Raw genomic sequence first — 72,089 nt, forward strand, 5'->3', positions numbered from 1 at the left:
GAGCAAACTCTGGGAGAAAATGGATGACAGAGGATCCTGGCGTGCTGCAGTCCATGGGGTAGCAAAGAGTCAGACATAACTTAGCAACTAAACAACAAGATGCCTTACAACCTCATGGTCTCCTCTTGTCTCAGGATGGCAGCTGCCACTCTGGCTATCATGTTAGAAGAGAAGAGGAAGAACCAAGAACCAAAAGGTGTATGGCTGGGTCAGTCCTTATATTAGAGTTTTTAGAAAGAGCCCCAATCAATAACCTTCACTGTTTAGGAAAAACTCACTTCTCCCTTGTGTTTCCCTTTCACTTTTACATTACTACCACACTCATAACACTTCTGATACAAGACATGTGAGTTTTTTTCCTCCCACATCAAGCAATTCTGTGCCACCAGCTGGGTGTCCTACAATTTAACTTGGTTTTGACACTATCTACCTGGAGATAGGGGCTTCCCAGGTGTCATTAGTTATAAAGAACCTGCCTGCCAATACAGGAGATGCAAGAAATGCAGGTTTGACCCCTGGGTTGGGAAGATCCCCTGGAGAAGGAAACAGCAACCCACTCCAGTATTCTTGCCTGGGAAATCCCATGGACAAGAGGAGCCGAGCGGGCTACAGTCCATAGGATCGCACAGAGTCGGACACAACTGAAGCAACTTAGCATGCATCTGGAGATAGCATCAAATTTTAGAAGGTAAGGGCTTGGCCCCACAATACTGCTCATCTGCCCGATTCCCACACTTCAGATCCCAGTCCTAAGTCCAGGTTTTCACCTGTGCTTCTGACTAACTGGTTATAAATTGGAGGTTCCCATGCCCCCTTCCTCAGGTTCAGTTAATTTTCTAGAATGGCTCACATGATTCAGGAAACCAATTTACTTACTAGATTATGAGTTTATTACAAAGGATCGTACTCAGAAACAGCCAGATGGAAGACGTATGTAGGACAAGATGTGGGGAAAGGGTCTTGGAATTGCTGTGCCCTCTTGAAACTGACCCAGGTTGGATTTATGTTGGTCTTTGAACAGGAAGGAAGCGGGCAGGGCACAGCCTTTAAAAGAATGACATAACCATGCACGTGTGCATGTTCAGCTGCTTCAGTTGTGTCCAACTGTTTGTGTCCTTGTGGACTATATCCCGCCTTGCTCCTCTGTCCACAAGATTCTCTGGGCAAGAATACTGGAGTGGATGGCCATGCCCTCCCTCAGGGGACCTTCCTGACCCAGGGATTGACTCTGTGTTTCCTGTGTCTCCTGCATTGCTGGCAGATTCTTTATCTCCGAGCCACTGGGTAGCCATGTGTGTGTGTGTTGGTCGCTCAGTCGTGTCCAACTCTTTGTGACCCCATGGACTGTAGCCCGCCAGGCTTCTTTGTCCATGGGATTTTCCAGGCAAAAATACTGGAGTGGGTTGCCATTTCCTTCTCCACTGGGTAGCCATCAGTTCAGTTAAGTCGCTCAGTTGTGTCTGACTCTTTGCGACCCCATGAATCGCAGCACGCCAGGCCTCCCTGTCCATCACCAACTTCCGGAGTTTACTCAAATTCTTGTCCATCGGGTCAGTGATGCCATCCAGCCATCTCATCTTCTGTCATCCCCTTCTCCTCCTGCCCCCAATCCCTTCCAGCATCAAGGTCTTTTCCAATGAGTCAACTCTTTGTATGAGGTGGCCAAAGCTTCATTATTTAGGCTAAAGTTTCAGCTTTAGCATCAGTCCTTCCAATGAACACCCAGGACTTATCTCCTTTAGGATGGACTGGTTGGACCTCCTTGCAGTCCAAGGGACTCTCAAGAGTCTTTGAGCATGACCAAAACTGGTTAGAACCAACTAGGTCCAAGATGGTGAAAGACTTGATTTCTAGTGGACCTTGAGCCTCATACACTCATTGTAATACATTAGCATAAGTTAAGTGACACATCCATCAACACCATGATAATTCTGAGGCTGACCATCAAAGATCAAAAAGTGAGAGGTGATCCAATTCCTGGAAATCTCCAGCCCTTCCCCAAAATAGTTGGAATAATCCTCCTGATCATTAGTCTGTGAAATTTTGTTGTTGTTCAGTCACTCAGACTCTTTGCGACCCCATGGACTGCAGCATGCCAGGCTTCCCTATGAAATTACCCAGCCCATAAAAACTAACCATGCCTTATTTCTAGGCCTCTCACTTTCTGAGCTGGTCTACACTCTATGGAGTGTGTTTCTCTCTAAATAAATCCACTTCTTACCTACCACTTTGTCTCTCACTGAATTCTCTGTGAGATGAGATATCAAGAACCTAAGCTTCATTAAGTCCTAAGACCAAGTGTATGTCCTCAGTGAAAAGGCCATGGATTTGGGCTTCCCTGGTGGTCTAGTGATTAAGAATCTGCCTTGCAATGCAGGAGACATGGGTTCAATCCCTGATCCAGGAAGATCCCACATGCCACGAGGCAAATAACCCTGTGCACCACAACTACAGAGCCTATGTTCCACAACTACTGAGCTCATGTGCTCATGGTCTGCAACAAGAGAAGCCACTGCAGTGAGAAGCCCACGCACTGCAACTAGAGAGCAGCTCTCACTCTCTACAATTAGAAAGTAGCTCCCGCTCTCTGCAACTAGAGAAGCCCATGTGCAGCAACCAAGACCCAACACAGCAAAAAAAAAAAAAAAAAACAAACCATGGGTTCAAGTCCTAATCTGAGTTGCATGGTTTCACTCTGATTTTACCACTTCACGTGCTCACTGCACCAATAGATTTCCAAACTCCTACCTTGTGAGTTGTTGTGGAAGCTTCATTATTTAGGCATGATTGATTAAATAATTGGTTATCTGTGATGGATTCAATGGCCCAGCCTTTCTCCCCTCCCCTGAGATCAGGGTGGGACTGAAAGTTCCAACCCTCTAATCACAGGGTTGGTTCTCCTGCAACCACTTAGGTATGGTCCAAAAGTCACCTCGTTAGAATAAACTCAGGTGTCATTGAAGGGAGTTTCTTCTGAATATCAAGACACCTTTATCGCTCTTATCACGTAGGAAATTTCAGGGGTTTTAGGAACTCTGTGCCAGAAATAGTGATGAAAAGTGAAGTGAAAATGAAAGTGAAGTCGCTCAGTCGTGTCCGACTCTTTGCGACCCCATGGACTGTAGGCCACCAGGCTCCTCTGTCCACGGGATTTCCCAGGCAAGAACCAAACATATTAACATATTTCTTTATATAAATCACAGTATCATATTCACCTACATCTCACTGGCCAAAATGGCATAGTTACCTGTGTATCACAGTATCATATTCACCTCAAAATGGCATAGTTACCTGTGTAAAGGAAGGATTGAAAATGTGGTTTTTCAGCTGGGTGCACTGCTGATAACATTCAGCTGAGATTCTGTTAGTAAGGAAGAAGGGGGAAGGGAGGCCAGGCAAACAAGTAACAGCCTCCGCATCCTGAGTGGGTACTCAGTTGAACCCAACTCTGTGACCTCATGGACTGTAACAGCCTCTTCTATGAATCAAATGAGAATATTATGGATCCTCAAGACTCTGATGCTGGGAGGGATTGGGGGCAGGAGGAGAAGGGGACGACAGAGGATGAGATGGCTGGATGGCATCACTGACTTGATGGACGTGAGTCTCAGTGAACTCCGGGAGTTGGTAATGGACAGGGAGGCCTGGCGTGCTACGATTCATGGGGTCGCAAAGAGTCAGACACGACTGAGCGACTGATATGATCTGATCTGTTAGTCATCCATGGATTTAATCTCTGGACTTGTGGACTAAAAAGTTGCACAACATGAGAGTTTGCGAGTTAAGTTGTATTGGGGGCAAAATGAGGACTGCAGCCTAGGAGAGAGCACGTCAGATATCTCTGAGAGACTGCTCCAAAGAGGTAGTGGGGGAAGGTGAATATATAAGATTTTGGTGAAAGGGGAGTTCAATGCAATCAAGTACTTACTTTACAAAAGGTTTTCTGCTAGTCACACGGAGAAGGCAATGGCACCCCACTCCAGTACTCTTGCCTGGAAAATCCCATTGACGGAGGAGCCTGGTGGGCTGCAGTCCATGGGGTCAATAAGAGTCAGACACGATTGAGCGACTTCCCTTTCACTTTTCACTTTCATGCATTGGAGAAGGAAATGGCAACCCACTCCAGTGTTCTTGCCTGGAGAATCCCAGGGACGGGGAAGCCTGGTGGGCTGCCGTCTGTAGGGTTGCACAGAGTCGGACACGACTGAAGCAACTTAGCAGCAGCAGCAGGCACAAGGAGCTGATGTCACCATGAAGGCATTTAGTGTTTTTCTAGATATGAAGAGATGCAAGGACTGGGATCATGAAATCAGTTCCTGAAAATGTCTATCTAAAGACTTGTTCCACCAGTTTCCCTGGAGCACAGAGTGCCTCACTCTCCACCCTGAATTCCCCTCAGGGGACGTTGAAGGTCGGCAGCTGCAGCAGCACGGGGCTCAATCTCCAAAGAGGCAGATGGCAAGTGCCCTTGTTGTTGTTCAATCACTGATAAGTGCCAATTTGTAGTTGACAGATGGACCCCATTCCTAAAGAGATCATACCGTTACCCTGTTCAGGTACAGATAAAAAGTCAGTTATCTTTGTGGCAAGTTCTGCCTTGGATATTCCCTGACTTCCCTTCTTGACAGAAGCCATCATCACACTAGGCTCTGAAACTTGAAGAAAGTTGGGGGAAATCAACTCTTCATACTTTTGCTGCTTCATCTTTGGAATAACATTAATATTAAATACTTTGTGTGGTTTGGGCTTTTTTTACACAAGTTCTCAGATGCCAGGGAAGCACTGTGACATCAGTTGAGCAGCTGGCTCACATAAACTGGCAGGCCCTCCAGCTATTTGTCCCTGAGGTTATGGCTTATAAATCAGGGAGTAAATTCAAAGGGGATGTGCTGCTTTCCAAGCTTAGTGCCAATTCAGTTTATTCCTTGAGTAGAGTGGAGTCACCCAAGGAGAAGAAATGCCAGACCATTGATTTTTGCCTGAGCAATCACATTCTTTACCTGGCCCTTTGCCCAGGACTTCCAGGAGAAGGCAGAGGCCAAGAAGCAATGTATATTCTTGAAAGGGAGGCCTCTTGAGTGAGTAAAATGATGGCACCTGTCGGTGGCTCAAGACAATAATAGAGGACCCGGGCGGGGTGGGGGCGGTGCTCTCTGAGATGCATGTGCTGTGTCCTTAATTATGATGGGGAAAACCAGAAAGAGAAAGGCTGTCTTTTGTTTTCCTTCCCTTCTCCTCCTATCTCAAGGAGTTTACTCCTCCAAAATTTCACTCTTAGGATAGTGAATAGCTGTAGCGTGTTCATCTATTACTACTAGTATTAGAAAGTGAAAGTGAAGTCGCTCAGTCGTGTCCGACTCTTTGCTACCCCATGAACAGTAGCCTACAACAGGCTCCTCCATCCATGGGATTTTCTAGGCAAGAGTACTGGAGCGGGTTGCCATTTCTTTCTCCAGGGAATCTTCCTGGGATCGAACCCAGGTCTCTCGTATTGTAGACAGACGCTTTACCATCTGAGCCACCAGAGACTACTAGTATTGCTAAGACTTAATTCCTTAAAAATAATTTATGTAAACTAACCAAAATTAGCTGTAATTTGTAAATGTAATATGATCTATCTATATCCGCTCCACCATAGATTTGGAGGGGATGGGAGAGGGGAAGAGGGTAGTCCACTGTGAAATGAAACTATCCCCTGCCATATTGATATACAAGAAATGTCACAGCCATCGTTGATTTCTGGCCTCCAAATGTGAATGAGGGCTCCCCAAACAGATACCGCCACCCCCACAGCGATTGCTGAGGAGCTGGGGGAATGCAAGTTAGGGTTAGAATAGCAAACAGGAGTCCAAAATGGCCGTGGCTAAAAGACAAGGAAGGGAAAAGCCTGCAAAAATAGAACAAAGGAGGACCCGAGTGAAGACCTCAGGTAGAACGAACAGCACTCCCGGCTAGCCCAATTTACTTAGGGCAGGCCCAGGGGAGGAAAAAGCATATAAAAAGAGGAACCAAAGGGCTCTCTCTCTCTCCCTCCCTCCCGCTCTCTCTCCCTCCCTCCCGCTCTCTCTCCCATGCGCTGGCACGCTCCCCCACTCTCTTCTCCCTGCATCTTTAGGTCAGCATGCCCTCACACCTCAAGGATGGATTTTCCTGCTATTTTCTAAATAAAATAGAGCTGTGACACGAAGCTGTAACACTGATCTGTCTAAGCGCTGTAACACGTCTGTTTGAGACCTGAGAGCCATAACGTAGTCTGTCCAAGACTCGAGAGCTGGGATGCACTGAGGGCTTTAATGTCCGTCACTCCAAATCTTTGTTGTGACGAGACAGAACCGAGGAGAATACATTCGCCTGACGCAAGAATCAGCCATCTGCCATGTCTACCACCCTTAAAGTGAACGAGGAAACAGGACTTGGCCCCATATACCTGAGGTACATATGAAAGGAATAAACTCAGTGAGCCCAGAGGCTTGCAACTTCCCATACACTGAAATTCCTTAACTTAATATCTGATTTTTCTTACCTCACTATAATCTTTGATGTTCAGACTGCCTGTTCCCTTCGTTGCAAACTGATATATATATATATATATATATATATATATATATATATATATAGCCTGATTCACCCTTTTACCTCCTTTTAGCCATTTTCCCAGAGCTACTGAAATGCTGTCTCCTGGGTTCTGAGTCCTAAACATTCCCACCAAATAAAATAACTCTCTACTTTAAGGTTGTGACTATATATTTTAGTCAACACCATGGATCTATATACATGTCAAGCATTATTACAAATCAAATGTTTTTCATATATACTACTCTTTTTCAAGTGCTATTGGTGTAGTCTTAATTATTAAATGCAAATTTATTTTTAACTGTGATTTAATTTTTAATTGAGAAAATATGGCAAAAAGCAATCACTGGATATTAAAAATACAACAACCATTATGTGACAATGTGCAAAACTTTGAATATTAAGCAGACATATTTATACTTGGACACTGAGACCCTCTATTCCATACTATCAGGGAATGAACATTTCTATTGAGTTTTGGGATTTTTTGTGTTTTTTTGTATTGAGTTCGATCTAGAAGTTGGTCTTTGTGTCCTGTTTATGTCAAAGAATGTGGAATAGATGGGTAAATGTATCTACAGCTAAGAAAAAAAATGTTTAAAGTTTGGAAAGTCAAAGAAGTTGATACCTGATTCCTTTTGGCCCATGGGCCTGAATTTCACAAAGGCTTTTGCAGAGTAGCATGCTTCATACTTTCATAAACTAGTTATTGAGTGTGTACCATTTACAAGGTGTTGTTCTAGGTGCCTAGAATACAACAGCAAATAAAAGAGACAAAAATGCCTACATTCCTGGAGCATAAAATCCTTTATATGATTTGGTGGGTGAGGAAAAAATGCCAACCAAACACTCCTCATATGAGGTTACCCAGCTAAATCACCACTCCAGCTTTGGCAGTAAGACCAAGAAAATACTTACACATAACTGAAGGATTCTGCAAGCCCACTGATAAATCTTACCATGCTGTAAACTGGTTTCATCTTATTCATTTATTTCTCAGAAACTAGTAAAACTAACTCTGAACACCTAGAATCAATGCAAATCTCATCACACCCCTTCAGAATGCTACTGCTGCTGCTGCTGCTGTCACTTCAGTCGTGTCTGACTCTGTGCGACCCCATAGACCGAAGCCCACCAGGCTCCCCTGTCCCTGGGATTCTCCAGGCAAGAACACTGGAGTGGGTTGCCATTTCCTTCTCCAATGCATGAAAGTGAAAAGTGAAAAGGAAGTCGCTCAGCTAGATACCATCAAATGAAATATTCGTTTCTGAAGACAATAATTTTTAAAAGTTCACCTTTATTTCTCAGAAACTTGCTACAGACAGTTTACTTTAAAAATACCTCATGATGAACAGCGAATAAATGTTCCTCCCCAGAGGGGACCCAGACCAGTCCGTGAGGCTGGTGAGCAAGGTGATATGGAACCCCGAAGAATTGTGAGACACCCTGACAGTCACCAGCTCTCCATTGGCAACCTGCCTCATGAGGTGGATAAATCAGAGCTTAAAGACTTTTTTCAAAATTATGGGAATGTGGTAGAACTGCGCATTAACAGTGGTGGGAAATTATCCAATTTTGGGTTTGTTGTGTTTGATGATTCTGAGCCTGTTCAGAAGGTGCTTAGCAACAGGCCCATCATGTTCAGAGGAGAGGTCCATCTGAATGTGGAAGAAAAGAAGACTTGAGCTGCCCGTGAAGGGGACCGCCGGGATAACCGCCTGCGGGGGCCTGGAGGCCCTCGAGGTGGGCTGGGTGGTGGCATGAGAGGCCCACCTTGTGGAGGCATGGTGCAGAAACCAGGATTTGGAGTGGGCAGGAGCATTGCTCCAAGGCAGTGAATTGCTCTTCACCAGTCTTCAGGCAGCAGTACAAACTAGCTCCCACAGAATGATGAATTTCTTCAGCCAACCTTGGTATCTTGGAATATGATCCTAGTCTATCATAAACTGCTTAAGTTTGTACAATTTTACTTTTTGTGTTAATGGTGTGTGCTCCTTCTCTCCCCTGCCCCCCACCTTTTAGTCCTTCACTTCCAATTTTGTGGAATATTTTAGGAAAAATGGATCTTTAAAGAAGAAAAAAAAGACTGAATTTCTTTGCTTTATTTGCATGTAAGACTGGATTTTTTTTTTTTTTTTTAACAGTTTCCCCAAAGGAATGTGTCTTGCTTCTTACTGACATTTGGTATGTTTCATTCATTGGACTATTTCTTACTTACTTTCTATGTATTTCAAAAGCCTGTGAGAACTACAGGATTTGATAAACATTTTGAAGACCGGAGAAACCCAAATTGTTTTCCTCTTTGAGAGTCATGACTATCTTCTGGTGTGGAGAAATTGCCATTGGAAAAATTGACAATTTTGATTCTCGTTGATGTGGTTAAAAACTGAATAAAAGGTGTTCGAGTTTTCTTTTAAAACATGATCACAAAACAGTTCTAAAATCTACTGTTTTTGACATTGGAATTTAAGTTGTGAGATAGGTTTAAATGTCTAGAATGCAACTGATAAGCTTTTCTTGAACTGTTTTTTTTTTTGAAGTAGAGTTTTTTTCATGTTTAATTTGTATTTGTAAAAAAAGAAAAAAGAACAAAAAAAAATTTCCAAATCTAAGTAACACAAAACCAGAGCAAAACTGTTGTGCCTTCTATTTATCTTTGATTCCAGTCTTGGCAATTGTTTAATGAAAAAAAAAAAAAAAAAAAGACCCCTAGATTTGTTCCATCAGGTTCAGAGAATGTTGGGAATTATGACCCCATTTTTTACTCTGTATGTCTTGTGTTCATTTGTTATGCCTTATTCTGAAATTGAGTTTCAAACTGGAATGCCTTTGAGTACAGATGCTTCTGTAGAGTCCTTTGATCTGAATAGTTCAGCATTTGTATTATTTCAGTGTCTATTCAGAATCCTAATCATAGCCCGTAAGAAAGAATGTGACATTAATGTTGGACTTTGATGGTGTGCTTGAGTGAGTGCTAGGTTTTTTGTTTTTTTTTTCTTTTAATCATAGCCATATAGTAAATTTTCTGTTTTGTTATGGTTCCCTTTCCCGGGTGGGCATGCAGTGGGTATTTCTTGGAAATGGCCAATTTTTATTAAAATGTTTCTGGAAGATCTGGCAAAAAAAAAAAAAAAAAAATACCTCATGAGGGGGTGGGGAATGCCTCATAGGGTCTTGTGAGGATTTCATCAGAGCATTTCAAAGGGTGCGGTGACTTGGAACAGCTACCCTGCATTCTTCTCATGGGACTCCTGGCAGGAATTCCAAGAGGCATTTTGGGATGGTGAAGGATCCAGAGAGCTGGTTCTCAAAAGAAAGAAGAAAGGGAGGAGAGAAGGAAGGAGGCGGGAGAGAGAGGAAAGAAAGAGAAAGATCAGAGAAGAAAAGAAAAAGGAAAGAAGAAAAGAAAAACTTGAGGCTCAGGGACAAATACTTGCACAGATGACCAGTTGATGAACTTCAGTACAGTTATCAGCAACAGAAGGAAGAATAACAAACAGTGGATAGAAAATGGGTTTTGTTACCTGCCCACTGGCTTCTCCCATTCTTTAACTCATTCTTCATGCCCACCCTGAAGCCCCTGCCCTATTGCCAGTGAACAGTGTGGCTGCCCCTGTTTCTTCCTTCTTCCCCACTTTATTCAACAAGTACTGAACAAGCCAGGTCTTGGGCTAGGCCTGAAGATACAGGGCGGGAGTCCAAAACAAAGGATGAGACTTCCCTCAGAGAATTTTCATTCTCCGTTGTTATTTCAGGGGTGCCCCTCCTGGGATGTCACCAGTTCCAGCCCTGCCTATTACTCCCTTCTCCCCACCTCACCTGACCCCTGACCTGTGCTTCAAGAGAACTCCCTTTTACTTTCTGTGTTGAGGTCCCAGACATGATTTCATTCAGGAAAAAAAGTTCTGCTTTTTAAAAAATAGTACTGAAAGCCTCTGGTCTCTTTTATGCCCACTGGATTTGAGGGATATATACATATATAATGCTGCTGCTGCTGCTGCTAAGTCGCTTCACTCGTGTCCGACTCTGTGCGACCCCATAGATGGCAGCCCACCAGGCTCCCCTGTCCCTGGGATTCTCCAGGCAAGAACACTGGAGTGGGTTGCCATTTCCTTCTCCAATGCATGAAAGTGAAAAGTGAAAGTGAAGTCGCTCAGTCGTGTCTGACTCCTAGCAACCCCATGGACTGCAGCCTACCAGGTTCCTCCGTCCATGGGATTTTCCAGGCAAGAGTACTGGAGTGGGGTACCATTGCCTTCTCCGATATACATATATAATATTATATATAATATTTTATATTTTGTAAATTTAATAAAATTATATATATATATTATTTCATAGGTAACATATTATAATACATAATGTTGTTTAGTGGCTCAGTTGTGTCTGACTCTTTTGCACCCCATGGACTATAGTCCACCAGCTCCTCTGTCCATGGAATTCTCCAGGCAAGAATACTGGAATAGATAGCGATTTCCTTCTCTAGGGAATCTTCCCAACCCAGGGATTGAACCTATGTCTCCTGTATTGCAGGCGGATTCTTTACCATGGAGCCACAGGGGACATCCCAGTATATAATAATAATGTTATTTATAATAATATATCAGGACATAACAGTAATTCTGAGCCAAAGGGGACTCTGTGCAGGCCATACCTGTGGCAGGGCTCACCGGCGCTGCCCTGCTCTGACATTGATGAGGAGAAAGGTGGTGTTGAACTCCTGGATAAAGTCTCACGACAAAAAGCAGAGTGGTGGATACACATTGGACTCTGGAACTCTTTTTATTTTTGCCTGATTTTTAAAAAAATAAACCTGATTCTGATGGACCGATTTCTATGTTTTAATTACACGTCCCCATCCCACACCATCCCAGAGGGCTTGGGGAGCACCCTCTCTTGGGTTGTCAACACTAGTTCCTTTCTGCCATTATGACAGTCAAGGAGAAACTAGGAGACTTTATGAATCTTTTTAAAAGTTCATCCAGACAGCTCCCTGCTGGCAGGTACCTTGTCAGGATTGTTATGGGCAATCCAGGACCTCCCAGAGGGCCAGGACCTAAGAGAAGAGACCTTACTTCTACTGACATTAGTGACCCTCTTCTCCCAAGGCTGGGCCTTATAATTCAAGGAGATGCTTGAGGTTGGGCTTCTTGTACCTCTGCTCATTCTACCAGGGTACATGTTGGACCTCGTATTGAATTTAGATTCTGAAAACTGAGGCCTATCATCACCATATTCCCAATTTCATTCACTATTAAAGGCTTATTTCCAATCGGACTCCCTAGGAGCTCTGCCAAAGGAGCACCACCTCCTTCAGCCGCAGGAAATGACAACTCCCTTAGTCCTCAGCCTGGCCCCCAGCCCATTCTCACTCATTGCTCAGCGTCATCTTGCCCTTACATAACCTCATTGGTCAGCCTCATCATTAACCTCTGAGAGGCCCCTCAAAAAATCCTGCTGAATACTTCTCCTCTGGGAGTAACTAAGCAAAACTAAATCAGGCCCAGATGAACTTTGTTTCTTGGGAGGTGGGGGTGGGGGGCAGTCTTGGTGGATTTCAGGATAGGCCCCAGGCCATTGGCCCAAGTTTAAATCTTGGGTGTATAATTTACTTTGTGTGAGTTGTGAAATATCTCCGGTTCCTGTATTCTCATCTGCAAAATTGAAATAAAAATAACCCTTATTTCCAAGGGTTGCTTGAAAGTTTGAATGAATGAGGTGTGCTATATATTTAAGCTACTTGCTACATAGTAAGTCATCAGTAAATATTAGAAATTACTATTTTGGCCAATGCTGGTATTGACGTCGGCTTTGCCAAATTCATTCATCCATCTACTCATTTAAAGTGTATTTACTGAGCACCTATGATATGTCAGCAATAAGTCACAAATTAAGGGCAGATATTTTACATATAATATAAATATATATATATAGATTCTAATGTGTTAGTTTTTCTGAATGTTTGTTTGGGGGTTTTTTTGTTTGTTTCATTTTTTTTTTTTTTAAAGATGATAAGGCCTGCAAAAAAACTGGAGTTTTAAAATGTTCACCTACCACTTTCCTGGTTTTAAAGTTTTATTTCCCCCCTTAGGAAAGCTTCTGGTGGCCAACCCATCATGACTCCTGGGAGCAAATTTTCACTGTCACCCTCAAGAGGTCCAAGTTAGGAAACTCATGGCAGGACTTTAAAATTTTCACTTTCCAGTTAGATTTTCCAAGATGTAAACATGATTTTTCTCCACATTATATTCCCCTCTATTGAGATACTGTTTAAAATGAGTCTTACAAAAATAAATAAAAGGCAAAAAGATATTTGAAGAACAGACCTTACGTCTGGGCAGATTTCCTGCTCTGATAGCTGACCCCAGGTAGGGAGGGGAGGCCACACTTCAGACCCTCAAGAGATGAGTGATGTGAAGTGACAGTTACCCAGTCATGTCCAACTCTTTGCAATCCATGGACAGTAGCCCTCCAGACTCCTCCGTCTATGTAGTTCTCCAGGCAAGAATAATGGAGTGAGTTGCCATTTCCTTCCCCAGGGGATCTTCCCAAGCGAGGGGTAGAACCCGGGTCTCCTGCACTGTAGGCAGACTCCTTACCGTCTGAGCCACCAGGGTAGGTATTATGCTAAGTGAAATAAGTCAGACAGAGAAAGGTAAATATTGTATGATGTCACTTATCATGTGAAATCTTAAAAATGCAAAAACTAGTGATTATAACAGAAAAAAGAAACAGACTCACAGATATAAATAATATATAAGTTAGTGGTTACCAGTGGGGAGGGGACAATAAAAGGGTAGGGGATTAAGAGGCACAAACTATTATATGTAAAATAAACAACAAGGATACATTGTACAACACAAAGAATAAAGCCAGTATTCTACGTAAGATTTTTAAAAGCATGAGCAATTAAATATTCAAAATGTAAAAAAAAAAAAGAAAAGAAAGAGAAAGATTGTCAAGAGCTGAGGCCAGGGTTCAAATCCCAGCTCCTATCATTCTTTCTGGGTGACTTTAGGCAAGTTGCTGACTGTATCTACATTTCTATTTTTCTGATCTATAATGGTGGGCAATAAAAATACCTATTCTGCAACACTTATTCATTTAGATAAATGACGTGATTCATCTAGAACATCAGTAAGTACATATAAATTTTAGCTGTCAGTGCCAGTCATCGATCAATAATTTTTACCCCAAGAGTCAGTCTTACAGATACAGCTTTCCTCCTAAAAGGAAAATTCTTCACCACACTTTAAAGATGTCATATACTACTATTGAACTGACCTATGTGTCATTAAATATGAGGAGTAAAATCATATCCATCTTTAGACATGAAAACTGAGGCTTCAAGAGTGGTTCTGTAAGTTTATAAAACTTATTGGTATGTCAGAAAAATAACACCACACAAACTCAGATTGTCTGACCCCAATGCCAAGGCTTTTTATTTTAAACCTTCCTATACCATGGGCCAGGTGGGTGGGGGGAATGACAGTTTTTGCAAAATCCATAAGCCTTTCAGAAGGCATCACTGACTTTATCTGAAAATACACCCTGGCAGGGATATTTTTAGGTCATTAAAGTCAACATACTATCTATCCAGCAGCCATTCTTCAAAAAAGCTTCATGTAGAGTTAGAATATCAATAGGTACTGAATGTCAAAAATTGTAAAGAGAGCCTGTCTTGCTGATGAATGGACAATCACATCAAGTGTAAGAATCATAAAGCCAGTTTTGTCAGACTTTGTAAAATAGGGAACTACATCAGTTTGTCTCTCCAATCCAGCAGTTTGAAAACTGGAATAAGTCTTGCAGAAACTGGAGAGCAGTCCAGGATTTCCTGCTGGATAAGGTAAAGCAGCAGACCAATCAGAACAAGCCTCTCACCTCTGAGTTGGGTTGGCTCTGCAGATAGCTGTAGAATAGAAGATGTAAAAAAGTTATGTAGGTGTGGAGAAAAGGGAACCCTCTTACACTGTTGGTGGGAATGCTAACTAGTATAGCCACTATGGAGAATAGTATGGAGAGTCCTTAAAAAACTGGAAATAGAACTGCCATATGACCCAGCAATTCCACTTGTGGGCATACAACACCGAGGAAACCAGAATTGAAAGAGACACATGTACCCCAATGTTCATCACAGTACTGTTTATAATAGCCAGGACATGGAAGCAACCTAGATGTCCATCAGCAGATGAATGGATAAGAAAGCTGTGGTACATATACACAATGAAGTATTACTCAGCCATTAAAAAGAATACATTTGAATCAGTTCTAATGAGGTGGATGAAACTGGAGCCTATTATACAGAGTGAAGTAAGCCAGAAAGAAAAACACCAATACAGTATACTAATGCATATATATGGAATTTAGAAAGATGGTAATGATAACCCTGTATGCGAGACAGCAAAAGAGACACAGATGTATAGAACAGTCTTTTGGACTCTGTGGGAGACGGCGAGGGTGGGATGATTTGGGAGAATGGCATTGAAACATGTATATTATCATATGCGAAACGAATCACCAGTCCAGGTTTGATGCATGATACAGGATGCTTGGGGCTGGTGCACTGGGATGACCCAGAGGGATGGGATGGGGAGGGAGGTGGGAGTAGGGTTCAGGAGGGGGAACACATGTACACCCGTGGCGGATTCATGTTGATGTATGGCAAAACCAATACAATATTGTAAAATAATTAGCCTCCAATTAAAATAAATAAATTTATATTTTAAAAAAAAGTTATGTAGGGACTTTGCTGGTAGTCCAGTGGTTAAGAATCTGCCTTCCAATGCCTCAAGCCAATGTGTGTTCTTTCCCTGGTAGGGGAACTAAGATCCCACATGCCGCAGGGCAACTAAGCCCGAGTGACAAAGCAGAAGACCCAGTGCAGCCAAAAAACTAAAAAGGTTTATGTAGAATGTGGAGACCCTCCAGAGGGCCAGGGACCATGCTAGGCACTTTACACAATAACCGCACATAATTCTGTAATTAGAGGGACCAGAGCCAAAGAACAGTGTTTCCACAAGGCTGTTTTGACACAGATTTACTTTTTTAAAAAGATGACTCAGTTCAGTTCAGTCGCTCAGTCGTGTCCGACTCTTTGCAACCCCATGAACCGCAGCACGCCAGGCCTCCCTGTCCATCACCAACTCCAGGAGTTTACTCAAACTCTTGTGCATTGAATCGGTGATGCCACCCAACCATCTCATCCTCTGTCATCCCCTTCTCCTCCTGCCCTCAATCTTTCCCAGCATCAGGGTCTTTTCAAATGAGTCAGCTCTTCGCATCAGGTGGCCAAAGTATTGGAGTTTCAGCTTCAACATCAGTCCTTCCAATGAACACCCAGGACTTATCTCCTTTAGGATGGACTGGTTGGATCTCCTTGAGGTCCAAGGGACTCTCAAGAGTCTTCTCCAACACCACAGTTCAAAAGCATCAATTCTTCGGTGCTCAGCTTTCTTTATAGTCCAAATCTCACATCCATACATGACCACTGGAAAAACCATAGCCTTGACTAGATGGACTTCTGTTGATAAAGTAATGTCTCTGCTTTTTAATGTGCTGTCTAGGTTGGTCATAACTTTCCTTCCAAGGAGTAAGCGTCTTTTAATTTTGTGGCTGCAGTCACCATCTGCAGTGATTTTGGAGCCCAGAAAAATAAAGTCAGCCACTGTTTCCACTGTTTCCCCATCTATTTGCCATGAAGTGATGGGACCAGATGCCATGATCTTAGTTTTCTGAATGTTGAGCTTTAAGCCAACGTTTTCACTCTCCACTTTCACTTTCATCAAGAGGCTCTGTAGTTCTTCACTTTCTGCCATAAGGGTGGTGTCATCTGCATATCTGAGGTTATTGATATTTCTCCCGGATGTCAACTATCCTGACCCTTATTCTACCCCTGCATATCTCTTCATTTACCATTTTCATTGAAACCTGTTGTCTGTTATGCACTGTTTGTACTAAAGCTTTTATCTACCCTTATTCCTGAACCTAGCCCATCTCACCCCACCCCACTCCATTCCTCATTGCTGGTATCAACCAGCAAAATCTAAATTTATAAGCAAACTTCTTTCAATTAGGAATCTGAATCCACTCTTCTGGACCCGAGCAACATTTGATTAAAGGGTTCTGGTATCAACACTTTATTCAAGGATTTCCCTGGTGGTCCAGTGGTTAAGACTCCATGCTCTCAATGCAGGGGGCATGGGTTCAATCACTGGTCAGGGAATTAAGATCCCACTTGCCACATGGTGCGGCCAAAAAGAAAGCTTTATTTATGATCAACTCATAAGAAAATTATTATGAAAAGATTCCTCTCTGATAGTTGTGACTTTGTATTTCATTTCCGGGCTCAAAAGTCTCAAAATTCTTCTCTCAGTCCTCGAACATGTAGGTATATTGCTATGGTGTTTCTTCTTCACAGATGTTTTGCTCATTTCTTAGTCTTTTCCAGATTGGACAAAGTGAATTTATTAATTGCCACATGTCAGCTGCTCCACAATGAATTCTATTTACATCTGTCAATTAGTAGGTTTAATCAAGTGCATTATTTATTTATTTATTTAATTTTGGCTGTTCTGGGTCTTCACTGCTGCTCAGGCTGTTGTCTAATAGCAGAGTAGGGGCTACTTTCCAGCTGCAGTGCGTGAGTTTCTCATTGTGGTGCCTTCTCGTTGTGGATCTGGGGCTCCAGAGCACAGGCTCAGGAGTTGTGGTGCTCAGGCTTAGTTGTTTCAAGGGATGTGGGACCTCCCAGGATCAGGGATCAAACCTGTGTCTCCGGCATTGGCAGACAGATTCGTTACCACTGAGTCATCAAGGAAGTGCCTGTGTAACCTCTTTGTACCAATTTATTGATACCAATATGTTGTGAGGGTTAACTGAGTAATTATATGTAAATATATTACATATCATTTATAATGCATACAAATATGTTATACATGCTTATTACACATGTCAGGTATTCTCTCAAGTGATTATATAATTTTAATTATATAATTATGATTTAATTTCTAAATTAATTAATTTATTTTTGATTGCTCTGGATCTTTGTTGCTGCCTGTGGGCTTTCTCTAGTTGTGATAAGCCAGGGCTACTCTTCGTTGCAGTGCATAGGCTTCTCATGTTGGTGGCTTCTCTCGTTGCGGAGCACAGGCTCTAGGTACATGAACTTTAGTAGCTGCAGCAACTGGGCTCAGAAGCAGCACAGGGGCTCATTTGTTGCAGCTTGTGGGCTCTAGAGCACAGGTTCAGTAGTCATGGTTCACAGGCTTACTTGCTCACGGCATGTGGAATCTTCCTGGACCAGGGATCAAACCCAGGTCCCTGGATTGGCAGGCAGATTCTTATCTGCTGTGCCACCAGGGATGTCCTAGGCTTTAAATTATATAATTATATATAATTAAAAATTATATATATATAATATATTTATATATTTATATATATTTTGCCAGTTTAAAATTAGATGTGTTGTCTGTTTAGATGGACACTTCACTCAGTAGTAATAAGCTGTTGTTCTAATTTTTGTGTCTTTATTTTTGACGCAACTCCAAGAGTAAGGATTGTGGTTGGGAAGGGAGGCAGGTTTGGGATGAGAACCAGAGTAGAGATGGGGAAAGGTAGGGCCTTGAGATATGAACAAGGGACATATTTATTTAGTCATTTTGTCAAATTGCTACTAGAAAAGAAAACGAGAGATGACCTGATGCTTCTGTCTCGCACATTACTCAGGGCTTTTTTCACTGAATGTTTAATTACTGAAATTAATTTCAGTTCCCCAAGCTGAAAAGTCCCAGAGTCAAAATGGCTGCACTAAGACGATCTCATCAGAATGTCATGTGTCCAGTTCTTCAACAGGTGAGGCATGATTCTGTTGTGAAAGTGTAATGTTGAAATGGGTAGACTTAGAAACACACATCCTAGTGCAGGCCCGTGTGTGAGTGTGCCTGCTGGTGAAAAAGGCTGGGGAGAAGAGCATAGCCCCAGACTGAGCTGTGATCAAAAGCTAGAAGACCTAGAAAGCCTAAAACCAGGCTTCCCTTGGACCAGAGAAGAGAAATAAGTGAGCGGTCAGAGAGGACCGAAACGCTCAGCTAAGTCCCTCGCTTGGCTAGGATTTGCTCAGTAAATCAGGGGCAGAAAGCAGTTAGTGCCAACACAGCTCCTTCCTCTCCTGAGACCCACGGTGACACAGCCCATCCATCATAGAGTTCACTCCCACGGAGCCCAGGAACACTGCAGATTCCCTCTCAACATAACTGCTCCAGGTAGATTTTCCCTTGAACACCGTCACTGGGACAGGATACATAATTTGCAGGGCCCAGTGCATGAAAATGTAGGGGCCAATATTCAAAAATTGCTGAGTTTCAAGATGACTGGAGGAGAGTATTAAGCCAGTGTGAGGCCCTTCTGAGCATGGGGCTGTGATCTTAAACCCACAAAGTCAGCCTTGTCTGCCACAGGTCAGATGGTCTGCATGCAGGCAGCTTACTGTGGAGAACTACTGGAAACCCATCTGTAAGGGATGAGGCAGCAGGACAGGGCAAGGGGAGAAGTAGCAGGCTTTTCACATCAGGTGGCCAAAGTATTGGAGCTTCAGCTTCAGCATCAGTCCTTTCAATGAAAATTCAGGGTTTATTTTCTTTGGGATTGACTGGTTTGAGCTCCTTGCTGTCCAAGGGACTCTCAAGAATCTTCTCCAACACCACAGTTCAAAAGCATCAATTCTCGGCACCCAGCCTTCTTTCTGGCTCAGCTCTTACATCCTTACATGACTACTGGAAAAACCATAGCTTTGACAATTTGGACTTTTGTTGGAAAAGTAATCTTTCTGCTTTTTAATACGCCGTCTAGGTTTGTCATAACTTTTCTTCCAAGGAGCAAGCAACGTTGCAGTCGCCATCTGCAGTGATTTTGGAGCCTAAGAAAACAAAGTCTTTCACTGTTTCCACTGTTTCCTCATCTGTTTGCCATGAAGTGGTGGGACCAGATGCCACGATCTTAGTTTTCTGAATGTTGAGTTTTAAGCCAGCTTTTCCACTCTCCTCTTTCACCTTCATCAAGAGGCTCTTTAGTTCCTTTTCACTTTCTGCCATAAGGGTAGTGGCATCTGCATATCTGAAGTTATTGGTATTTCTCCCAGCAATCTTGATTCCAGCTTGTGCTTCACCCAGCCTGGCATTTCACACGATATACTCTGTGTATAAGTTAAATAAGCAGGGTGACAACACACAGCCTTGACATACTCCTTTTCCAATTTTGAACCAGTCTGTTGTTCCATGCCCAGTTCTCACTGTTGCTTCTTGGTCTGCATAAAGGCTTTTTGGGAAGCAGGTAAGGTGGTCTGGTATTACCATCTCTTTGAGAATTTTGCATAGTTTGTTGTGATCCACACAGTCAAAGGTTTTAGAGTAGTCAGTGAAGGAGACATAGATGTTTTTCTGGAATTCTTTGCTTTTGCTGTGATCCAGCAGATGTTGGCAATTTGATTTCTGGTTTTTGGCCTTTTCTAAATCCAGCTTGTACATCTGGGAGTTCCCGGTTCATGTACTGTTGAAGCCTAGCTTGGGGAATCTTGAGCATTACTTTGCTAGCATGTGAAGTGAAAGCAATTGTGTGGTAGTTTGAACATTTTTTGGCATTGCCCCTTTCTGGGATTGGAATGAAACCGACCTTTTCCAGTCCTGTGGCCACTGCTGAGTTTTCCAAATTTCTGGCATATTGAGTGCAGCATTTTCACAGCATCATCTTTTAGGATTTATAACAGTTCAGCTGGAATTCCTTCACCTCCACTAGCTTTGTTCATAGTGATGCTTCCTAAGGCCCACTTGACTTCACATTCCAGGATGTCTGGCTCTAGGTGAGTGATCACACCATCATGGTTATCTGGGTCATGAACATCTTTTTTGTATAGTTCTTCTGTGTATTCTTGCCACCTCTTAATATCTTCTGCTTCTGTTAGGTCCATACCATTTCTGTCCTTTATTGAGCCCATCTTTGCATGCAATGTTCCCTTGGTATCTCTAATTTTCTTGAAGAGATCTCTAGTCTTTCCTATTTTATTGTTTTCCTCTGTTTCTTTGCATTGCTCACTTTGGAAGGCTTTCTTATGTCTCCTTGCTATTCTTTGGAACTCTGCATTCAAATGGATATATCTTTCCTTTTCTCCTTTGCCTTTCACTTCTCTTCTTTTCTCAGCTATTTGTAAGACCTCCTCAGACAACCATTTTGCCTTTTTGCATTTCTTTTTCTTGGGGAAGATTTTGATCACTGCCTCCTGTACAATGTTACAAACCTCTGTCCATAGTTCTTTAGATACTCTGCCTAGCATATCTAATCCCTTGAATCTATTTGTCACTTCCACTGTATAATCAAGGGACTTGATTTAGGTCATATCTGAATGGGTTAGTGCTTTTCCCTACTTTCTTCAATTTAAGTCTGACTTTTGCAATAAGGAGTTCATGATCTGAGCCACAGTCAGCTCCTGGTCTTGTTTTTGTGGCTCTCATTGGTAGAGAGTAATTCCCATAAGGACTCACTCGCCCAGTGCTTCAGCATCTAACCGTCCCAGTAGCGCCTATTCCTGAAGGGAGATCCAGGCTGAGCACACAGCATCCATTGCATATGCCACCCTCATCAATCAATGGCGGATATTTTCCATTCCTGAAATAGATGTTGCAGTTGATGACCTTCTAAGCCCAGTGTGATGAGGTCATTTCAGTAACATAAAACAAGGCAACCACAAGAAAAGAGAATACCAGGAAAAGGGCTGGGAATGTGGTGCCACTCCACGTCGGGAGCAGAAGACCAGAGCACTGATTTTACCGGGAGACTTGGGAACCGAAGCAGGTGCTTTAGAGACTGTGTAGCTTTTGTGTTGTTTTATCATCTGTATTTATTTTCTGAAATTTTCCCTTTTCACATTGAACAGATGCCAGTATTTTCAAAATGAAGTCTATTAAAAACAAGAGGGGACACATGTATACCCGTGGCGGATTCATTTTAATATTTGGCAAAACTAATACAATTATGTAAAGTTTAAAAATAAAATAAAATTTTAAAAAATTAAAAAAAAAAAAAAAAACAAGAGGGAAAACAAAGGCTGGGTTTTGTCTTTGCTGGGCTGGATGGATGGGGGACAGCATGTCTTCCAGGCCCACGGGGAAGTGACAGATAGACTGGAAATGTTAGAATCTCTCAGGACATTCAGAAAGGAGCAGGGACCCCTGTGCCTGTGCCTGGAGATCTCATCTACTCATACCACGAAGGCTTCTGTGTCTTGTTTAAATTAAGGAGCTTCTGCAGGGCTACACGGTCGATTTTAGATTCTAGTGCCAAGAGATGATGGATGTAAAAGTCTTATCCATTATTATGCTAATGATAATAATTAAGCCTTCTGATTATGATAAGCCCTACTTCCCACTTGGAGAATACTCTCCACCAAATGGCCCAAATCAACCCACATGTTTTCTGAGACTCTCAAAAACACTATGACTATCAATAAGGAAGAAAATGATAATCTGGACACAAAAATTCAGAAATTCATCACTATGAAATTATTTTCTGGCTGCTCTAAAACTGCAAAATTTAAAGTGGAATAGCTTGTGATGCTATTTGTAGCAAATTTCTAAACTAAATGTAATTAGTAAATTGCCAGTGCACTGAAATGAATACACTGATAAGCAATAATTATTCTAAAAATGCTTATTTTATGAATCAGGTCAATAATTTATTTTTTCACCAACTCAGTGGACATGGGTTTGGGTGGACTCCAGGAGTTGGTGATGGAAGCCTGGCGTGCTGCGGTTCATGGGATCGCAAAGAGTTGGACACAACTGAGCGACTGAACTGAACTGAACTGAAACAAAGTGTATTTGTAAAATGGGTTAAAATATATTATCTATCTTTCAGAATTGCAGTGCATTTTATTCCAGTCTGGAGTTGGATTCCCGATTCTCACTCCAGTGTTAGAAGGTTTTTACATGTGTAATTCTGAGTGGAGTTTCTGAGTGAAGTAGGTGCTCAGAAATGGCTTTATCCTCTGGAACTGTGAACTAAATTGTTTACAGGCTTAAATCTTAAAAAAAAAAAAAAGTAAATAAAACCCAAAGGGAAGCAAATACCTTCATGAGAAAGAGCCCCGAGGCTCTGCCTCCCCTTCCTGAGTCCCAGTTCTATGCCAAGGCCATCCTCAGAAGTCCTAATTTGCAGAAAGGAGACAGATCCTGGATTTCTTCCTCCATTGCTGTTGCTGTGCTCAGTCATGTCAAACTCTTTGCGGCTCCATGGACTATAGCCCACCAGGTTCCTCTGTCCATGGAATTTTCCAGGCAAAAATACAAGAGTGGGTTGCCATTTCCTACCCCAAGGGATTTTCCCAACCCAGGGACCAAACCTGTATCTCTTGTGTCTGCTGCATTGGCAGGCAGATTCTTTACCACTGTGCCACTTGAGAATACCACCCTCTATACCCAGAAGAACTCTGATTTAATGACAACCTCCTGAGGAAGTTCAAATAGTTAGAATAGACATATACTGATTGGAAGAAGTGTGTACATGTGTACTTGGAGGAAGGGCGGGGAGACCCTTACTTTCATTTCACCTCCCTTGGCTTCTTACATTACATTACATTAAGTCGCTCAGTTGTGTCCGACTCTTTGCAACCCCGTGTACTGCAGCCCACCAGGCTCCTCTGTCCATGGGATTCTCCAAGCAAGAATACTGGAGTGGGTTGCCATTGCCTCAAGCCACTGAGTATTGAAAAGCACTCTCCTAAACATTGCCTGCTTTGCACAGTATTGCTGTCAGGATCAAAATGAGATTCTGCCATGAAAGCAAAGTGAAAAGGATTCCAAAGACTAACAACTTCCTTTGTTCATAGTACTTTGTACGATTCCTGACAAGTAAACCAATGGTAAAATGCCTGTCTCCCGTTAATGGCTGCATGAAGGCAAAGTATTTACCTTTTCTCTGCACCTTTGTACCAAGTAAAGACTTGGTAAATATTTTTTTACTCTAAAAGGATGTAGTTTACTATCCCAAGACATGTAGAAAATTTATGTTCAAGCCCCAGGGAAGCTGTCAGCTATTAAGCTGGCAGGTCTTCCAAAGGATCACTTTTAAAATGTAAAATGCATACTATGCCAACATTTGTTGAATCTTTCTACCATGCAGGTGAGATTCTAAGTGCTTAATGTGATTATAACACCTGTGAGGAATATCTTATTATTATATTCCTTTTTAGATGGGAAAATTGAGGCATAAAGATATGAAGTAACTTGCCAAATCATACAGCAAATGAGTGTCAGAGTTTGGTTTCAAACAGGAAGGTCTTGCATCAGAGCCTAGGTTCTCAACCACTAAGCCTCAGTAGAATAAAAGCAGATGCTGTCACTTGTTCCTGAAGCTCTCGTGGGGGTCTTGTGTTCAACCCAGACAAAACCGGATGAACTCTCAGTTCCAACTGCATTCAATCAGTCCATTTTACCCTTTAGAAAATGCAGAAACGGAAGCTCAGAGATATAAAGGGTCTTGCAACAATTTATCACGCAACTAGCTGAGGTAGGCGTTCAGTGACCACTGAAGTCACTGAACTATTTAGTATCTGAAGTATCACAGGGCCTCAGCTTCAGGATCTAAATATGTTTGGGGAAGTGAGTGAATGTCTTGAATTTCATTCACGTCTTCTGAAAGCCACCACCCCTGCTTGGTATACAAAATGCAAGCTTCCCAGTCCTTCGGTTTGCAACTAGAGGCAGGATTTTACTTATCTAGGGCAAAGGACACACATGGGGCATGCATTAAACTTAGCAAACTTCCAAAATTTCCTCAGCTTCAAGTTCACCAGGTCTGAAGTTTATAGCTTCTTTAGCTAGGAAACCAAGCGATTCCTCAGTCAGAAAGACACTGCCCTGAATTTGGAAGGGATTTTTCTTATCTGCCTGAGGCTTGGCTAAATAGAAAGAACTTGTGTATTTTCTTTTTAAAGAAACCAGGACAAATCTCCTTATCCCTCCTTAGCCTGAAGCAGCCCCTCTGGTGGTCAGAGCACACAGTTCAGCTTCCTGTGTGACTCAGCCCCCTTCTCTGTGGTTTGGCTGGGCTCCTGGGAAAGGCCACACCACCGAAAGGGAACGCCCATGGCACCCTGTACCCAGCTCTTGTTCACCCTCCACAGGGGCCAGGTTTGACTGCCTCCAGGCCACCAAGATACACAGACAAGCTGGGATTCAGTTTGCAAGACCCAGTTTCCATCCCCCACTGGTGCCAACAGCTTGCTGTATTCATAACCCTCTGGATTCCTTCAGAGGAAGCCAGTTATCTGCTAGACTTCCTTTGCTCTTCAAGACTCTATCTTGGCATCTCTGCCAAGGACATGTTTTGGCTGGATCCACTCCTCTGGCCTCTGCACATCTCTGGAAAGCTGAGCTACAAGAAACATAGCCCAGGAAGTAGAAAGAGAAAGGAGGGGATTGTCTATTTAAACACAGGACCCTACAAGAGGAATGTGCTCCAGGGACCAGGTGCCCATTGGACCAGTGACCAGCATCTTCCCAAGACTGTTCTGTTGCTGCTGCTGCTGCTGCTGCTAAATTGCTTCAGTCGTGTCCAACCCTGTGCGACCCCATAGATGGCACCCCACAAGGCTCTTCTGTCCCTGGGATTCTCCAGGCAAGAATACTGGAGTGGGTTGCCATTTCCTTCTCCAGCGCTTTAATGCATGCTAAGTTGCTTCAGTCGTGTCTGACTCTATACGACCCCATGGACAGCAGCCCACCAGGCTCCTCTGTCCATGGGATTCTCTAGGCAAGAATACTGGAGTGGGTTGCCATTTCCTTCTCCACTCTGAGCTGCACTCAGCCTTTGTAGAGACTAGAGTAAGAACATGTGAGCCTTCTTGGGATCTCTGGTTAACTCCACTCTGTGCAATAGGAGAGCTGGTAGAGGTGAGAAGTTTTCTGGTCTCTGTTAATATGTTCAGTGTATCTGCGCTGGCCCTGTTCAGTGGCAGCTAAAACTTAGAGGCCACAACATTCATTGACAATGAATAGCTACGGTGAATGTGGCTGTTTCCCCAAGTGTTATACAGTGTAATCAATCATGTACAACTCTGCTGAAGCTACTCAGGAAGGTCCTGCACACTTAAAAAAATTTTTTTTAATTGAAGTATAATTGCTTTACAATGTTGTGTTAGTTTCTGCTATGGGACAATGTGAATCAGCTATTGTTGTTGTTGCTTAATTGCTAAATCAAGTCCAATTCTTTTGCAGCCCCATGGACTGTAGCCCACCAATCTCCTCTGTCCATGGGATTTCCCAGGCAAGAATACTGGAGTGAGTTCCCATGTCCTTCTCCAGGGCATCTTCCCATGGATGATGGAACCCACGTCTCCTACATGGCAGGCAGATGCTTTTACCACTGAGCCGCCAGGAAACCTGGATCAGCAGTAAGTATACATATATCCTATCCCTCTTAAGTCCTATACATTTTTAAGTCCAGTTCAAATCTCTTCTCTCAGATTGTTTCTCTGACTCCTAGAGGTTTCTTCAACTAGTGATGATTATCACAAGGTTTGTTCAGATATTTTATATGTGGTGATATCTTCCCAATATCTTCTAGAGAGGAGAAAGATTGTCTTTCTCACTTTTCCATTTAGCATGACATCCAAAATTGAGCCTTAAATACAGTAGGGGCTCAATAAAAGTTACATTAATAATAGTCTTGTATAGAAGAGAATAGATTCAAGCTTGTGGATTACAATATTTAGCTTTTATTTTTTTGCAGAGAGAGAAGTGAAAGAGGAATTGGTCACGATGCTTTATCTGGAGTCCTTTTAAGCACACACTAAGTGAAATATCCACAGAAACAATAACTTGATTTAATGATATGAACTTTGACTCTGTGATAACTGATCACCCTTAACGCCATCCTGGACTTGTTTCCCTAGAGAAGAGGAGGACACTGAGCACTGTTCTGTGAAACATTCCTTAGAGAGATTTCTCAGCACTAAATAAAAGCGTGGCTTCTCAATGCTACAAAAGACGCCCAGCTGTTAGTTTTGGCCAGGGCCACGCACTGAGCTGGCTCCAGTCAGAGATGGTAGGAAAAGATAAACATGGCTGTATGATGTCACTGAAATGGCCTTATTTTCATCAGAAGCTAAATTCAAATACCCTCAGGGAGATGGGTTGTTTTGTTTTGCTTTGAATTACTAGTTTTCTAAATTTCATTTTTGCCTCTGTAGGTGGTGGGATTTTCCAGTGGATTCCAAGTCCCATGAAGAGAGGCTTGGGAACCTGTACTCTTCTGGGTGCCTGGAAAAAGTGCTCACCAGTGACTCTGAAGCAATAGATTTGCAGTCTGAGCCCTGCTTCCTTCACCAGGTCTTGATTGGTATGTCTTTCAAAAGGCCATGAGGTTCTGCTTTCAAGGATGGTCAGTCAGAGGTGGCACTTTGCTTCCAGCAGAGTCCATGGATCCTCAGAGAACTGTTTTTTACTGACTAAAGAAATGGTAGGATTCCTTGGTGGCTCAGACAGTAAAGAATCTGCCTGCAATGCAGAAGACATGGGAGACTTAGGGTCGATCCCTAGGTTGGGAAGATCCCCTAGAGAAGGGAATGGTAACCCATTCCAGCATTCTTGCCTGGAGAACCCCACGCACAAAGGAGCCTGTCGGTCTACAGTCCATGAGGTCGCAAAGAGTCGGACAAGACTGAGTGACTAAGGACACAAAGAAATGGGAAGTCAGCTTTCAAAATGAGAAGAAACTCTAAGAAGAACAGTGAGGATGCAAGGTTTCCCAAACTGTCTCCCTTCCCACCCGCTACCTGCCTCCTCCCCAACCCAAACACATACTGCACCTTTCTCCAAAACTCAAATCCATCTTGTGTAAGCAGACTGGGAATGTCTAACTTCAGAGGGAGAGCTAATCCAGACTAGCGCATCAATTCTCCCAGCCATGTTCATAGAACAGGGATTAGGGGTCTTAAAGCACAGCAGAACTGGAGCAGATTTGGCAAATCATTCATCTGTCCAGGTAAGACCTGATAATGCTATCATCAGACACTGCCTAATTTACAGAGTGGGTTGACTGAGTGGAATCAGAAATCAGTTCTCTGAATTAAATTTTTTTTGCTGCCACTCCTTTGACTCTGCTTTGTGTGTGTGTGTGCTTAAGTTTCTTCCTTTATAAAATATGATTATAAATGCTAACCTCATGGGGCTTTCTAAAGGATCAAATGAGGTATTTTAAGGTGTTTAACAGGGAAAGTTGACTGGTGTTATTTATTACTCGGTCTTAAAGGAAAGTCTACTTTTCCTCCATACAAGGATGGATTGATCTCACAACTGAGAGTGATCTTGCCTTTCTATCCTCCTGGTTTCTAGTCTTAGCTTTCAGTAATTTGGACTAGTATTTTAGTCCTAATATATTACAAGGGTTAGATATTCACAAACTCTCTCAGAGAGAATCAAACCTTATATAACTTGGATAACACAAATCACTATAGTTGCTGTGGAAAACACACAATAAGCATTTTATCAATGTTTTTTTTGTTTGTTTGTTTTATCAATGTTCTAATCAAATTATCTCCTGGCTTCAGCAAGAAGGAGACTCACTAAAGATAAATGCAGCACCGTGGGGACAGTGGTTATAATAATCACACTATAGATGGCTTTATCTGTGTGAAAGACTAATACAGTGACAAAAAATTCATTGGTCCTTTGGCTTTATTAAACTGTATAATTTAGTACACAAATTCATTCAAAAAAGTACAATGATAGATATTCTACACAGACAACACCTGAATCTGAGTGACTGGAAAAGTGGAAACTGAAATTTGAATTTGGTTAGTGCAAGGAGATCCAACCAGTCCATTCTGAAGGAGATCAGCCCTGGGATTTCTTTGGAAGGAATGATGCTAAAGCTGAAACTCTAGTCCTTTGGCCACCTCATGCGAAGAGTTGACTCATTGGAAAAGACACTGATGCTGGGAGGGATTGAGGGCAGGAGGAGAAGGGGATGACAGAGGATGAGATGGCTGGATGGCATCACCGACTCAATGGACGTGAGTTTGAGTGAACTCCGGGAGATGGTGATGGACAGGGAGGCCTGGCGTGCTGCAGTTCATGGGGTCTCAAAGAGTCGGACACGACTGAGCGACTGAACTGAACTGAACTAAATGGTGATACAAAGTTTTCAGTTTTGTCACAAGCACTTGCACTTGTAATTGTGCAGTTACCCACAACACAATGTAAAGGGTCATTTTTCTCTCACTTTTTTAGAGATAGCTTCAAGACAGGAAGTAGAACATGGACTTTAATTAACAAATAAGTATGACTATATCCTGATACATAAGGGCATTAGGTTCAAAGATATTGAGGGACTTTCTCAAAAGACAGGATGCAAGTCTCAGGAAAAAAAAAAAGTGTTTTAGGTGAGGCAATATTTTCAAAGTGCTTTGGGAACAGCAAAGTACAAAACAGCATTCTTGTAACCCACAGGCATTTAATAAGCAACTGCTGTGCCCAGTGGCCATTAGGACACCATGGGCTGAAGGCATCCTGGCCTTGAAAAAGTTTCCAGTGTGGAGGACACGGGTGGGCTGAAGAAGTGTATTCAGGATACAGCATGGGGCAAAGGTAAGAGTGGCCAGTCCTAGAAAAGTGAGAGCAGAAGATGTTAGCAAGAAAAACCCTCACATGAGATGATTCATAAAGCTGAAGAGCTAGATGTTCATCAGAAGCACAAGTGTGAAGAACAGAACATCAGAGGAAAGGAACAGCATGGGCTGGGGAACGCATGATCAGATTTACAGTTTCACAGTCTTTGGGGCAGCTGCCCCGAGAAGGGATTGGAAGCAGGGCTACACTTCACTGTAAAAGACCAGCCAGCAGATGGTGACCACTAGACTAAGGCAGTGAGGTCTTGAGGTGAAAAGGCAAAGTTGGTAAAAGAGTTGTTAAAGAGGTGACAGAATTTGGTCACTCTTCAAGTCTGCAGGGGAGAGAGAAATGAGGGGCAAGGATGACATCCAGGTTTCCAGCTTGAGGACTGGGGTGGTTGGTGGTATCATTCACTAAGAAGGAAAACCCTTCTTAGTTTTCCTAAGGAGTCAAATATAATAAATAGTTGGCTTAATAATGTCCTCAAGTGCCTTTCTTAGATCTGAGTCAATACGGATGACATCACTTTTTTTTTTTAAGCTGCTCAGCCTGGCATATGGGGTCTTAGTTCCCCTGACAAGGGATCGAACCTGCACCCCTTTGTGATGGAAGCACAGAGTCTTAACCACTGGACCACCAGGGAATTCCCAGACCTCACCTTTTGATTCAGGGTGGTTTCTTCTCACTCACCTTCTTGGGATCTTAGGTAGCAATTAACTGCAGGAGGGGAATCACAATGTGTCAACTCTATTTTCCAAATGATTAACCTGCAATAAAACCAAAGGCAACATGGGCTTCAAGTCAAAAATACAGGTGCATGCTCTTAGCAAAGTGTCCATGTAATTTGTATTTCAGTATATGTCAGGGCCTAATAAGCACCTGCTATATTTTTATGGTCAGGTAGTAGGATTTAATAAGACCCTGCTGAGTTGAAAATTACACTGCCTGTGAATCCAGACTGTAGGTGTAGATAATGGAAACCTGCAATAAGGCTCAAGCTCAAGGGGCTCACGGACATCTGCATGCAGGTGGAAAAGTCTCTGTCAGACATCCTGAGGGCAACGTAGGTAGGAGTCCTCATGATGGCCACTCAATTCTGTTGAAGTCAAGGGCATTCCTCTTGGAGGAATGTAGCTCCATGGAGAACATGGCTTGGCTAATGGGCAGTGTCTTTAGTGAACACAGCTCTGGGTCAAGCACACAGTTTGGGGAGGAGGGCTTTAGCTGGATTCTAGACCCATTGGTTCACTCATGTGCACTCTGATGCTTGATACAACTAGCCACCACTGCACAAGGAAGCCCTGGGACCTTGGAAACCAGCTGTTAACCCTTCAGCCTGCAAGAGGGAGCAAGAGAACATGTTATTAGCAATTGAAGAATCCCTTATCACAAAGCACGATGTAAAGGGTATTGAATACTCACTGCGTGCTAGGCACTGTGGGAAACAGGCAAACATTTATTGAATCAGTGAGTAAGCAAATAAAAAAGCATGTCTCTATTCATGGCCATCCTACATGGGGCTTAAAACACATCCCTGGGAAAGGAAAGAAGCAGAGAACCTAACCATCATCTGATCATACAAAAGCTAAATATTTTACTAGTACAAAGAATAGGATTATGTTTTTAGTCCTGGTTTTTCCATTCAAATCCTAGTGTCATAGATTAAAATACTAATTGCCCCATATTCCAGCTAGGGGAAAAGGCCTTTAGTCTTTAAAATCAGGATCTTGGTATCGATTTGAATCTGTAAGCAGGATGTGGCACCAGATCCCATCAGCGATCAAAAGTAATTTTCTTTCCTTACTCAGCATTTCAGATCACCCTGGAATGGAAATCTTTCTATTAGGAAAGAACAGAGGATGTAAATACATGCCTAAGTTGACTCATTGGAAAAGACTCTGATGCTGGGAGGGATTGGGGCAGGAGGAGAAGGGGACGACAGAGGATGAGATGGCTGGATGGCATCACTGACTCGATGGACGTGAATCTGAGTGAACTCCGGGAGTTGGTGATGGACAGGGAGGCCTGGCGTGCTGTGATTCATGGAGTCGCAAAGAGTCTGACACGACTGAGCAACTGAACTGAACTGAAGGAATCCTTTTAAACAGTTTTAAAAGAAACATTAAGAACACACTCTCTGCTGTATTACTTTTCAAGCTTTAGGGTCCACCATGGGAGGCAGGACAAAGACAGACTCTCTTCCGAGTGAGCACGTTTTGACATCTTCAAGCTTGAACCTTCTTGTAGTGTTATTTACCCAGGAACAAGCTAATGCAGTCTTTCAGTGTGATTTGCTAGGTTACCCATAGATGGTTTAGAGAAGGATTTCTCAACCTCAGCACCACAGAGATTTTAGGTAAGATATTTCTTTGTTGGGGTTGTTGGGAGGTGGCAGTCCTGCACATTGTAAAAAGCTTAGCAGCATTCCTGACCCCTCCCCTTTAGATGACAGTAGCAATCTGCCGCTTCAGTTGTGACAACCAAAAATGTCTCCAGCCTTGTTAAATCACCCTGGTTGAGAAAAATTGACTTGGAGTAGTGCTATCTCTCAAACCCAAGTTCAATCAGACACAAGGAGCCAACTGAGCATCTGAAGGGCAACAGGGAACTACTCAATCTGCTGTTGTGCTGACATGGACTTAGGGCAAATGAGTTAAAATTTTCTCATTGGTCGAGGCCTAATAAATTTAAGGTACTGAGCAAATAATTTACTACAAATACAAAAAGTGACTTGGTCTGTCATCCCTGCCCAGCTCTAAGATCTTGCTGATTCTTTTTTACCAGACAGAGAATTTTAAAAACAATTAGAGTATCTTTTCGTACTGTATGGAGCAAGTGACAGAAACTCAGTTCAAAGTGGCTTAAGCAAAAAGAGAAGATTTTCGGGACTTCCCTAGTGGCCCAGCAGATAAGATTCTGCATTCCCAGTGCAGGGGGTCCAGTTTCCATCCCTGGTCAGGGAACTACTTCCCACATGCCATGCTGCACCTAAAAGATTCCCCCTACCACCTGACCCCCGTGCTTCAATTAACAGATCCTGCTTGCCGCAACTAAGATCCTGCCCAAACAAATAAATAAAAGAAGGTTTTTATTGGGTCATATAATAGAAAATCTTGGGATAAAATTGTCTTTAAATGCATCTAGATCAAGGTATTCAAACAATGACACCAGGAATATCTCACTTTTGTCTTCTGGTTTTTTTTTTTTTTCCTCTGTTTTGGCTTCATTTTCAAGATACTTTCCCAAGATGGTGACAGAGATAGCCATTGAAGTCCAGGCTGATTTCTTAGAAACAACACCAGTGGAGACAGAAGGTCTCTTTCCCAAAAGTTCTGGCCAGAATTCCAGGGTTAGTCTCATTGGCTTGACTTGGATCAAGTATCCATTGATGAACCAATCATTGCAGCCAGAGAAACAGAACATGTCACATGATTTCCCAGAATTGTCAGCACAGCCCTGTGGTACACAGCCGCTAGGGTGGCCTCCTCTGGTTCCTATCTCATAGTTTTCCTGAATTCATGTATTCTCTCCTTCTTAAGCATACACTGGACTCACTTTAAAAAAAAATATTTATTTATTTATTTGACTGCATAACGTCTTGGGGCATGTGGGACCTTTCAGTGTGGCAATCAGGCTCAGTAGTCGGGCCCCCGTGCTTAGCTGCCCTGCCACTTGTGGGATCTTAGTTCCCCAGTCAGGAACTGAACCTGCGTCCCTACATTGCAAGGTGGATTCTTACCCTCTGGACCACAGGGGAAGTCCTTGGACTCACTTCTAATGGATAGAATTAAGTAAAAGTAATAGGATGTCACCTACGAGATTATGTTACTTCCATCTCACTTGCCCTGCCATATTGTGAACTGCCCTATGAAGAGGACTACTTGGCAAGAAACTGATGGCTCTGTCAAGAGCAGCAAGGACTCAACCCCTGCCAACCACCTTGTGGGTGAGTTTAGAAGCAGATCTCCCCTTAATTGAGCCTTAGGATGATTTTAACAATGACTAACAAATTATCCCGGTCTTGTGAGAGATCTTGAGGCAAAGATAGGCTACGTTCAAATTCTTGATGCTTAGAAGCTATGAGATACTGTTTATTCTTTTAATTTATTGAGTTATTTGTTATACAGCAATAGATAATTTATACACACATACATACCCCTAGGAATACAGGATGGGGAACTTTTCAACAAATATCATGGCCTCAGACTGAATGAGACATAGCTCCAAAGGAAGTCAGGTGCTCAAAAATACATATTCATTATAACATCCAATTTGGGCTGTTTTAATTGAACATATAAGCTTCTGGCACCCTAGCCTCAGAGGGAAAACTGATAGGCTTTCTCATGACTATCAGGAATCAATCTATACTGACTTGGCTCACAAGAGACTTTGAAAAGCCACATGTCCTGGGGGTGGTGAGGGAGCTCAATGTTGACAGCTATTTTTTCCTCCATTCATCCTGGAGATGGAAACTGCTGGAGATCAAGTTTAAGTGGAATTTTTCTATTGCTTTAGACCTGTCTGCTCTGGATTTTTAGTTTCCATTATTACATAAGCCTTAAAGTCTCCTTGTTGACAAAGACAGTTTTTGTTCCCATTAAACAGGAAATTGAAAAACAGCCTAAGAAGCTGACATTTCGATGAATCTTTTGCCACACTATCATAAATTTATGGTTCGATTTTGAAACAGTGGCACTGAGGTCTTGGAAATTTTCTTCCAAAATACCCTGCATGCTTGTGCTCAGTTGCTCAGTTGTGTCTGACTCTTTTCGACCCCATGGACAATAGCCCACCAGACTCCTCTATCCATGGGATTTCCCAGGCAAAAATACTGGAGTGGGTTGCCATTTTCTTCTCCAGGAGATCTTCCTGACCCAGGGATCCAATCAGCATCTTTGCCTCCTGCATTGGTAGATAGATTCTTTTATCACTGAACCACCTGAGAAGCCCCCAGAATGTCCTGGAAGCTCTAAAATAAGGTATTTGTAAGCCTCTGGATTGCTTCAGGAGCTCCAGAACACGTGATATGCAGGGTGGAATTCTTGTCTTCTCACTTCTGTATCCTAGCAGAAAATAAACCCCCTGTCTGGCATTTGATCACAGTAAGAGTGAAACTTGAGTAAAGTACTCAGGAGACGATGCCTTGCTAATGATGATCCACTGGAGCCCAAGTCTCTCTAAATCGCCCATGATGAAAAGTCACACAGTGGAGAGAATCTAGGAGATCACTTGAATACTGGGAGAACTCAACATCAAGTACCGTTAGGACCATTCAAAGTATATTATTTTACGTAGCTTCTGCAGAGTGTGGTATTTAATTGATGCTATGTAGCATGATTAATTTATTTTTAGATAGTTTGATCTAGTAAAAAGACGAGCATGACATTGATGGATGTAGTCAATGTGTTTTCAGATTAAAAGCTGCTCAATGGTCTACTAGATGGCTGTAATCCTTCCACTAACACTGAGATCTTTACTAACCATATTTCTTTATAATGAACTTTTAAAGATTTGCTTATTCATGGCTGAGGTTTAAAAACATGTCTGTATGACCTAATTTTAGTCAAAGTTCCAGATGCTAAAATCGTGGAGAAGAATAGTGTATCAGATGAGATCTTTGAAGAGCCAAGGTTTCCCTCAGAGGCCCAGGTAAGAGTGTTATTTGTCTTTCTTTGCATATTTTGCAACAACAATAACAAAAAGCTCAAAAACATTTTAAAGTTTATTTTCTTAATTTGCATTGATCTACATTTCCTAAGACCAACAGAATCTCATTAATGTCAACAGGACAGTATTTCTCTAGCTCTAAACCATTCACACATGTTTGGGGAGTCTAGTTGCCTCAATTCTCCCAAGTAGCTGAGGAAATTCCTAGGTACATGAAGTGAGTGTAGGTGTGGACATGATTGGATTATGAATAGAACGCACCATCCTTCCTGCAAGTTCTTTTTAAAAAATTCATTAATTTTATTGAAGTGTGTGTGGGGTTGGGGGAGGGTTGGGGTGGGTGGGTGGGAGATCAGTTGTGTACAAATCTTTTTCGACCCCATGAACTGTAGCCCGCCAGCCTCCTCTGTCCCATGGGAATCTCCAGGCAAGAATACTGGAATGGGTTGCCATTTCCTCCTCCAGAGCATCTTCTTGACCCAGGGATTGAATCCGAGTCTCCTGCACTGGCAGGCAGAGTTTTTACCACTGCACCATCAGAGAAGCCCTTATTGAAGTATAGTTGATTTAAAATAAGTTAGTTTTGGGTGGACAGCACAGTGATTCAGACAGATAGGTAGATAAAGAGAGATTCCTTTCCAGATTCTTTTCCCTTATAAGTTACTACAAAATGTTAAGTATAGTTCCCTGTGCTCTACAGTAGGGTCCTTGTTGGTTAATCCTGCAAGTTTTTGTAGCTGCAGTGTGTAACCTGCTGATTCCTTCTCTACTAGGGAGACTGCTCCCTCAGTGTTAGCTCTAGAACAGATCCCACCTGCCCCATTCCAGAGACATGCCAGCCTCTGTGTCATAGGCCCCAACAATCCCATCACTGAAGTACAGCACTGCCTTTTGCTTTCAAGCTCCTACAGAGATGAGTAAAAAGGCCCCTGGTTCTTTACATTTTATTACTTCATCTCCCAAGGACTCTGGCACATATTCTGGGGGATCTGGAAAATGAGCAGATCTCAAAACTTGTAATTGAGCTTTCTCCTGATGTTGGTTTCTCATCCTTGAGCCAAGTTTGTGTAGAGAACTCTCTCCGCCCTAAAGGATGAGTCTTGCCACCCCACTGACCATCTAGACTTATCTGCAAACCTGTGATACACAGTTGAGGCCCTCAATTTAGATATCTCAAGTTCTCACAACAGGAGGTGAGCACTGCAGATATGAATTAAGTAATACTGAGCCCACGTGTGAAATATAACACAATGTGTTTGGGATGATCCAAAATCATTTTTTTTTTTTTATCTCTTGTATTGATCTTGATGAAAGAAAAGTCAAGGAACAATTACTATTGACTATGATAATGCAGGAGAGGTAAGAGACACAGGTTCCATCCCCAGGTTGGGAAGATCCTCTGGAGGAGAGCATGGCAACATACTCCAGTATTCTTGCTTGGAGATTCCCATGAACAGAGAAGCCTGGCAGTCTACAGTCCATGGGGTTGCAAAGAGTCAGACATGACTAAAGGGACTTACACACACACACACAAAGTGAAAAAGCAAATTAATGATAGAATTTAATACTTACTTTTGTCTGCTACAAACATGGCCTAACTGTAAAGTATTTCAGCTTATTAGGAAGAACCAGGATCTGAAATCAAACCACCACTTAGAAGCTATTAATATGTAAATTCACCTCATCACATAATCTCCTAGAGGCTCAGTTTTCTAAATTGCAAAATGGGGATAACACAGCCATTATCTCATGGTATTATTGTCAGGATTAAAAGAGCTGCTGAACTTAAACAGAGCACAGTATGTGACACAGAATAAGCACCAGCCAAGCTTTCAACCATTATGTATATGGCTTGTGTATGGACATCAAACTTTCTTTATATTATAATACAGATGTTCAAGAGCAGTTTCATAGTCCCACTAGACGATGGTGAAGCATTTATGAAAAGGCTTACTGCTAGTTTAGAAAACTGACCTCCAATCTTGATGAAGGGTGACCCTTCTAATTTTTCCTATTACTATGTAAATAGCACAAGATTCTCACCAATAAATATCCTCATTTTGTATAAACAGATTCCTAGCTTTCTCAGTAGTGGAGGGCCGATCTTCATAAATTCTTTTGAGAATGCTCTGGCTTGTCCCCAAATCAATCCATGCTGAGTTTACTATTCAGATCAGATTATTACCAGGCAGTTGGAGTGGTCAAATTCCCACAACCAATTTTCTATTAAAAATCCCAAGTAATTGAAATGGGAGGAAGGTATCCAGTAAAAGTCAGTGTGAATAATTTAGCAGAGTAGCTGTCTGCAGCCTCCAAGGCAACAAATTCAAGGCATTTTATTAGAGGATTGACAAAGCCAGTTTTCTCCAGAGCCTCTGGCTGCAACCCACCCATCTCATCAAGAACAAGGAGAGTGGGGAAACAAGCCAGCCTGGGGGATTGAGGATTAATCCTTGCCTGATACCTAAGTGATCCTGTGAATGCCAAATGTGAACAGTGATGCTGTACTTGATATTTTTGTAAAAGTCCATGTTGAGATACATCATAACTGACTGCAGAGATCACTAAACAGGGGCCCTGTGTTCCTCCCTGGCTCTATCAGTCTCTTCAAGGGGTAGACCCATCTGCTAGTGATAGAGATAGGCTGATTGCTGTTTTATTAAACTCACCTCAAATATCAATTGAGTGACATTTCTAATTTTTTTTTTTTTCCTGCTTCTAGTTAACTAGAACAAAATTCTCACAAATAAATGCCCTCTATCCCTAGTCAGGACTAGTCAGAAGTTGGGGACACAAATGACAGAAACCCAACTCAAATTAAATCCAGTAAAAAGAGAACTTGTTTATGCATGCTGCTGTTTAAGAATTGAAAACTATAAGGCTGAATGAGGCTGCAGATTAGATTGAAGTTCACTGGATAAGATATCTGGAAGTCAACAAACCAGGTCAGAATCTCCATGACTCAAGGGCCCTATTGTCAGAGGGGTAGAGATGGACATCCAATACCAGAAAAAGATGTCTGGAAGAATAATGTGATGCGTAATAAAATCAAAATGAGAGGTTCTGGATGTTCAGTGAGCTATTCCAATTACCTATATGTTCATAGAAGTCATTTAAAGTTGCTGTGAACACTATGGCCAACTGTTATGGATTAAATTATGCCCCCCAACCCACCACAAAGTTCATATATCAAAGTTTTACCTTCTTCTATCCTTGTAAGTTCTTGGCTGAGACCCTTGTTCAGTTCAGTCGCTCAGTTGTGTTCCACTCTTTGCAACCCCATGGACCGCATGCAGCACACCAGGCTTCCCTGTCCATTACCAACTCCTGGAGTTTACTCAAACTCATGCCCATTGAGTTGGTGATGCCATCCAGCCATCTCATCCTCTGTCATCCCCTTCTCTGCCTGCCTTGTAATAAAAGACAGATTAACAAATAAGAGAAGAAACAAACAGAAGTTTAATAACTTGTATACATCATGTTGGAGAAGGCAATGGCACCCCACTCTTATGAGAGTACCCAGTGAAAGAGGAATAACTCTCCAAGGTGGCTTAGAACTCCAGCTTAAATTGCATCTTCAGTTAAAGACAAAAGAAAGAAAGATGTGGGAGGAGGCCAGTCCTGGGAGGTTACCTAGAAAAATAAGGTCAGCAGAGTATAGTTTGTTATACAGATTTAAGCAGGTACTTTCTCCATTATGATTCAGAATCATCCATCTCTTCCTATTTCAGAGAGACAGGGAGATACCTTTACAATGGAGAGTTCCTTCATAAACGCAAATATTCCTTACAAAAGGATAACTCCTACTTCTGTGTCTGCTGTTTCTCAAGACAATCAGCTCAAAATAAACCTTATGACAAAGAGGCATATTCTGCTCCCCTTCAGTATTTGTTCCCCTGGCTCTTCTCCTGCAAGGTCACCTCTGGCAGACTGTCCCTTAACTAAGATTACATCTTCTCTCAAGGCAGTTCACTACTCCCACGACTCTCTTCCTCCCCCAGAGTCACAGGCCTAGAGATGGAAAGAGAGCTGCTGGTGGCCACCCTGGGCCACTGTACTATCTCTTCTGCTTCTTTATGACCACACTTCTGCAAATAAGCCCTTTCCAAATCATCCTAATTTGGGTGTGACATCTGCTTCTCAGACTGATAGAGCTCTCTATAAAACAGTGATGGAAAAACTGAAAGACTAAGCCTTCTTTTCTCCTCCACCTGGAAAAAGAGTCATATATAGTGTCCATAGTACACTGGACCCTAACATGAAAAGCCCATGTCAGATGATAGAATCTTTCAAATGTGCCATTTGTCCTTAGAAATCACTCACTTAAATAATAATGTAGGCATTGCTATTGCTTTGGGGGGGTCTTTTTCATCTTTGCTTCCTAATTAAATCTTAGAATCTGCAGCCACAGAATAGAAGTCAGCTTATTAATTGAAACCTGTCTTTGTCCGTAATTTTGACTGCTCTGTATTTCCACCTGTGCCATGGTGAGCAATGTGTCATGCTTTTGTTTTTATTTTTTCAGAGTTTAATATCTGAAAAGTAAAAAAAGGCTACAGTGGTATGGATTTAATCCCCTGGGAAAACACTACAATGTTTAAACATTTGGGGTTCGTGGGGGTTCCCTTTCCTTTTTCCAGTGACCTCAGCTCCTTCTCTCATTTCACCAGTTCCACATTTAATCATTTGCTACTTCAAAGGCTAATTGCCTGTTTATTTAATGTCTATTAGCTACTTGGCATAGCATGTTATTTTCCTTCTCAAGGCCACTGACCCTATGAGGCAGATCTAGTCATCCCATTTTTAGAACCAAGGAGACAAGGTCAGGAAGGTCATCCCTTCAATGTGGCCCAGCTGGTGAGTGGCAAAGGATGGGAAGGCACCAGGTCAAGGTGCCCCCCAGAGCATAATCCACGCCACCGCTGCCTGCTGCCCTTTGACCTGCTCACTCTTCCCACCTTGTCAGTTCAGTTCAGACCTTCACCTGAACCTGTAATGCTCCACCTGGAATGTGTTCCCACCGTGATCCTTCTCTCTGCCTGATATAGACCTCATCTCGAGCATTTCCTCCATGGCTGACTTTACCTAGCTGTGCATGCTCAGTCACTCAGTCATGTCCCACTCTTTGTGACCCCCCAATGGCCTGTAGCGCACCAGGCTCCTCTGTCCATGGGATTTTCCAGGCAAGATTACTCCAGTGAGTTGCCATTTCCTATCCAACTGTGTGGCAGAGTTATTAGCAGATTAATACACAGCTGCTGCTGCTGCTAAGTCACTTCAGTCGTGTCCGACTCTGTGTGACCCCAGAGATGGCAGCCCACCAGGCTCCCCCGCCCCTGGGATTCTCCAGGCAAGAACACTGGAGTGGGTTGCCGTTTCCTTCTCCAATGCATGAAAGTGTAAAGTGAAAGTGAAGTCACTCAGTCGTGTCCGACTTTTATCGACCGAATGGACTGCAGCCTACCAGGCTCCTCCGTCCATGGGATTTTCCAGGCAAGAGTACTGGAGTGGGGTGCCATTGCCTTCTCTGAAGTTAACACACAGAAATAAGAACAAATGTTTTCCAGAATTTCACTCAGAGATATAATCATCTTGCTTGTGGGATGTTTTTGTCTCCTAAGCTAGAACTTCTGTTTCTTAAGCTTGAGGCAATATTATCTATATATTTCTTTAGCACCCCCATCCCATCCACCCTCCCCACAGTCTATTTTGGTCTTTTGCACATAGGACATCCTCAACACATGCTACTGACTGACTGGAAGAGTTAAAACACTGGAAATTTCGAAAAGTTTTGCTTGTGAAGGGGAAGTACACCATTCCTCCCGTCCATTTTTTTTTTATTTAGTTTTTTTATTGAAGAATAATTGCTTTACAGAATTTTGTTGTCTTCTGTCACACCTCAACATGAATCAGTCATAGGTATACATATACCCCCTCCCTTTTGAGCCTCCCTCCCATCTCCCTCCCCATCCCACCCCTCTAGGTTGATACAGAGCCCCTGTTTGAGTTCCCTGAACCATACAGCAAATTCCCATTGGCTATCTATTTTACACATGGCCTTCCGGCCTTTTTAAAGAAATATTTTCTAAAGAATACTATATTTTCCCTTGTGATATTTTCCTGTGTGATTTCCCTGAGGCACTAAACAGGAGATGTCAGAATGACAGGTGGATAGATTCATCTGCACTCCATGCTCTGCTCTGTTCTGTCTGTCACGCCTTTATGAATTTTAAAGGAAAGGAAAGGGAATCTTTAGGTCAGGTACTCATCTGTTGAAAGGCTCTGTAGGACAGCCTACGGGAAAGAGAGGCCTTGCGGTTTCATCAAGAGTCGGAACACTGCTTATATGTTTTGCCTGACCACTGACTTTCTTAGAAGGGGGCTTTGGTTGTTACTCACATTCTATGCCTCAATATTAAATCTCAAAATGAAGGAAACTCCTTCTTGTCTAAGGACATGGGGTGCAGGGTAAAGGGACACTGCAATTCAAAGATACAACTAGCTCAATGTGATGTGAAGGACCCTGGAGAGACTCCTCACCCCTCAAATATCTCCTGTTGGTCTGCTCGAGGACAGAAAAAGAAGACTCATCTTCGTTAAGGCGGCAAGGGCCTGGTTAAAATACAAATGTATTATCTAGGAAGACATGATACTACTTTGCTTTTGTTCCCGAGATCACATTTCACCCACATTTTAATGTTTCTGAACCAAGCAAAATGCGTTTTTATAATCAATGTGACTCATCAATGTAGTAGTGCTTATTTCTCATGAACAGCTAAGTTCATTATTATTAAATAGATAAGAATCTCTGTAAAATTTGCTAAAACTTGAGACACCTGGACCCCATAGGAACAGGTGCCTATTCAAGAGGCCTGGAAAGTGACGAGGAATTTGCATTTGCAACAAGGACCCCAGGAGATTCTGAGCTGGAAGCCCTGCTTCAAGAATCTCCCAGTCATTTTTTGGGTTCAGGGAATATGATCTTTATGGATCTTAATAGTCAGTTTGTAAGTTGTGTCCTATGGAAGCTGCTTGGGTCCTCAGTCACTGGGTGTGCAATTCATAACCAGGCACTGGGGAGAGAGTTGCCCTTTAAGTATGGCAATCATGGGTCCTGTGTTTTCTCAGTTCAACTGTGCTCTGCCATTTTTCCCTGCTGCTGCTAAGTCGCTTCAGTCATGTCTGACTCTGTGCGACCCCATAGAAGGCAGCCCACCAGGCTCCCCCGTCCCTGGGATTCTCCAGGCAAGAATACAGGAGTGGGTTGCCATTTCCTTCTCCAATGCATGAAAGTGAAAAGTGAAGTCGCTCAGTCATGTCTACTCCTAGAGACCCCATGGACTGCAGCCTACCAGGCTCCTCCATCCATGGGATCTTCCAGGCAAGAGTACTGGAGTGGGTTGCCATTGCCTTCTCCGATTTTCCCCTGAAATGCTCTTATTTTGGCATCTAAACTCCATCTCCCAGATGCCTTTCATTTTCAAACATTTCAGATACTTAAGTAAATTAGGTGAGTTTCTGTCCTTGAGAAACTTACTCTAGTGAGTAGGTCTTGCAAACTGACCTGAGCAGGATTACTGGTATTAAAATGTGAGCCACCTAGGAATTGTTAAACCAAGAATGTCAGCTACTCTCCTCTACAACTTTGTTACCTGGTTATGATCAAAGCAAGCCACCGGCAAAATTCTGCTGCTCTTATAGACACTTATTAATAAGAAGTTTCTATAACCTTGTGTGCAAGATTCTCTCAAAACAATTGCCGGTATTTGAGGCAGAAATCTATCACCAGTATAGCCATCATGGGGCAACCAGAATCCTCCAAAATTCATGACAGGACCCAAGACAAAGTAAAGGCTTTCCTGAGGATCATTCTAAGGGTGCAGATTGTAATTTTAGCTGAATATGTATGTCCTACTCAGACAAGAGTGGAAGGTTTCTAAACTATTTGAACTTATGGGCTTATCTTGAATATCTTTTTATTTTCAAGGAGATTCCATTTCTAACTTTCATCATGTTAATCAAATGCCACCAATTTCACCAAAAAAAAAAAAAAAAATTCTGACATGAACTATGCTAATTGGCAAAGTACCCATACTGATGGAGATGTGAATAACAGAAGCTCTTTGCCTTTGGATTTTGCATTCTTGATTAAAGTCCAGAAATATTTGGTTAGAGCCTAAACTAGGTAGCGCCGGTACAAGACAGCACTGTATATTCAGAAGAATTTAGTAACAACAGATCCCTTAGGACTAGGGCTCTGGCAGAAGCATGCAACCAGGCTCTGAGGACACAGACAAGGGAGGGACTAATTCTGTCTGGCAGATGGGAAGTGACGGGGTAAGGACAGAATATCTTCATAGAAAAGATGGCCCAAGCTGTCTGTGTTTAAATGGGTAGAAATGTATCAATCAGGCAGATCCAGGGTATCATAGCTTTGACTAGGTCCATCTAGTCAAAGCTATGGTTTTTCCAGTAGTCATGTATGGATGTGAGAGTTGGACTATAAAGAAAGCTGAGCACCAAAGAATTGATGGTTTTGAACTGTGGAGTTGGAGAAGACTTGAGAGTCCCTTGGACTGCAAGGAGATCCAATTAGTCAATCCTAAAGAAAATCAGTCCTGAATATTCATTGGAAAGACTGATGCTGAAGATGAAACTCCAGAACTCTGGCCACCTGATGCAAAGAACTGACTCCTTGGAAAAGACTGTGATGCTGGGAAAGATTAAAGGCAGGAGAAGGGGACGACAGAAGATGAGATGGTTGGATGGCATCATCTACTTGATGGACATGAGTTGAGCAAGCTCCAGGAATTGGTGATGGACAGGGAAGCCTGGTGGGCTGCAGTCCGTGGGGTCACAAAGAGTCGGAAACAACTGAGCGACTGAACTAAACCAAACTGAGCAAAGGGAAACAACGTCAGCCTAACACAAAGTCTTGAGAAACTACATACCTCACTAGGGGTGGGTAAACATGATGGGGAAGATGGGTTAGAACCATAACCAAGAACTAGACAACAAAGAACCATCTAGACTCTGCTCTAGGGTTTGTTCTTTATCTGGTGGGCATCCAGATGTGAGACAACAATCTCTTACCTAGTTCAACTTTGGTTCAGAACATAGGTCATCAAACTGTGAGACCAACATAGATCTAGACTAGGTCAGCCTTCTTCCCAAGCCTTTCTAACTGAAGTCCCCAGAGCCCTGAATATCCACTCCATCCATATTGTTTCTTTCCATAAAAAATCCAAGTAGTAAGACCAGGGTTCGTAGAGCCATTTACTGGTTGGTTGAAAGGGTGATTTGGACAAGTTTCTTTATCTCTCTGACCCTCAGTGTCCTCAATCTGTAAAATAGAGACAATTATATCTTATTCTAAGGATTGTTATGAAGATCAACACTGTGCTTGGTACAGGGGAAATGGTCAGTTAATTTTATTTTTAGTGTCTATGTCTTTTAAACCTGTATCATTATTTTTCCTTATTTATGAATTCTTAGAATGAATGAGATCTATGTTATACAAGTGGTAACTTATCTCACTATAACTAGAGATTACCATTCATTGACCACATGCCAAAACTCTTACTCTAAACCCTTTATCTAAAAGTTTAGTCCCTGAGGCTCCCCAACCCTACTAAATTCCACAAATCTCTCTTATCTGTCTATTGGTCTCATCAGTGTGAGGCTCTCTTGTCTCCAGAGAAAACTACAAGAAATATTTTCTATTTCTAGCCCCAGAAGCAGCAAGAAAATCACAGATAACAGCTCAAAAGCTCTTTTTCCTTCCTGTTTTTTTTAATTTTCATATTAATATATATAACAGATCTAAGCTTTGAAAATCATGATGGCCAGTGGGCTGGCAGGGCTGCCTTCCACTGTCTTAGTCAGAACAAATCTAACCTTAGTGCCCTTGGCAACTGTTTCCTGCAGGAGAAACATCTCTTTTTCTAAGGAAACTACATTAACCCTAGCAGGATTTTCAAAGGAAGGCCAGAAATTTCCCCCACCCAATAACCTCAGATATGCAGATGACACCACCCTTTTGGCAGAAAGCAGAGAGGAACTAAAGAGCCTCTTGATGAATGTGAAAAAGGAGAGTGAAAAAGTTGGCTTAAAACTCAACATTCAAGAAACAAAGATCATGGTATCTGGTCCCATCACTTCATGGCAAATAGATGGGGAAACAATGAAACAGTGACAGACTTTATTTTCTTGGGCTCCAAAATCACTGCAGATGGTGACTGCAGCCATGAAATTAAAAGATGCTTGCTCCTGGGAAGAAAAGCTCTGACAAACCTAGAACAGTATATTAAAATGCAGAGACATTACTTTACCGACAAAGCTCCATAGTGTCAAACCTATGGTTTTTCCAGTAGTCATGTATCAGTATGAAAGTTGGACTATAAAGAAGGCTGAGCACTGAAGAATTGATACTTTTGAACTGTGGTGTTGAAGAAGACTCTTGAGAGTCACTTGGACTGCAAGGAGATCAAACCAGTCGATCCTAAAGGAAATCAATCCTGAGTATTCATTGGAAGGACTGATGCTGAAGCTGAAGCTCCAATATTCTGGCTACCTGAAGCAAAGACCTGACTCATTAGAAAAAACGCTGATGCTGGGAAAGATTGAAGACAGGAGGAGACGGGGACAACAGAGAGCAAGATGGTTGGACGGCATCACCAACTCAATGGACTTGAGTCTGAACAAGCTCCAGGAGATGGTGAAGGAAAGGGAAGCCTGGCATGCTGCAGTCCATGGGGTTGCAAAGAGTCTGACACCACTGAGTGCCTGAACAACAACTCCCAAGCCCTCCCAATTCTGTACAGCCCCTGAATGACACACTGTAGCCCATCTGCCCTTGATGGTAACCCCCATCAAAAGCTCCAGTCATTATAACAATTTCCACATTACCCCAATAACTAGTTGGCAAGGCCAGGAATGTTGAATCTGAAACCAGGCGGGGCCCTGTGTGGTTCCCAGGTGGAAGACTTTCTGTCCTCTGTTTCTTGTGGACAGGACTCCAGCCTCCATGACCTTCCCTGAGGTCCACAGTTACTAATCAAGGGAGGAGCAGCCGAGAAACCACCTGAGGCAAAATTAAAGGAACCAGGGAAGCTCATAAAGATTTGGAGACTTACCACCTGGGGGGAATGCACACATCTTATCAGAGACCCCATCTTTGAATCACTGTTGTTAAACGCCACCAAATTCTCCCTAGGGAGACAGACAGTTTTCAAGGCAGAAGCCCTCTGTGTCTCCCTTTGCCTGGCAAAGCAATAAAGCTATCCTTTATACTTGACCTAAAACTCTGAGATTTAATTTGGCATCAGCGTCAGAGAGGCCAGGCTTTCGGTAACAAATCCATAAGGGAAGATTTGCAGTGGGGTGAGATGATCAAAGGAAGAGCAGAGTTCTCTGACCATGTGCTGAGACCAGGAGTCCTCAGGTTTGGAAAACCAGTGGCTGGGGCCAGTGTGTGGAATGTCACTGACCGAGCAAAATGTTGTCAGACTGCTTCCATCACTTTCCCCAGAGTCAGTGTCTGCCCTGGTGAAAACTGTAACAAAGACAGCCTTTGTCACAGCCAGTGCCATGGGACAGAAGGAAGAGGGCCCATGGCACAGGTCTCTGGGAAAACAGAAATAGGCTTCACCATTTCTTGCACCCTTGAAATTAAGTGGATGTTGCGTTCCCATATTTATGACAAACATAAAGCCCAGTGCATTTGCTAATAAACCCAAGTTTAAAATCTCAGCTTGCAAGAGGAAAAATTAGGGAAAAAATCCTCTCATCAATTGCTCTTCCACCAAGACGATAACCTGAATGGTCCTTATTAGAAATATCTCACTACAGGCAATAATAACAATAATCACAATGTTAAGTAATGACTAAATAATAAGTATAAGCAGACTTCTTGTTCATAGTGGCTCCTGGTGGTAAATGTGTCTGATAAAGCTTAGAATCCATATTTCATGGTGGGATGCTCCAGAGACTCAGCCTTATACCTGGCATTGTAACAACCCATAGTCAAGCCTCTTGAGTTTGATACTTGTGTAGGTTGGGGCAGACAGAGGGAATGTGATGCTCTTTCAGTCTTTTATGGAAATTAATATCATCACAGGGGTTGTGAGACATATCACCACACACCAATCAGAATGGGTAAAATGAAAAATAGTGACACCCTCAAATGCTGGTGAGGATGCAGACATTTGTATATTGCTGGTGGGAATGTAAAATGGCAACAATCACTTTGGAAAATAGTTGGGCAATTTCTTAAAAAAACAAAATAAACATGTAAATATCATATGAAACATCGGTTGTATTCCTGGGCATTTATTCTAGAGGAATAAAATTTATGTTCACACAGAAACACACACTTGAAGTTTAAAGCAACTTTATAATAGCTAAAAACTATAAAAACCAATATAGGTTTGGCCACCCAATGCGAAGAGACTACTCAATGGAAAAGATGCTGTTGCTGGGAAAGATTGAAGGCAAAAGCAGGAGAAGGAGGTAGCAGAGGATGAGATGGTTGGCTGGCATCACCAACTCAATGGACATGAATCTGAACAAACTCCAGGAGATAGTGGAAGACAGAGGAGCCTGGTGTGCTGCAGTCCTTGGGGTCACAAAGAGTTGGACACAACTTAGCAACTGAACAACAACATAAAACCAAACAATGTCCTTCAACACGTTGAGGTACATCCAGACTGTGGAAAGCTACTCAGCCATAAAAAGGGATGAACTATTGATACATGCAACCACTTGGATGAATGTCCAGGAAATTATGCTGCGGTAGCCATCCTGCAGAAACAAGATGGACTCCCATCCAAAATGCAGTTCAAACGTTGATACTAATGACTCTACACACACATCAAGAGGGTATGAAAGATTTATGACTCACATAATATGGTTATCAAGAGTCAGCTAGATGGGCTTACCAAGCAGCCCAAAAATGACTTGAGGAGGCCCGGAAAGAAGACTGGCTTGGGGTTTTTTATTGTGGTTATTATCTATAAGGGTGGAGCTGGGGTGAGGGATCCCCCACACAGTAGGGGTCACATGGTCGGAATCTCCCACCAGCACCAAAGGAAAGAATTTGGGCTTTCTAATCAGCTTGCCTAGTTTCAGGATGTAAGGGGCAGAGGGAAGGGTGAGGTAGGAAACTGTCAGCAAACATCCAAAAATGGAGTTCGGTTCAGTCACTCAGTCGTGTCCGACTCTTTGCGACCCCATGGACTGCAGCACGTCAGGCCTCCCTGTCCATCACCAACTCCTGGAGCTCACTCAGACTCATGTCCATAGCATCAGTGATGCCATCCAACCATCTCATCCTCTGTCATCCCCCTCTTCTCCTGCCTTCAATCTTTCCCAGCATCAGGGTCTTTTCCAATGAGTCAGTTCTTCCCATTAAGTGCCAAAGCATTGGAGTTTCAGTTTCAGCATCAGTTCTTCCAATGAATATTCAGGACTGATTTCGTTTAGGATTGATGGGTTGGATCTCCTTGCAGTCCAAGGGACTCTCAAGAGTTCTCCAACACCACAGTTCAAAAGCATCAATTCTTCTGCGCTCAGCTTTCTTTACAGTCCAACTCTCACATCTATACATGATTACTGGAAAAACCATAGCCATGACTAGATGGACCTTTGTCGGCAAAGTAATGTCTCTGCTTTTTAATATGCTGTCTAGATTTGTCATAGCTTTTCTTCCAAGGAGCAAGTGTCTTTTAATTTCATGGCTGGAGTCACCATCGGCAATGACTTTGGAGCACCCCTCAACCCCCGCCAAAAAAAAAATGGAGTTAAGACTCTTTATTATGTGTGGTTACCAGGTAACTCAGTGGTAAAGAATCTGCCTGCCAACGCAGGAGATGAAGGAGAGGCAGATTTGATCCCTGGGTCAAGACGATCCCCTGGAGGAGATGATGACCTAGTCTAGTATTCTTGCCTGGGAAATCCCATAGACAGAGGAGCCTGGCGGGCTACAGTCCATGGGGTTGCAAGGAGTTGAACACAACTTAGAGACTGAGAACACGGCATGCAAAGAAAAAAAGCCAGTCTCAGAAGATTACTCACTGTCTCCTTTTATTTAGATAACATTTTTGAAATGATGCAGTTTCAGAAAGGGAAGAGATTTGTTAGTGGTTGCCAGGACAGAGGGGTGGAGGTAGGGTTGAGGGAGGTGGCATGGTGGTTGCACATGGCAACATGAGGGATCCTTGTGGTGCTGGAGCTGTCAGTATCCCCACTGTGATGGTGAATACACAAACCAGCATGGGTGAAAAAATTGCATAGAACAAATGAAAGCATGGAAATGTGAAAAGTATGGATGGCTTGCATCAATGTCAGCACTCTGGTTGTGATGTCATACAATAGCTTTGCAAAATGTTACCATTAGGAGAAAGTGACTCGATGGACTTGAGTTTGAGTGAACTCCGGGAGTTGGTGATGGACAGGGAGGCCTGGCGTGCTGCGATTCATGGGGTCGCAAAGAGTCGGACATGACTGAGCGACTGAACTGACTGAACTGACTGAGGAGTGGGTACATAGCTCTCTGTGTTGAGTCTTAAAACTGCATGTGAATACACAATTATCTCAAAACAGTATTTCAATTTTAGAAATGCTTAAATTGCAAATTCCCTGGCAGTCCAGCAGTTAAGACTCTGCACTTCCACTGCTGTGGGCCTGGGTTCAATCCCTGATGGAGAAACTAAGATCCCACAAACCACATGGCACAGCCAAAATAAGGAAAGCTTGTGTGATGGATGGGGAGTCTATGTGGATTATAGGACTCTCCTGGTTGGGAGAAAGAGCATGACTGAGTGAATGTCTCTGAACTGAGCCAACACACCCACTGCCACTATCGGGTCCTTATAAATTTATCTTCAACAATGCAAAGGCTAGCCATGGGTCAGACTCCATGATTATCATTGGAACCAAATACTGGATAAACTTTTAGAGGAACTGACTTGGAGGTACAGAGAAAGAAAGACAAGACAAAACTGAGAGGGGGACCTTTTAGCAATCATATTTACAATACGTGAATTAATAACAGAAAAATGTTCATGAAGAAATAATTAACTGATAACTATCTATGTAAGGGTATCACCTACAATTCAGTCATTCTCTAACTTTTTCAATGAAATATTCCATAAAAATAGAGGAAAGTAGATATTTACATACACATGGATAAAAGTCTTGTGTGCAGCCAGACAACCATCTCAAACCTGAAATACCTGTAAAATTTATGTAAATATCCCATTACATTCCATAACACATCTATGCTTACTGTGACATAACAGTAGCTTTTCAATTAAAAATTTTCAAATTTTAAAATTGTTAGGGGAAGCACACTGACTGAAACTGCCCACCCTGGCCAAGTACCATAGTTACCATTTGCATGAGTTGTTTTACGACAGGAGGTGCTGGTAAGGAACACAGAACCAGCAAGCTACCACCAACTAAAGATTTTGGGAAAGGCTGAAACGTGACACCATGTGCCCAACCACCTCCCAGAATCCTCGCTGACATCCATCTTGGCTAAGCAATGCATGTGCCACCAGGAAGGACTCTGAATCAGAATGACTGGCCAAAAAGAACCTGAAAACTAATCCCATTACCATAAAACCCGAGACTGTGAGCCACGTGGCAGAGCAGTTCTCCTGGTTTCCCTTACTCTACTGCTCTCTGTCTGGGCACCCCGTCCCAATAAAATCTCTTGCTTTGTCAGCACATGTGTCTCCTCAGACAATTCATTTCCAAGTGTTAGACAAGAGCCCACTTTCGGGCCCCCCTTTCTGCAACAAAATTGTATGAAAAATTAAGTAGTTTGAGCAATATTGGCCTCTAGGAGTATGACTGCTACATGGCTCATACATGCTTGCATTTCAGGTACACAGCCTCTGTTGCAAAAAAGCACAGCTCTACATTTTTCCGAAGGCTTTAAATGAAATTTTTCTTTAAAAAAAAAAGAGTCTAGGCTGCACTCGCCCTCTGCAATGGCCCACACTCTGTCTGTAGGGCGTGTTTCTCTCTCTATCTGAATAAATCCACTTCTTACCTAAAAAAAAGTCTAAACTTCAACTTTGCGTCTTTGCCCACACTCCTCCTTCCATCTAGAACACTTTCCTCAGCCTTTCTCCCCATGAATCTCTGTCTATGACTTAAGTCCCAAGTAAAACGCTGCCTCCATGAATCCACCTCAAACTTTCTGAGGCAGAATGCATTTCCTCCTTCTCTGCACAGTATTCTTTTTTTCTTTGTACAGTATTCCTAAACCCACTTCTATTTTAGTCATTGTCCTCCCACTTCAGTTCAGTTGCTCAGTCGTGTCCACCTCTTTGCGACCCCATGGACTGCAGCACGCCAGGCTTCCCCGTCCATCACCAGTCCCACAGCTTGCTCAAACTCACGTCCATTAAGGAGGTGATGCCAACCAACCATCTCATCCTCTGTCGTCCCCTTCTCCTCCTGCCTTCAATCTTTCCCAGCATCAGGGTCTTTTCCAAGGAGTCAGTTCTTCGCATCAGGTGGCCAAAGTATTGGAGCCTCAGCATCAGTCCTTCCAATGAATATTCAGGACTGATTTCTTCCCTCTTAGGTACAGAAGTTACTCTCAGAAGGGGCATGTGTACATGTCTAATAGGTTGTTTCTATCTTCTAGGTATGCTATTCCTTCTGATTGACCATTGCTTTCTTTCTATTCTTGATGTTCAAATCTTAGCTCAGATGGCACCTCCTTGGATCGGGTGGTACTGGTGGATTGGTACCTCCAGGTTGGGTGGCCACCCAACCTGAAGTCAATATCTAGTCACCTTCATGCCCTCCTTAATTTATCAACATGGCATTTTTTTGTTTCTCTGTTAGTTTACATACTGTAAAATATACATAATATACAATTTACCATTTCAACTATTTTTAACTATACAATTCAGTGGCATTAGGCACATTCATAGTGTTGCGCAAGGATCATCACTATCCATTGCCAAGACTTTATTCATCTTCCCAAACAGAACCTCTGTACTAATTAAACAGTAACTCCCCATTACCCCTCTCCTCCCACCCCTGGCAATCCCTATTACACACTCTGTCTCTACTAATTTACCTAATCTATGTTATCTCATATAAAGTGGAATCATTATACAACATTTACTCTTTTGTGTCTGGGTTATTTTCAATTAGCATAATGTTTTTCAAGTTTTTCCATGTTGTAGCATGTGTCAGAACTTCATCCTTTTAAAGATTGAATAATATTCTATTGTATATATATATTATACCACATTCATGCATTCATGCAGCAAAAGGCACTGTTGTTTCCACCATTTGACTATTGTGAATAATGTTGCTATGAAGATAGCTGCATAAATATCTGTTTAAATCTCTGCTTTTAATACTTTGGGGCATATACCCAGAAGTGAAATTGCTGGATCATATGGTAATTTTTGACAGACGACTCATTGGAAAAGTCCCTGATGCTGGGAAAGATTGAGGACAGAAGGAGAAGAGGGCATCAGAAGATGAGATGGCTGGACAGCATCACAGATGCAATGAATACGAACTTGGGCAAACTCTGGGAGATGGTGAGGGACAGGGAAGTCTGGCATGCTGCAGTCCATAGGGTCACAAAGAGTCGGAAATGACTGAGCAACTGAACAACAATGACAACATGGTAATTCTATGTTTAACTTTTTGAAAAACTGTCATACTGTCAGCATTCAGTTCAGTTCAGTTCAGTCGCTCAGTCGTGTCTAACTCTGTGACACTGTGAACTGCAGCATGCCAGGCCTCCCTGTGCTTTACCAACTACCAGAGCTTACTCAGACTCACGTCCATCAAGTCAGTGATGCCATCCAACCATCTCATCCTCTGTCGTCCCCTTTTCTTCCTGCCTTCAATCTTTCCCAGCATCAGGGTCTTTTCCAGTGAGTCAGTTCTTCGCATTAGGTGGCCAAAGTATTGGAGTTTCAGCTTCAGCATCAGTCCTTCCAATGAATATTCAAGACTGATTTCCTTTAGGATTGACTGGTTGGATCTCTTTACAGTCCAAGGAACTCTCAAGTGTCCTCAACACCACAGTTCAAAAGCATCAATTATTAGGCGCTCAGCTTTCTTTGTAGTCCAACTCTTACATCCATACATGACTACTGGAAAAACCAGAGCTTTGACTAGATGGACCTTTGTTGGGAAAGTAATGTCTCTGCTTTATAATATGCTATCTAGCTTGGTCATAGCTTTTCTTCCAAGGAGCAAGCATCTTTTAATTTCAAGGCTGCAGTCACCATCTGCAATGATTTTGGAACCCCAAAAAATAACATCTCTCACTGTTTCCGCATCTATTTGCCATGAAGTGATGGGACCAGATCTTCGTTTTCTGAATATTGAGTTTTAAGCCAACTTTTTCACTCTCCTGTTTCACTTTCATCAAGAGGCTCTTTAGTTCTTCTTTGCTTTCTGCCATAAGGGTGATGTCATCTGCATAGGTTATTGACATTTCTCCTGGCAACCTGATTCCAGCTTGTGCTTCTTCCAGCCCAGCATTTTTCGTGATGTACTCTGCACATAAGTTAAATAAGCGGAGTGACAATACACAGCCTTGATGTACTCCTTTCCTGATTTGGATCCAGTCTGTTATTCCATGTCCAGTTCTAACTGTTGCTTCTTGACCTGCATTCAGATTTCTCAGGAGGCAGGTCAGGTGGTCTGGTATTCCCGTCTCTTTCAGAATTTTCCACAGTTTGTTGGATCCACACAGTCAAAGGCTGTGATCAGTGTGTGATCAGTGTGTTCAATGAGCCAACAGATGTTGGCAATTTGATCTCTGGTTTCTCTACCTTTTCTAAAACCAGGTTGAACATCTAAAAGTTCATGGTTCACATACTGTTGAAGCCTGGCTTGGAGAATTTTGAGCATTAATTTACTAGGGTGTGAAATGAGTGCAATTGTGCGGTAGTTTGGGCATTCTTTGGCATTGCCTTTCTTTGGGATTGGAATGAAAACTAACCTTTTCCAGTCCTGTGGTTACTGCTGAGTTTTCCATATTTGCTGGCATATTGAGTGCAGCACTTTCACTCAGGACTAAGGCGCCTCTCCCACCACCTCTAGAACACTCCCAGTCAACTAGAGGATCTTTCTGGGGAATGCAAACCTAAAAAGGAAGATGCCTACAAATGCTGTAACTTGAGGGTTGATAACAAAAAGGTCAGCTCAATTGGAATTCCATCACCTCCACTAGCTTTGTTCATAGTGATGCTTCCTAAGGCCCATTTGACTTCACATTCCAGGATGTCTGGCTCTGGGTGAGTGATCACACCATCATGGTTATCTGGGTCGTGATGATCTTTTTTGTATAGTTCTTCTGTGTATTCTTGCCACCTCTTCATAATATCTTCTGCTTCAGTTAGGTCCATACCATTTCTGTCCTTTATTGTGCCTATCTTTGCATGAAATGTTCCCTTGGTAGCTCTAATTTTCTTGAAGAGATCTCTATAAGCATGGCATTTTGAAAATGCATTTGTTTGTCTGCTCCACTGGAATAAAACCTTCAGGAGAGGAAGGACCTGTCAATGCACAACGTGAGAGTCGCAAGTTAACCTCAGATAGCTCTGAGAGACTGCTCCAAACAGGCAGTGGAGGAAGATCAATACATAAGATTTTGATGAAGGGGGAGTTCAATGCAATCAAGTACTCATTTTACAAAAGGTTTTCTGCTAGTCACTGATGTCACCCTGAAGGGATTTAGTGCTTTTCTAGATATGAAGAGATGCGAGGACTGGGATCATGAAATCAGTTCCTGAAAATGTCTATCTAAAGACTTGTTCCACCAGTTTCCCTGGAGCACAGAGTGCCTCACTCTCCACCCTGAATTCCCCTCAGGGGACGTTGAAGGTCGGCAGCTGCAGCAGCACGGGGCTCAATCTCCAAAGAGGCAGATGGCAAGTGCCCTTGTTCTTGCTGTTGTTCAGTCCCTGGCCAAGTGCTCTTGGCAAGTGCCAATATGTAGTTGATAGACCACATCTATCTTTTCTTTCCCTGTGTCTCTAGTGCCTAGGACAAGCACACGGTGGACACTCAGAAGTTTTTGTTAAATAAATGAATGAAGTAGGTCCTCAGCAACTGTTCTCTCTGCTTTACTCTCTACTCCTCTTAAATCAAGGAGCCTCCCTGGTGGCTCAGTTAGTAAAGAATCTGCCTGCAATGCAGGAGACCCAGGTTCGATCCCTGGGTTGGGAAGATCACCTGGAGAAGGAAATGGCACCTACTGCAATATTCTTGTCTGGGAAATCCTATGGGAGAAGAGCCTGGTGGGCTACAGTGCATGGCGTCATAAGAGTCAGATGGGACTTAGTTTCTAAACCACCACCATATCCCTTAAATCAATGACAAATTACCTGAGGGCAGGGCTAGGTCTCATCATGTAACCTTAGCACTTAGCACACGGAAGACACCCAATAAATACTTACAGACTTAAATCCCCAAGATTTGCTTACAGCTTGATTTTCTCAGTTGCGTTCTCTAGATTCAGCCTGATGATTATGATTAGTAAGAAAGGAAGACTTTTCTCTGGCTTTTTAGGAAGCAAAAGAAAAGGCCCACTGAGGCCAGTTGCCCCCTAGGCATCTCTGCCTTGCTTCTTCTCTCATCCTTTTCCCTTTGATTTCTGGACCGAAGCACTTGCCAGAGCTAGGACTAAAGGCAGCAGAACAGCTGAAACTCTGTTAAATTACATCATCTGCCTCTGAGAATTGAGGCCTGCTGGCGGAGTCTTTGGTTCAGATAAAATACAAGTTCTGATATCCCAAGACTTCTCAAAATTTCAAACAACAGTCTTTGGAATAAAAAATTTAATGACTTTTAAGTAGTTCTCAGCCTGGTAATTCTGATCACACGTGCCACATGCAGGTAAATAATGTATTTTACTACTCCATACTGTATATAATAAATTACACATGCACACTACATATTGTACCTTATGTATAATAATGGGTTACTAAATGAGAATGGCACCAGGATCCATTTCCATGGATTTTCTACCCAAATCCTGCCAGCTCCCTTTACTATTAGAACACTTTTTATTTCAGCCAGCAGAATTTGAGACAAAAGAGGATAAGAAAAACCTCCTGGAATCTCAATATCAGCAGGCTCCAGAAGCATGCCAGATCACAACCACTTCCGCAGGGGCCCCACCACCTTCCCTGCTCCTCCCACCCTCTGTATTGGAGCCGCTGGCCTTCACCTGAGCCCAGCCTCCACAGTCTACTGCCTATATGATTCCCAGACAGGTAGCCTCAAGTCAACCTTTGTCTTTAGATTGACCTATAGGTTGACACCTCAATCGCCTCTCCAATTCTGCATCTCCCTGTATTAAAAGATCTCTTGAGGCTTTATCACTGCCAGGGCTCTGCCTCAGGTGATGGCCATTCTAGTGGGGCGAGCTTTGCTCACTGAGGGAGCACTGAGTCTTGGGTGTGAGAAGAGTAAGATTACTGTCTATCAAATGGAAATGCTAGTTTCAGAAACTTGGTTAACAAACAAAGAATAGGGAGTTTTATAAAACTCCAATTATGCCTTACAGCCACACCCAAAATCTGTCTCCAAATTCCTAGTTCCTAATATGTTTTTGTTTTTTTCCTAAAAAAAAAAAAAAAGTAATTTGCAGAGAATTCCCTGAGAGCCCAGTGGTTAGGGCTTAGGGCTTTCACTACTGGGGCCCAGGTTTGATCCTTGGTTGGGAGACTAAGATCTCACAAGCCAGCAATGTGGCAAAAAAAAATTTGCAATTTTTTCCCAATCGTGTGTCATTCTTATTATCTCATGTTGGAGCAGGCAGAAGAGGGAATAGGGAAGTGGACCACATTTCAGCTGACAGATCAGTGAGAAGGAAATAAGCAGACTGAGGAGATCAAGGTCAAGAGGGACAGAAGGCAGAGGTGGAAACCAGGTGGCAGGATGGCCCCAGGTGAAATTCATCTGCCGGCTCCCCTCCCCTGCCAGTCCTGAGTACTCCTCCCCTTTCTGGTGCTGCTGCCAGTTACTAGTCACTAACGGTCCTGGTGGAGAAGGCGATGGCACCCCACTCCAGTACTCATCCTGGAAAATCCATGGACCGAGGAGCCTGGTGGGCTGCAGTCCATGGGGTCGTGAAGAGTCGGACACAACTGAGTGACTTCACTTTTTCACTTTTCACTTTCATGCATTGGAGAAGGAAATGGCAACCCACTCCAGTACTCTTGTCTGGAGAATCCCAGGGATGGGGGATCCTGGTGGGCTGCTGTCTCTGGGGTCGAACAGAGTCACACACGACTGAAGCGACTTAGCAGCAGCAGCAACGGTCCTGGAGCAAGGCTACCTCATAGGAGCAGGACAGGAGGGTGGTCAAAACTCTCCTGCCCGGCCAGGCTTCTTCCTGTCCCCAGGCCACATGTAGTGTCTGGTCTAATTATAAGGACAGAAAAGTCTGCCAGAATGTCCTGAAGGAAAAGGTAAAACAAAGACTGTCCTCATACTCTTAGCACTGCTACAGTGTAGCAAACAGGCCCAGAGCAGAGATACAAAGGGACTCAGGGTACCTGGGGTGTCCTGGGTATGCGCTTCATATGTGTCAAACGAATGCATTGATACATACATTGACAGATACAGCAATGATGAATGGATAATGGGATGTTTCCATTGTTGTTGTTCAGTCACTCAGTTGTGCCCAACTCTTTGGGACTCCATGGACTGCAGCATGCCAGGCTTTCTTCTCCTTTGCCATCTCCCAGAGTTTGCTGAAACTCATGTCCATTGAGTTGGTGATGTCATCCAACCATCTTATCCTTAGTTACCCTCTTTTCCTACAGCCCTCAATCTTTTCCAGCATCAGGGTCTTTTCCAAGGAGTCAGCTCTTCGCATCAGGTGGCTAAAGTTTTGGAGCTTTAGCTTCAGTATCAGTCCTTCCAATGAATATTCAGAGTTGATTTCCTTTAGGGTTGACTGGTTTGATCTCCTTGCAGTCCAAGGGACTTTCAAGAGTCTTCTCCAACACCTCAGTTCAAAAGTGTCAATGCTTTGGCAATTAGCCTTCCTTATGGTCCAACTCTCAACTCTCACATCTATACATGACTACTGGAAAAACCATAGCTTTGACTATACAGATGTTTCCATGGTTCACCCCTTTGCAATCTACTCATCTGGGTCTGATCTGTGGCTGTTTCCAGTCACCAGTTCCTACGATTCACTCATACTACTGAGTAGTACACACTACTCAGGACACACTGCAGAAACAGGAGGGGAAGGAGCACAGATGTCCCTATTACACTTCCTCACTATGATGGTTGCAGTCCCATAAAAATCTGTACAGAGGATAGAGTAGATGCTATCTGTCCCAATTACAGATAAAACAGATGTACAAAGTAGATTGTGACTTGCTAAGACCATAAAACAGGCAGTTGGTGGCTGTGAAAGGTCTGAGGACCCAGGACATCTGGTCCCTAAGTTGGAGCACTCTCCCACAGCTGGCTTACACTGCCATGGGACAGAGCAAGCAGAAAATGTGACCTTGACTTCTTCACTTCTTAATCAACCAGACTCCATCATCTCTCACTGTTGAAGGAAGAGCTCTTTCCTACTTGCTGTCCTGAGGAGGGCAAACAACAACCAAATTAGCCAAACAGGCCAGTCCTGAACAAAGTTCCAAAGGAAAGGCCTTTTGTTTGTTTGTTTTCTTGCTGGCTTTGAACCTCTCCCAGGACCTTTTAAGTCCATCAGAAATGCTTTCTTAATTCCTGAAAGGTCTTTTTGGTAGAGATAGTGGAGGAAAGAAAGAGTACTGGCCCTCAGGCAGATATGCCTCTAATGACCTCATTCATCTTGCTACAGTTTTTCTTTTTTTTTAAATAGGATTATATCCTAAAAAATATATATGTTGAAGAAGACTCTTGAGAGTCTCTTGGACTGCAAGGAGATCAAATCAGTCAATTCTAAAGGAAATCAACACTGAATACTCATTGGAAGGAATAATGCTAAAGCTGAAGCTCCCAATACTTTGGCCACCTGATGCGAAGAACTGACTCATTGGAAAAGACCCTGATGCTGGGAAAGATTGAAGGTAGGAGAAGGGGATGACAGAGGATGAAATGGTTGGATGGCATCACTGACTCAATGGACATGAGTTTCAGCAAACTCTGGGAGATGGTGAAGGAGAGGGAAGCCTGGCGGGCTGCAGTCCATGGAGTCACAAAGAGTAGGACAGGACTGAGTGGATAACAACAATATCCTAAGAGAAGTCTTAAAATGGGTAAATGATTTTATCCTCTTTTTCACAGGCATTTGCATTTTAAAAGAGGAAGACCAAGATTCTGGAATTGGCTTCACCAATTGCAGTACTATTTGCATTACCCAAGAAAGAGAAGGGACTGTAGAGGTCAGAGACCTTCCCAGCTAATGGTCACCCCCTATTTTGACCACAGGCCAGTCCAGCAGCCAAGAAGAGCTTTGGGAAGCAGGAAGGGAAGACAGACCCCACTGTAGAAACACCACATTGGGGAATGCCACCCTCTTGGTTTAATCTCTCTGACAAGCATACTGGTGGGGGTGGGAGGTAGGTTAAGAGGAGCAAAAACACTTTAAGAGAAGTCTGAGGATCTATCTTGCTTTTTGAAATCAAAACCAAAGTTGACATCCTACTGTATAGCACATGGAACTTTGCTCAATGTTATGTGGCAGCCTGGATGGGAGGGAAGTTTGGAGGAGAATGAATTCGTGTATGGCTGAATCCCTTCACTGTTCACCTGAAACTATCATAACATTGTTAATCAGCTATATTGGAATATAAAATAAAAAGTTCAAAATAAAGTTAACATTCAAAAGGAAAAACAAAAAACGGAACATGGCGGTGACTCACTGATTTCTTCTGAACATTGATGAATGACAGTTTCCCTCTCACTCCTCCTCACCTTCAGTTTTCTGGAGATTGTTTGTTTGTGTCTTAACTCTTCTCGCTGCATCCAGAGACAGCAGTTGCTTTGCACAATTCTTGACTCTTGAACAAAGCTGAATACATGGTGGACTGAGGATGAGGCCTTGCACCGGGACATGGGCTCCCCTCCCCTACTACCCTCCCCCCAAGCCTGAGACAACAGGGCAGCTGCTCAGGAGGTGAGGTCAGCCTGACTGTCCCTTGTTGCCTTCTCTTTGCTCTTTCTTCCAACTGCCTCAAGAGATTTCTTGTTAAACTATCCCTGATTTTAGTACCACCTGCTGCCAATAAACATGAGACAGGAATAAAGTTGACCAACAGTTCAGTCTTTGTCAGTGAATCTCAACCAGGAGTCGGTCTCAAGCCTAGTCACAGGTGTCCTTATAAAAGACATGCAGAGGAAAGAAAGAGAGGAGGAGGAAATGTGACCACAGGCAGAGATCAGGGTGATACAACTTCCAGCTCAGGAAAGCACCAGATGCTGTCAGAGACAAGGAGCAGAATTCCCCCAGAGCCTCTGCAGGGAACATCACCCTGCTTCTTCCATATTTCCAACTTCTGGCTTCAGGACTATAAGAGAATAAATCTCTGTTGTTTGAAGCCACCTGAATGGTGGTAATTTGTTGAGCTGATAAATACAAGTAAAAGATGGTACTGGTGCCCAAACTGAATTTAAGGTTTGAGAAGTCGTGTGGTGCCCCACAGGGGCACACATCTCACTAGTAAGTGATGGTGGTTATTTAAGAACCAAATAACATGGGTTTTTTTTGTTTGTTTGGGCTTCCCCAGTGGCTCAGATGGTAAAGAATTGCCCTGCAATGCAGGAGACCCCTGTTCAATTCCTGGGTGAGAAAGAACCCCTGGAGAAGGGAATGGCTACCCACTCCGGTATTCTTGCCTGGAGAATCCGATGGACAGGGGAGCCTGGCGGGCTACAGTCCATAGGGTCACAAAGAGTCGGACATGACTGAGCGACTAACACTTACTTTGTTTGTTTTTGCTTTGGCCACACTGCATGTGGCTTGTGGGATCTTAGTTCCCCTACCACAGGGATGGAACCCTGGCCCACAGCAGCGAAAGTGCTGAGTCTTAACCACTGGACTGCCAGGGAATTCCCAAGAACATTTTTTTTCGTTGAATTTATTTGTATTGGTTTTTCAAATGGTGTACATGTTGCTAGAACCTAAGTACACACTAAACTGTTTGCATATCATTACTTAATAAATAGAATTTTTATTTTTAGGCCTTTCTTTTTGGCCTAGGGACGCTGTGAAGGAATTCCTGAGACAGTGTGCTGTGAAACAAGGAAGTGCGGGAAATTCTGACACTGGATGCTGGTGTCAGAAGCCCAGGTTCCCTGGCTTTTGCTGCATTTCATCCCTAACAGACTGCCTTCTTACACGTGGTCCAAGGGGACCCACTACCATGAAAGAAGAGGAAAACGGAGGCATACTCCTTCCCTTAGGGTACATCCTGGTAGATGGACTCATCACATTTGTTCCTAATCCACTGGCCAGAAGGAAGTCGTGTGGCCATGCCTAACTGGAAGGGAGGCAGGGACACGCAAACTGTCCCTTAGGTGGCTGTGTGCCAGATAACAGCGGGGGTTATCAGTGTGCACAAGAACTAGAGGATGGTTATAAGGGATGAGCTTGTTGTCTCTGGCTATGAGATGAATGGAAAGCACGGAGCTGTATTCCTTCTTTCTTGATAAGTGGTGATGTTACCCACAGTAATATTCATCACTAAACGGACTGAAAGAGAGCACAATAAAATCGGTTGGAATACTGATGAAACCAACACAAAAGGCCCACAGAGTCCAGTGTTTATAGTAGCACCTCACAGAGACAGCACAATAAGAGTTTTATTGTTTTAGTTTTGTTTGTGATTTTTTTGTCTTTTAGAATTTGCTGGGAAAGATTGAAGGCAGGAGAAGGGAACGACAGAGGATGAGATGGTTGGATGGCAGCACCAACTCAATGGACACGAGTTTCAGCAAACTCTGGGAGATGGTGAAGGACAGGGAAGCCTGGCATGCTGCAGTCCATGGAGTCACAATGAGTCAGACATGACTGAGTGACTGAACAACAAAGAAGTTATCGACAGTCTTCTGTCTACAGAGATGAAAATATTTTGGAGAATAGACTTTTGTTCTGATAAGAGCTACCCTCTTTTTTAAAGGCCAGACAGGTTTTATCTTTGATTTGACAAGGCTTGTTATTACCTATTAGTTGCTTCCCTAACCACTTGTTTATATGCTAATTTTAACATAAGTGTTAGTCGCTCAGTTGTGTCGGACTCTTTGTGACCCCATGGACTGCAGCCCACCAGACTCCTCTGTCCATGAAATTTTCCAGGCAAGGATACTGGAGTGGGTTGCCATTTCCTTCTCCAGGAGATCTTCCCAACCCAGGGATCAAACCCGGGTCTCCTGCACTGCAGGCAGATCCTTTAGCAACTGAGCTACAAGGGAAGCCCCTTACTCTTATTTTAACATAAGAATCAACAATTACCTTTTGTTTTTTTGAGACTAAAAATTATTAAAAATATCGCATGAATGACAATGACCGAGACCAAAAGTTGATGACAGGGTAGGGCAGTGGGTTCTCAGATTTGAGAATTACTATTTCTTTTCTTTTTATTTCTTTATTTTTGGCTGCACTGGGTCTTTGTTGCTGCATGCAGGCTTTCTCTAGTTTTGGTGCACAGGCTTCTCATTGCAATGGCTTCTCTCGTTGCAGAGCATGGGCGCCAGGCACGCATGGGCTCAGCAGTGGTGGTGCATGGGCCTAACTGCCCCAGGGCACGTGAGATCTTCCTGGACCAGGGATGGACCCCATGACCCCTGCATTAGCAGGCAGATTCTTAACCACTGGTCCACCAGGGAAGACCCAGTTCTCAGGTTTTAAAAATTCACTATGAGAGTAGAGGTTGACTGGCTCTTCTGCCAACATTTAGATATTCAAGGGGAACATTTGCCTGAATGGGTGAGGCTTCAACCCTACCACCTGGAGTTGGGCAAATGGGCTTCCTCCCTAGAAGAGGCCCTGTGCAGAGAGAGTCAGATTAGCTCGCCATTAACCTTACAGTGTACCCTCCTTTTTCCCCAGCAAGGGGCCCTTCCTCTGCTCTACTTGTGCCACATACAGATATGTCAGTTCACATACCACACCACTGCTCTTCTCCATCATAAGCTCCTTCCCACCTTAGCTTTCCCTGGATTTGCTGCTGCCCTCACTGAGGGGTGACGTGGATGAACTTTTGACCTGCTATGTTCCTTATTTCCTTACAGCCAGACTGTAGATGTAGAAAGCTTGCTGCTGCTGCTGCTGCTGCTGCTAAGTCACTTCAGTCGTGTCCGACTCTGTGCGACCCCATAGACGGCAGCCCACCAGGCTCCCCCATCCCTGGGATTCTCCAGGCAAGAACACTGGAGTGGGTTGCCATTTCCTTCTTCAATGCATGAAAGTGAAAAGTGAAAGTGAAGTCGCTCAGTCATGTCCAACTCTTCGAGACCCCATGGACTGCAGCCCACCAGGCTCCTCCATCCATGGGATTTTCCAGGCAAGAGTCCTGGAGTGGGGTGCCATTGCCTTCTCCAGTAGAAAACTTAGGAGTGGCTAAAGCACATTGCAGTGTAAAAGAACTTATAACCTGACACTAAACTTGGCCATTTCCAGAGTCCTAGGTCATGAGACCTTTGTTTATGCTCCTGCTACAGTCACATCCTTAACATATAATGTGTCCCTCACTCTAGGAATGCTCTCCTATCAATCCTTCACAAGCCAGGCCCCATAAATTGTGCACAGTGGTCATCTATTTCAGGGCAAATCCCATGTCCCTTTATTCAAGATCACAGAAGCTAGTGTGACAGAAGACCAAGGCCTCAGTGGCTCCCAACCCACCCCACCCCACCCTCTCAGCACAAAAAGATACACAACCTTTGAGCCTTTCTGCTGCCTGACCCTGTGTGGCCAATTCCCCACTCAGTTCTCCTGAGCAGAAACCAGTAAGTTTGTCAGAACATGTTCGGTTTGTTCAGTTCAGTTCAGTCAGGCAGTCCTGTCCGACTCCTTGCAACCCCATGAATCACAGCACACCAGGCCTCCCTGTCCATCACCAACTCCCGGAGTTCACTCAGACTCACGTCCATCGAGTCAGTGATGCCATCCAGCCATCTCATCCTCTGTTGTCCCCTTCTCCTCCTGCCCCCAATCCCTCCCAGCATCAGAGTCTTTTCCAATGAGTCAACTCTTCACATGAGGTGGCCAAAGTACTGGAGTTTCAGCTTTAGCATCAGTCCTTCCAAAGAAATCCCAGGGCTGATCTCCTTCAGAATGGACTGGTTGGATCTCCTTGCAGTCCAAGGGACTCTCAAGAATCTTCTCCAACACCACAGTTCAAAAGCATCAATTCTTTGGCCCTCAGCTTTCTTCACAGTCCAACTCTCACATCCATACATGACCACTGGAAAAACCATAGCCTTGACTAGACGGACCTTTGTTGGCAAAGTAATGTCTCTGCTTTTGAATATGCTATCTAGGTTGGTTATAACTTTCCTTCCAAGGAGTAAGTGTCTTTTAATTTCATGGCTGTAGTCACCATCTGTAGTGATTATGGAGCCCCCAAAAATAAAGTCTGACACTGTTTCCACTGTTTCCCCATCTATTTCCCATGAAGTGATGGGACCAGATGCCATGATCTTCGTTTTCCAAATGTTGAGTTTTAAGCCAACTTTTTCACTCTCCTCTTTCACCTTCATCAAGAGGCTTTTTAGTTCCTCATCACTTTCTGCCATAAGGGTGGTGTCATCTGCATATCTGAGGTTATTGATATTATCAGACCATGTAGGTCATCAAATTACCTTTTGACCTTCTCACATTTTATCCATGAGAAGTAAATAGCCAAGACTTCAGGTACATAGAGAAATGTGCCGGGCCCCATCTGGCCTGTCTGGTGCAGGAAATGCAGTCTCAAGTCATACTGAGGCGTTTCTACAGCATGGCCTGGGATGGGCCTTAGTACTGGGGGTTTGGCCGTCTTCCAAGACCACCCGCACATGTGAGCCAAAGCTGGGCCTCCTCATTCTGGTGGTTAGTTATTGGAACACACATACAAACCTCTCAATCCTAAAGAAGAGAAACGTCTTTCCTAAGTACCATTCAATGTATAATGATTCCCCAACTGTGAAAAAGCTAGAGACAGCTTTTTGCTGTTGTTCTTGTTGATATTTCCATGTCCCAAATTGTCCCCCATAGACCCCCAGTGCTCACAAAGCTGGCCTGTTAATAATCCTTTCAAACAATAAGGCCATGAACCCCTAATGGCCAGGACCCAGCTACACAAAGACTTGACTGAAACTGAAATTGTGGCTTTTTTACCTTGAACTGGATCAAACTTTTAGGTTAGGTATCCTCCTCTCTTGGGCTTCTTGGGTGGCTCAGATGGTAAAGAATCTGCCTGCAATGCAGGAGATAGGGATTCAATCCCTAGGCCAGGAAGATACCCTGGAGAAGGGAATGGCTACACACTCCAGTATTCTTGCCTGGAGAACTCCATGGATAGAGGAGCCTGGTGGGCTACAGTCCACGGGGTTGTGAAGAGTCAGACACAACTGAGCAACTAACACACACACACACATACCCATACATACACCCCTTCCTCTCTTAGCTCCATAAGCCACCATTGGGGGTTATATACGGATTGACTATTCCCCTTGATCCACAGTAAACTCTAGAAATTAACAGACATTCTATTAAAAAGTTGTAACATCAGGAACCCAGAAACAGCCTCCCTACTGGCTGAGAAGCTCTTAAAGGGAGGACTGTGGCTGTGAAGGGGCTGCTCTGCATCACCCAACCTGTAATAGGTTGCCACCATGAGGCTTTGGCAGTGACATGGCTACAGCTGAGGTCATTTGAAAGCCTGAAACCCCAGCAAGGTAAGAAGATCCAGGGCTGACCCTTGAGACTGAGTAGGCTCTACTGAGTCTCCAGGCTGGTCATTGGAAGTGGGTCCACAGGGAAGTAATAGGATTATCAGTGTTCCTAATCTGAACAAGTGGGCCCTCAAGTAGCATATTCAGAGCCAGTGGGTGGAATTACATTACCAACGTACCCAACTGGTGAGGTGGGACATATGGTTCAACATAACTTATCTTATTCATGCAAAAAATGCTATGAGGTAGTACTATTTTTACTCCTAATTTATGCATAATGAAAATACAATTTAGTAAAGTAACTTGTCCAATGTCACATAGCTGTGCTCTGCTGTGCTTAGTCACTCAGTCCTGTCCAACTCTTGGCAACCCCATGGACTGCACCCCACCAGGCTCCTCTATCCATGGGGATTCTCCAGGTAAGATGATGGAAATACTCTATTCTCCATTGTAGAATCTCTTGCCATGGAGTCGGTCGCCATGCCCTCCTCCAGGGGATCTTTCCAACTCAGGTCTCCCGCACTGCAGGTGGATTCTTTATCATCTGAATCACCAGGGAAGCCCAAGAATACTGGAATGGGTAGCCTATCCCTTCTTCAGGGGATCTTCCTGACCTAGGAATCAAACTGGGGTCTCCTGCATCGCAGGTGGATTCTTTACCAGCTGAGCTACCAGGGAAGTCCACCACATAGCTAGTAAGTGGGAAATATACCATCTGAGCCCAGGTTTGCTGACTGTTCTTAACCAGTATGTCACCCTGCCACTTGTGGCTGTCAACAAGGAGTAGCTGACATCATCATGACCTGCCTCTGCGTGTCCAGCCCTGGACCACACTGAGTCTGAGCTTCCTCTGCAGTACAGGTAAGACCCAGAGCCAGATCTGGCACCTGAAAGGAGGCCCACTTAGATCGTCAATGTTTTCTTTTAATTGTAAAAGTGAAAATGTTAGTTGCTCAGTCCTGTCTGACTCTTTGGAATCCCATGGACTGTAGCCCACCAGGCTCCTCTTTGCATGGATTCTCTAGGCAAGAATACTGGAGTGGGTAGCCATTCCCTTCTCCAGGGGATCTTCCCAATCAGGGATCAAACCCAAGTCTCCCTCACTGCAGGCAGATTCTTTACCTCTGAGCCACCAGGGAAGCCCCTTTCTTTCAAGTGTTGATCAAATACCTATGATGCTTTTGGGAACATGCTCAGCTTTTAGGAGATACCAAGAGGCCTAACAGGAGCTATGCTTTCTAAAATATCTTGCCATCTGGTTGGGGAAACAGGAGCAGCACATATAATGGTGAATGGTATGGTTCAAAAGGAAGGATTAAATTGTATGGTACTGACTATAATTTTTATAGCAGTTCAGAAAAGAAAGAGGTAGCTATGGGCTGTTCTGACTAAGGAAAGGCTTTGTAAAGAAGGGACTTGAACCAAATTCTCAAGGACAGATGAGATTTGAAAGAAGAAATTTAGATGGTGTTACTACACTTTCCCCCTACAACCAGATACCATGACTGGTTTGTTTCTTTTAAAGTCAGTGATAGTAAGTTATGTATTTGGGTTTTCTTTTTTTTTAACTTCTAAATAGATTCTATGTTTAGAACAAAATGATATAAATAGAATTTTTAGAAAAACACACTACCATTGAAACCATATAACTTTGTGTCATGAACTTTTCTAATGCTCACAGGATGTCTTGTGATTTCTGACTCAGTCACAAATAATTTCAACTTAAGACACAGGCAGCTGCTGCTGCCTGAGAGATTTTAAAAAATATAGTAGATGGTATAGGATTAGGATGCCTAGCTCCAGGGACCTGTTCACTTTCAAAATTTTTAACAAGAAAACCAGAAGCCTTTAAAGCTTTGAAAACAGAGTTTTAGCCATGACCTGAGTTTTATTCCACAAAGTTCTCTACTTCCCATTTCTAGGGAGGCCCTGTGCCCAGGTCTGGGCTGGGGGCAGACACAAACTCTCACAGGCAACTTGAACAACAGTTGGATTTCTTGGCTCTCAGATTCCCGAATGGTGTTCTACAAAGAGCTGAAGTTCCTCTCCCTTGGCAGTGGCCTGAGGTCAGTCTGGTGAGTAGTGACAGCTGGAGGTGATTGTGGTGGTGTCCCTGGGTTTCTCCCCTAACAGCACACTTGGCATCTTTAGATCCAAGTGGGCATTGGCACTTGGGTGTTTCCTTATGTTATGACAGCAACTAAAGAGAGATTGGGTTAAATACACCCACCACCACCCACACAGAGGACTCTGATGGGGAAGATCATGTGGAGGAGGCTCCATCTGGACAAGAGATCCCCAAATGGCCAGTTGCCCACAAGCCTCGCTAGCCTTTACCAGACAGGGTATCTTTCTTTGTTGATTGCTGGTAAGCAGGAGGGAGCCCACACACCCCAGTCTCTGGTACAAGAGATAGAGAAAGGAGCCCTGGGAGCAGGCAGTAAACCCACAGCACAGAGGAGAGCCTGGGAAGAAGCCGAGGAGATATTTGTCATCATTTATGCTCAAGTGAACCTGAGCCAGGACATTTTCTTTAAATCTCCCTTTCAGCATGGTCTTGTTTTAGAATCCATAACCCCAGAGTAAAATGGTAAAACCCCAGTCCCAACCAGATTCCTAAAGCACTCATTCATTTCCTAGACAATTGTTCCTGACTAGTCCCCGCTCCCCACCTCTAGTGTTTTTCTCATTCTGATCTTCTGCACTCAGTGGAACCAGATTAGGTCTTCCCAAATATGACTCTCTTTATTCAGGGCTTGTTCAGGTTATGCCTTGGCACAGAAAGGATACAGAAGAGAACTGCAGCGGACTCAAGGCCATGGAATTGTAAGATACAACACAATCTTTGTCAGCTGAACAGGCCATTCTAATTTGATCTCTCACAATGCCCTTTAAACGACCCTCTGCTTTCTTGGGACTAGGGGTCAGTTTTTTGATAGACCTTTATCCTTTCTCTCTGCTTTTCTAGCTTCATCGCTTCCTTTTCTGAGTCCTACCTCTCTCCTCCGTTAAGCCCTTTGCATGGCGCTTTCCTGGGGAATCCCTGGCCCCAGCTTCATACCACTTAAGACAGTCAGTACGCACCTTTCATTTTTTTTTTTTTAATCAGTGCTCACTTTTGAGCATAGTTCCTCCCAAAGCAATGGCAACCCACTCCAGTACTCTTGCCTGGAGAATCCCATGGATGCAGGAGCCAGGTAGGGTGCAGTCCGTGGGGTCGCTAAGAGTCGGACACGACTGAGCAACTTCACTTCACTTCACTTCACTTCTCCCAAAGCAAAAGTCAAAAGTCTTAAGCTGTCTCCTAGTGTGTCAGAGGAAATTGGTTCTTGAATGTCCTCAAGAAACATATCATAATTCCACCCTGGCATAATGCCTTGCTCGTGAGTTCCCTGCAGTCAGAGACAGCGCCTCACTCTTCTCAACCATTGTTTTATAACGGCATGTAGGATATGCTCAGTCGATATTTTTGGAGAAAATGAAAAAAAGTGGTCATGTTTTTTCTTTCTGCATTTATAATTTTCAGGCAAATCTACACTTGCAAGGAGACTTAGAGATAATATATACACTGCTTTAAAATCTCGGTACACTTTTAAAAAATCTTTTCCCTGTCTTTACCCAAAGAGAAGGTATGTGCTTTACCTAGATGTCAAATGAATAAGATAATTAACGGCTAGAAGTGCTTGGCTCTTAGAAGCTTTAAAATCATGAACATGAATCATAAATTATAAAAGTAAGCTCCTAACAAAAGTGAGAGAGCAAAAGAATAAGTGCAGTCCTGCTTAAGAGCCAATTATTCCATCTCTTTCTTAATCCATAAATTTTAGACTTTTTAAATAAGTACTATCAAAATAAACCTTTGAGACCCTCTGCTAAATGCAGCAATCCTTCAAAAGTGGATAAATCCTTCAAAATCTGCATAAATACAGATATAAATCCAAACTTAATAAGGGGAAGGGTATCCCTGGTGGCTCAGTGGTAAAGAATCCGCTTGCCAATGTAGGAGTCTGGGGTTTGATCCCTGGTTGAGAAGATCCCCTGGAAAAGGAAATGGCAACTCATTTCAGTATTCTTGCCTGGGAAATCCCATGGACAGGGGAGCTCAGTGGGCTATAGTCCATGGGGGTCACAAAAGAGTCAGACACGACTTAACAACTTAACAACAATAAGGAGAAATGACAGAGGGTAATGTTTGTTAGCACAATTGATTGCACTCATCTCACACGCTAGTAATGCTCAAAATTCTCCAAGCCAGGCTTCAGCAATACGTGAACCATGAAATTCCAGATGTTCAAGCTGGTTTTAGAAAAGGCAGAGAAACCAGAGATCAAATTGCCAACATCCGCTGGATCATGGAAAAAGGAAGAGAGTTCCAGAAAAACATCTATTTCTGCTTTATTGACTATGCCAAAGCCTTTGACTGTGTGGATCACAATAAACTGTGGAAAATTCTGAAAGAGATGGGAATACCAGACCACCTGATCTGCCTCTTGAGAAATCTATATGCAGGTCAGGAAGCAACAGTTAGAACTGGACATGGAACAACAGACTGGTTCCAAATAGGAAAAGGAGTACGTCAAGGCTGTATATTGTCACCCTGCTTATTTTACTTCTATGCCGAGTACATCATGAGAAATGCTGGGCTGGAAGAAGCACAAGCTGGAATCAAGATTGCCGGGAGAAATCTCAATAACCTCAGATATGCAGATGACACCACCCTTATGGCAGTAAGTGAAGAAGAACTAAAGAGCCTCTTGAAAGTGAAAGAGGAGAGTGAAAAAGTTGGCTTAAAACTCAACATTCAGAAAACTAAGACAGTGGCATCTGGTCCCATCACTTCATGGGAAATAGATGGGGAAACAGTGGAAATAGTGTCAGACTTTATTTTTTTGGGCTCCAAAATCACTGCAGATGGTGATTGCAGCCATGAAATTAAAAGATGCTTATTTCTTGGAAGGAAAGTTATGACCAACCTAGATAGCATATTCAAAAGCAGAGACATTACTTTGCCAACAAAGGTCCATCTAGTCAAGGGTATGGTTTTTCCAGTGGTCATATATGGATGTGAGAGTTAGACTGTGAAGAAAGCTGAGCACCGAAGAATTGATGCTTTTGAACTGTGGTGTTGGAGAAGACTCTTGAGAGTCCCTTGGACTGCAAGGAGATCCAACCAGTCCATCCTAAAGAAGATAAGTCCTGGGTGTTCTTTGGAAGGACTGATGCTAAAGCTGAAACTCCAATACTTTGGCCTGCTTATGGGAAGAATTGACTCATTGGAAAAGATTCTGATGCTGGGAGGGGTTGGGGCAGGAGGAGAAGGGGACAACAGAGGATGAGATGGCTGGATGGCATCACTGACTTGATGGACGTGAGTCTGAGTGAACTCCTGGAGTTGGTGATGGACAGGAAGGCCTGGCATGCTGCAATTCATGGAGTCACAAGGAGTCAGACACGACTGAGTAACTGAACTGAACTGAACTGAATATTTGTTAAGGGCTTCCCTGATAGCTCAGATGGTAAAGAATCTGCCTGCAATTTAGGAGACCAGGGTTTGATCCCTGGGTCAGGAATATCCTCTGGAGAAGGGAATGGCAACCCACTCCAGTATTCTTGCCTGGAGAATTCCATGGACAGGGGAGCCTGGCAGGCTACAGTCTATAGGGTCACAAAGAGTCAGACACAACTGAGCAACTGACATATACACAATATTTGTTAAACTTGGACTTTGTGGAAGTGTTCTGTAAATGCTTTTTATTTTGTTGACCAGTTTTTATCATCCCCATCAAACAAATGCCTACCTTGGAACTCTGTGTGTGTGTGTGCGTGTGTGCCTGTGCGTGTGTTCTAGCCAGTGTAAACTGAGCCAGACTGTATGAACTCATTAAATAATTAAATGTGTCTACATGTGGACAAATGAATTATTGACAGATGAATATTGAGTCCATCTGGCAAATGCAAAAACATATCTTGTTAGAAGGACAACATTTAGAAACTACTGTTTCTTTGTTTTTCAAAAAAAATAATTTCTTGAAAGGGAGGAAGATGCATTTTGCAGTACAGCTAAGGCCAGCCACATTCCCCCATCACCCATACCCAGGACCTTGCTAGTGAGTCCTCTTGGGAACAATCTAAGATTCTTCCTCATCTTTGATTAATTTTCCTTTCTAGTCCACAGTCCTTCTAGTCTCTAAGTGTCATGGATTTTATTCCTAAAGTCCTCACACAGGTACCTTCCTCTGTATTCCTACTAAACAGGCCCTTATATCACATTATGCTTGGGGAGTTGTAGGAAGTTTGAAT

General features: G+C 43.2%; 1 long non-coding RNA gene across 4 annotated transcripts; it reads right to left on the reverse strand.

Annotated features, from left to right (window-relative positions):
- Positions 1 to 9,189: 9,189 nt before the first annotated feature.
- Positions 9,190 to 51,965, reverse strand: LOC133233591 (uncharacterized). 4 transcript variants are annotated; one of them, XR_009731771.1, is made up of 4 exons: positions 38,103 to 51,965; positions 29,925 to 30,001; positions 12,900 to 14,485; positions 9,190 to 11,365 (listed from the first exon to the last, which is right to left on the reverse strand). It is a non-coding gene; the product is annotated as an uncharacterized LOC133233591 (long non-coding RNA). The 4 variants fall into 4 exon arrangements; XR_009731773.1 differs by having other exon boundaries at positions 29,893 to 30,001; XR_009731770.1 differs by lacking the exon at positions 38,103 to 51,965 and having other exon boundaries at positions 29,925 to 36,240.
- Between the last annotated feature and the right edge of the window lie 20,124 nt (positions 51,966 to 72,089).

Source organism: Bos javanicus, chromosome 20, assembly GCF_032452875.1.
Source record: "Bos javanicus breed banteng chromosome 20, ARS-OSU_banteng_1.0, whole genome shotgun sequence".
Classification (NCBI taxonomy): Eukaryota; Metazoa; Chordata; class Mammalia; order Artiodactyla; family Bovidae; genus Bos; species Bos javanicus.